The following is a 72,089-nucleotide window of genomic DNA, read 5'->3' on the forward strand; positions in this document are numbered from 1 at the left end:
GAGGGAAGGAAATCTGCTGTCCTTACCTGGTCTGGCCTACATGTGACTCCAGACCCACAGAAACGTGATTGATTCTTAACTGCCCTCTGCAATGATGTGGCAAGTCACTCAGTCAATGACAATTAGGGATGGTCAGCAAATGCTGGCTTTGCCACCAATGCCCACATCCCATTAAAAAAAAGGCTCGTTAATCCTTCACTGTCAAGGTACCCCACCTCATTTTCCATTCTGTCTTTTTGAAATGTTATGTATATTGGAATATTTATTTCTCAAAATTGGTAATGATTAGATCGAAACTAGATTAGATCTTTTTGTGACACTTGTTGATCTATCTTATTATGGACGCTTTCTGCAGAAAGCATTCGTAATAAGATAGATCAAGTATAGATAAAGAGCCTTTAAATGTTATTTATTTTAACTACTACCTGTATTGTCTGCATGGATCTTATTCTATTATGCACTATTACACTATTAGCATTAACTTCTCTGAGTCTTGTCCCACTCTGCTTGTCTTTACCCAAATCACTACATTGCTCTGTCACAGTGACTTTTCACTTTAGCTTTCTAAATCTCCCTGCAACTGACCACCACCCCCATCACTTGGTTTAAAGCCCCACCGTCCACAGCTCTAGTTAGATATTGATTTCTGCCTGGTTTAAGTGAATCCCATCCCAGTGGAACTGCTTCAGTCTTGGTGCCAGTACCCTATAAACTGAAAGTCTTTCTTCCCACACCAGTCCGAGAGCCATGCTTGACCCTATGCCAATTTGCAGATAGCTTAGGTAGAATTCCAGAAATTATCCTTGAAGCTGTTTATGAATTTAGAACCCTGTTTCTCCAACTGCCTGTGAAGAATCTTAATTATTTTACCTAAGGTGTTGGTTCCGACATTACCACGACAACTGGCTCCAGTCCTGAGATTTCCCAAACTCTGGCACTAATCAAGCAACTTTCAGAACTCCTGATATTAGCTGCAGAGAACAGTATCTATTCCACTGTCTGTACTGTCCTTTATCGCTATCATTACCCCATTCCTTTTCACTCCCCTCACTTGAATGGACTCCTGCACCATGATGCTATGATCGCTTTGTCCACTTTGCATCTCCTTGTTCTCACTCTACTGATTTTTGAAATTGTCTCCTAATTCTGCACAATCGTTTCACTGCAAATGTCTCTATTAAAGCAGGAAGACTTCTTTTTTAAAACACAGAAAATCTATATAAATACAGGATCGATGCAGCAATCTTCTGACCATGCAACAGCTTAACTTCATTAGCTCCGATCTTATTGAAAATAATTCTCCATACAGGTGAGGCGTTTTTAAAATATTTTATTGGTCAATAAATTGCATCAATATGTAAACCACAAATTCACACTTTAGACAAGTTATTGCACATAAAATGAAACCAGCAGCACAAATCTAAATACGCTTTACTTAAATTATTCCACATATTGGTCAGACTATTAAACTCCAAGAAAAGGGCATTTTAGTAACATAACTGGTAGACTTACCATTAAAACAACTTCAACATAAATAAAACAAAAGAAAATGAAACAAACAACAGCACCACAAAAAAACTGAAAGCAGTGGACAGCATAATCTGCCCTTTGTTATGTTAGATTTGGTTACTCAGAAGATTTTAGTTGGGATGCTTCATTGATAGCTTAGCTGTTCCTGACAAAAGCACAGGGTTCTTTTACAAGTTTATAGCATAGCTGTCAGTCTAAGAGTCTGTATAAACCTGGAGAAGGGCAAACTGCAGATCGACAACTGCTTTGTATATGAAAAGTAGTACAACACCCTTACTTGCGTCCTACCCTGGCAAAATAATTAGGCTGGTGTTATCTCTGAGATGGCCTGTGACATGAAATTTATCTGGAGATAACTGGTTTTAACAGTTTGATACATTCCCAAATCAAGACATCTCCCCATGAGGGGCCCTATTTATAAAACTGAGTAAGAATGGAAAATAAAAGCAAAATAAAAGTGAATTGAAGAGATAGGCAATTGTAAGATGTCAAATAATGATTTGTGCGTTTGGAAATTAAGCTGTCCTTTACTAAAACTAGAAGTAACCAACTTAGAAATCACCATTGTTTTTCTTTAAAATTGTCTTTGGAAATATTTTCAATTTTACCAAACCTTTTGTCTTCAATTGCAAAATTCAGAAAAATGATTAAATATTTTTAAGAAATCAATTTCTCACAATTAAATAAAACACCACCAATAATTTATCAACCACTTGTTATTAAAAAGACACACATACATTTTCTGACCATAGCTCCACAGATCAGTCTTTTTGGTGATGATCAATCGCTGGAGTGAATCTAGCTTCCCAGAGCAGCTGAATTATTTCCAGGCCGAACACAAATGCACTGATGCAATCTTCTTCATTGAGGTATTTCTACACTGTCCGTCCCAAGCGTCGCATGAAGATAATACAGACTGTAGTGCTCTGACATACACTGTGGGTGGGAAGATGGGGGAGACAAAGTATGGCACAAGTATACAGTGAAACACATCCTCGAGATTGGTTTTTATTACATAGCTATCCTTTTGTAAAAGCTTGCTGGTTTCAGATATCTGAAACTGGGCTTAAACTGTGCAGAATATATATCCAGTAACCAACTAGACATCATTGCTCCACAAATCTGAATAATGGCCAAACTTGTTAATCATGCATTAAGGGAAGAGATCATTTTGATAATCAGTTTCTCTATAAGCAGTCTTTTCTAGCACCATCATGGACCATCTAGATGGCATATTTTATGAACATTTTTAAAAACTGTAATCAGTGAAGGATTCCTTCACTGTCGCTGGGTCAAAATCCTGGAACACCCTCTCTAATAGCACTGTGGGTGAATCAACACCACATGGACTGCAGAAGTTCAATGAGGCAGCTCACCACAACCTTCTCAAGGGCAATTAGGGATGGGCAATAAATATTGGCCTAACCAGCGATGCCTACATCCTATAGATGAATAAAAGAAAATATCTGTCACAATTTTAAAAAAGTGTCTCATAGACCCTGTAGGAATACTGGGCCTCCAGACACACTGGAAGCATTCTGAGAAAAAGAAGAATCAATCCTCGATTTTCAGGAATAATATCATAAGAAATAGGAGGAGTAGGTTTTTCAGCCATTTGGTAAGATTGTGGCTGACCTGATTGTGGCCCAACTCCACTTTCCTGACTATCCCCATAACCCTTAATTCCCTTGTCAATCAAAGTTGTAACAATGACCCAGCCTCCACTGCTTTGTGGAAGAGAATTTCAAAGGCCTTCTGAGAGAAGAAATTCCACCTCATTGCCATGTTAAATGGGAGATCCTTTATTTTGAAACTCTGACCCTAGATCAAAATTCCCTGACATGAGACAGCCTCTTAGCATCTACTCTATCAAACACCCTCAGAACCTTATATGTTTCTGATCACCTCTCATTTTCCTAAACTCTGATGAGTGTAGGTGCAAAATATAGGAACATAGCACTTAGGAGTAGGAATAGGCCATCCAACCCTTAAATCTGCTCCCCCATTCGATCAGATCATGACTGTGATCTCAAATTCACTTTCCTGTCTGCACGCTCCCCATAACCCTGGACTCCCTTGTGTATCAAAAATCTACATATAAGAACATAGAACTTAGGAGCAGGAGTAGGTTCAGCCTTTCATCCCAGGAATCAGCCACACATTCAACTCTCTGATCTCCTTTAACCTATGCCAATTTGCTCATGGCTCAGTAGTAATCCAAAGATTATGTTTGTGGAGTTACTTTTCAGTTTAGTCCCTATGTTCATTCGCCCTCAGCAGAACCTCTTTCTTGGTCCTACCAATGTCGTTGGTATCAATGTGGACCATGACAACTGGATTCTTCCCCTCCCACTCTAACTTACTCTCCAATCCTGAGGAGATGTCCCATACCCTGGCACTGGGCAGGTAAGACAGCCTTCTAGACTCATGCACTTGGCTGCAGAGAACAGTATCTATCCACGTACCAATACTGTCCCCTACTATAATGACATTCCTTTTTACTCCTCCCATTTGAATGGCTTCCTGCACTCAAGTGGTCAGTATGCTCATCTTCAGTCCCTGCTCTCATCCACAAAAGTTGCAAAAGCCTCAAACAAGTCAGACAATTGTAGGGACTGAGGCTCCTCCATTGCTACCTTCTGGATCCGCATAACTGCTTCACTCATAATCACTCCTTTCTGTTACTCACTACAGATCAAATTAGTAGTACCTAGCTTAAGAGGCTTGACTGCCTCCTGGAACAAACTTTCCCTCTCCCTGATGCATCGCAGTGTCCAAAATTCAGACTCAAGCTCATCAACTCTGAACCAAAATTCCTCAAGCTGTAGACAATTACTGCAGATCACGCTGGTGTCCACCAGTGCCAACATGCTATAGCTGCAACACACAACTTGCTCTGCCATCTTTATTTTATTTAGTTTAACTAATTGGGTTTCAGGTTTATATTTCACAGTGCCGCAGGTCAGCGTTTAGAGGAATAAAATCCTAAAAACTCATCAAGCAATCATCTACCTGTTCATCTAATTAATGCCTTTAACACTCACTAGCTTCTGGAAGCTGAAAACAGCACCCCCATACGCCAAATGCACTAAATTCCCAAGTTAGCATTTTCTGATTTTATTTCATATTTCCAGCATCCGCTGTATTTTGCTTTTATCCAAAGTTAGCACTCTCACTTCGTCTCACACAGGCCTCACCACATTCTGTGTGATAGCAAAACCTGTCTAATTTATAGAAATAATGAGTTACACCCAAGTTACAACTGTTAAGTCAGCTTCTTGCTAGTGATTAACACCTATTCACTTTCAGTTGAATGACGGATTACTGTCACAGCTAGGCAGTTACTGTTACTTAGGCTCCTTAACTAGTTTGCAGTTTTAAAGTTCTAAGCAGAAGTCAGACTGCTAATCTAAATTATGGCTTTAGAAAAACTTAGAGAGATTCCCACCTGCACCAAATTTCTAAGTTACTCATACCTCATAATATGCACAAAAAATTCAGGAGTTACCACAATTTTAAACTCTCCGAAAGCCAAAGGACAGTTTAATAGTGAAAATTAGAAGCTTCAGAAAGGATTATTTTTTCAAATGGCATAGTCTATTGCAACTCTATATTAATAGTTTAAGCTTCTGAAAGCAGACCAGTGCCATTTGGTAGTAGAAAACTAATTGCTAAACCCAAGAAAAGTAGACAAAGGATGATAATAATAGTCAACTGTTAAGCCTCTAGACATGAGCCTGGAACGTGACAGCAATCAACTTACTACTGTAGAAGCTGCGTACCTTCCTCTCAGGTCACAAACTGAATTGCCTCAAGGCTGGAACCTGACAAATATGTTTAAAAAGACTAAAACTAATCTTGCTAAACCATACTATAATCTTGACCATTGAATGATACAATAGTGTTAAGCAAAACTCAGTTATTGCTGCAATGAAGTGTACTGTGTCAACAGCAACTTAATATTCAAATATTTTCCTATGATCATTAATGCTTAGTTTTTTGCTGGTATTTCATCATAACTGATGGTAATTCAAGTAGTGCCAATAAAATGTAGCAATTTTGTCTTTTGTGACTCTGACAAAGAGTTAACTTACAGTTCACTCAGTGCACAATATTGTCTTGTGATTGAGTTGGCTAGGCTAATTATCGATATAATATGGGTTAGTGTATATGGAAAGGTCCAAAGATGCAACTTAGGCTCCTTATTAAACCTGCAAAAGGTAGACTCCAAATTAACTTGGCAACTGTTAAGAAAAAGCGAGTGGGAAATTCATCTGATACTATTAGCCATGATCTTATCAAATGGCAGAGCAGACTCAAGGGGCTGAATGGCCTACACCTGCTCCTAATTCCTATGTAGGTAAATTCCAATTTTTTTACATTTTGTGCAGAGTTCAACATCCATCTGCCACTCAACCTTTGGTCAGATAACTTTTAAGATCCCTCACAAGTATCTACTGTTCTACAGTAAGTATTTAGAAGGAACAAAAATTGTTTTAATAGGCATTATTATCCAGTTTGTGTACCTTTCGGGTTTTTATAGAAGACACAGTTGTTTGCACACTTGTCTGGATGGGAGTCCCAGAAATCGGTTCCACAACAACAGATTGGAGGTAGATCTGTGTTTTGTAATTTAATCTTCTCCATCATCTGTGCTCTTAAAGCTTCTATATATCTGCAATACATTGAAAATGACAAGGAAGCTGAGTAGAAGCAGCTTGATAAACTCAACCAAAAGCAAGTATAATCTGTTGTCAGTGATCATAAAGATACATCGCTCAATTTCAACTCGCCTAAAATTAATCTATTTACAATTGTATTGATCAGTTTTGGCTGGAATCTGGAGTTTTCAATCTGATCACTTGCTCAGCCTCTCCTTCTTGATGCAAAAAAGAAAGAGAAAGCTGAGTATAACACGGAAAACACTTGAATTATATTCCAGACCCATCAGCATTCAAACTGATAAAATACTTAGTAAACGCTTGGGTGAATATTCTGAAGGTTCAGTCCTGATTCCTTCTATTTTCGATGTTGACAGGACTGTTGCTGAGCTTGTCTTTTCCATTTTTTTTCAGCCATATAAAATGAGAAGATTCCGAATAAATTGTTGGGATTAATGTTTTACTTGAATAGAATTTTAACTAACTCCCATTAGCTGAAGCCTCTTATACAGATCATCCCCTCCCACCCAACTACATTATGCATCGGGACAGTAGCATTCCATAATCTTAAAAACTGCAGGAAACATAAATTAGTAGCATGAAACATCACAATTAAAAGTGCATAGTAGAACATTTTGCCACTAGTTCAGTGAATTCCTGATAAACAAGTAAAAAGTCAGGCTAATTCTCACCAACTGTTACACAAGATCAATTTTAATTCAACAGGTCTAAAATTACCTAAGGCAAAGCCCATTTGCCCAACTTTCAAGAACCTGTTGAAAACACATTGAGAGGAGGAGCAAATATATATTTTCTTACTTATAACTGATTCCACAAATCACAACATTTAATGTTAGATGTAACAGATTTAATTATACAGAAATTAAACATAGAGTTAACAGCAGTACTTACAGGAAAATGATACAGTCATATGAAATAGGAGAAGTAGTCATTTGGCCCCTCGAGCCTGCTCTACCATTCAATTATATCACGGCTCATCTGTTTGTGTTTTGAATTCCACATTCCCATCTAACCCCGATAACCTTTGATTCCCTGGCCTAACAAGAATCGATCTACCTCTGCCTTAAAAATATTCAATGACCCCGTCTTCACCACTTTGAGACAGTGTTCCAAAGTTGCAAGACCCTCTGGAAAAATTTCTCATCTCTGTCCTAAAAGGGTGACCCCTAATTTTAAAATAGTGCCCCTAATTGTGGACTCACGCACAATAGGAAACATCATTTCCACATTCACCTTGTCAAGACCATTCAGAATCTTACATACTTCAATCAAGTCACCCATCACTCTTCTAAACTCCAGTGGAAACAAGCACAGTCTGTCCAACCTCTCCTCATAAGACAACGCACTCATTCCAGGTATCAATCTAGTAAATCTTCACTGAACTGCCTCAAATGCATTTACATTCTTAAATAAGGAGACCAAAACTGCACACAGTGTTCGAGGTGTGGTCTCGTCAATGCCCTGTATAACTGAAGCACAACGTCCTTACTTTTATGTTCAATTCCTCTTGTAATAAAGCATTCCATTAGCCTTCTTAATTACTTGTTATACCTATATACTTTTTGTGACTCATGCACAAGAACACTTAGATCTCTGCACCTTGCAATTCTGCAGTCATTCTCCATTTAAGCAATACTCTGCTTTTCATTCTTCCTGCCAAAGTGAGCAACTTAACATTTTCATACATTTTACTCCACCTGCCAGATTTTTTCCCACTCATTCAACCTATCTATCCGCAACCTCCTTATGTCCTCTTCTCAACCCACTTTCTTACCTAGCTTTGTGTCATCTGTAAATTTAGCTTTCATGCCTTTGCTCCCCTCATCTAAGTCATTGATATAAATTGTAAAATGCACAAAACCTGCGGGACTCCACTTGTCACATCCTGCCAATCAGAAAAAGACCCATTTATGCAAACTCTGTTTTCTGTCAGCCAGCCAATCCTCTATCCATGCTAATGTTACTCCCTATACCATGAGCTTTTATTTTCTGCAATAACCTTTGATGTGGTACCTTCTCAAATGCCTTCTGGAATCCAGGTATAGCACATCTACAGGCTCCCCTTTATCCACAGCACATGTTACTCCTTCAGGGAACTCCAATAAATTGATTAAACTTTATTTCTATTTCACAAAATCATATTGACTCTTCTCAATAACCTTGCGTTTTCTAAGTACCCAGCTATAACGTTAAAGCTAGCGTGTTGTGTTGGAGGATTCAAGTGCTATAGTTCTGAGATTGATATGCAGGCTACAGGCTTTTGAATCCCAAATCTCTGTTCCAACACTCATATAAACTTTTGTTACCCCCTTCTACAAGACAATCCACTCATTTCTGCCTTACCTAATACCAGATTATTAGATGAAATTTAATGAGCTTCTACTCTCATCACAAAATTATTTTTCCATAGATGGTACAATTTCCATACTTTATCTTATCAGTAATTTCAGTCTTGTTCTTCTACCAAGTGAAAATTCTAAGTATAATTATGTACTATTCCATACCAACTTCCCACTTCTAAAATAGCAATATGTAGTCCCAGATTTTTTCCATACAGCTTATCAATTAAATTTATCAGTAATAGTCACTGGAATTTATTACAATTACTTTTATTGTAAACTAGCCATTGCATTATGGTCAGTCTAAATTCAACAGTTCAGTGGTCATGGCATCCAAATTGACATGCACTTCCTCACTTAATAGCAAAAAGCTAAGAGAACCATTACTACAGTATTTTTATTCATTCGTGGGATGTAGGTGTCACTGGCAAGGCCAGGATTTGTTGTCCATCCCTAATTGGCCTTGAACTTAGTGGTTTCAGAGGGCAGTTACCACCTTGTTGTGGGTCTGGAGTCACAGGTAGGCCAGACCAGGTAAGGACGACAGATTTCCTTCACTAAAGGTTATTAGTGAACCAGATAGGTTTTTTTTTAACGTCAATCGAAGATAGTTTCATGATCTCCATTACTGAGACCAGCTTTATATTCCAGATTTATTAACTGAATTCAAATCCTACCAGCTGCCATGATGGGGTTTGAATTCATGTCCCCAGAGCATTTGCCTGGGCTTCTGGATTACTAGTCCAGTTACATTACCACTATGCCGGTCTCCCCCAAAATGTATAAAGAGAAATCAATAACAGTGCATTCACAGGAAAATCTGATTAATCCACCTGTTGTATTGTGACTTTGTTATTAAACTGATACCTCCAAAATCAGTTCTCCAGTAAGACAACTCTGCAAGGTACTACCAGAAATATTTACTTCAAACTATGTACATATATCTTGCACTGCTGCAAAGAAGCAAAGATTAATTTGATCACATGGTTTATTTCCTTCACTTTTCTCCATAACTATAAAACATCCTATGTCCTGTGAAAGCCAGAATTCTCAGCATACCTGGTACTCTCTCTGTTTTGTTGGGCTTTGACCTTTTCTGCTCTCTTCTGTTTCTCCTCTTCCTTCAACTGAGCAATCCTTCCACTTTCAGCCACTAGCTCTCTCTGATGAGTTATCTCAAGCATCCTTTTCTCTTCTGCTTCTCTTAGTTTCTCCTTCTCCTCCTTAATTCTGAGCAACATATTCATTTTTAAAGAAACATGGATACAGAATTGAGATAAAGGCTAAAGGTTGGTGTGGGCATATGAATAAGCCTGAGCCAATGTGAAATTCATGTTATTTACAAGCACAGCACAGTCAATCCATTGTCATTTTTTGGTTTTCCAAAGTTGTTCACTGCGTGAAGAGCTTGGTGAGACATCAACGATGCAATAAAATGCTTTATAAATGCAAGTCTTTTGACTCATTGAATGATTGCCAAAAATATTTGCAACTATTTCAAGGGGCTGTTCTCCTTAGAGCAGAGCAGGCTAAGAGGAGACTTGATAGAGGTATTTACAATCATGAAGCATTGATATAGTAAACAAAGAAAAACTGTTTCCAGTGGCTGAACAATAAAGAATCAGAGGGCACAGATTCAAGGTGATTTGCACTGCCTGATAGGGTGGTGGATACAGATTCCATAGTAGCTTCAAAGGGTAATTGGATGAATATTTGAAGTAAAAATAAATTGCAGCCAGAGAACAGGGGAATGAGACTAATTGGATTGTTTTCCTAAAAAATTGATACCTGCTCAATGACCCCTTTCAGTGCTGTAACATTCTATGATTTATGGAATTATGACAAATTCAATAACATAAATAGTCTTCTACTAGAGTTTAAATGTCAAAGGATTTGCTCATTTGTGGACAAGTGATATTAAATAATTTTATGAGCTAAATGTTCTGAAGCAAATTCTACTGATGATTGCCACAATGACGAGCAGTTATCCAAGTTGAGGCAGCAACTATGTTGCTGAGTTTGAGCTTCAGCACTGCCTCAACTAAATGTATCACTCACTTTGCTATCCTCTTCTCATGCTCCTGCTGGCGTCGATGTTCTTTCACCTGCTCTCGTTCAATGTCCATGAAGAGGCGACGGTACATCAGATACTGGTTACCACGCTGGGAAAGAGATCAATCCAGAAATATATCTGCATTATTTTAGTATTTTTCAGCAGTCTAATTATCTGCAAAGTAAAAGAAGCTTGGTTGAGAGACAACCAGACCTGATGAAAATTATTGTCCTTTGAAAGCATAATGTGGCACCATATTAAACAGGTTCTTGAACCATTTTCATTAATAGAAAGCATCTACCGCACTGAGGTGGCTCACATTTTTATTTAAACATATGTTGGTATCTCAGATGCTAATACAGGACAGCATTATCAGCTTGTAACCTGGTTTCCTTTCCTGGGAGTTGCTTCATTTGGCAATCCAACAGATTATTTGACCACATGGAGATATTACAGCCAAGCCTATTTTCAGCAGAGCTGAGTCCTCACATCAACATCCTAGGGGCAAACTTTGACCAGAAACAGAACTGGACCAGCCATAAAAAAATACTGTGGCTACAAGAGGAGATCTGAGGCTGGGAATTCTGTGAAGAGTAACTCACCTCCTGACCCCCCAAAGGCTTTCACCATCTATAAGGAACAAGTCAGGATTATGATGGAATACTCTCTCACTTTCCTGGATCAGTGCAGCTCCAATACTCAAGAAACTCTACGCAATCCAGGACAAAGCAGACTGCTTGATTGGCATTCTATCCACCATCTTAAATATTCATTCCTTCCACCACTAGTTCAAGGTGGCAGTAGTGTGTACCATCTACAACAGGGGTAATCAAACTTATTGAATCTAACAGCCTCATATAATCTTCAGTTGTTCAAGAGCCACAAGACATGAACAAACTTTACACAGGCTAATTACTGTCCATAGAGGCTTTGTGGGTCGCCATCCTGGCTGAAAGTCTTTGAAAATCCAGCTAATGTTGTCAGGGTTATAACAGGGTTAATATTTAAATCTTCAATTTTTTCCACTCTAACCTTCCAGGTTTCCTTGGCACAACTTTCTCCTCCTAACTTTCAGGCTTCCTTCACACACTATGCAGATTGTGGCAAAAATAAATCTGCTCCACTGACACACATCAGAGGTAGCACTTAACTGTTTAACTGACTTCTGCAGTCTTGCTCTTCCAATGTGGAAAATCAATCAAGAGGTTTAAAAAACGGATTCATTTTACTTACAAATGATGTAACCACCTACTGAACCACAAATTTGAATCAGAGTACCTGTATCCCAAGAAAGTAGATTCTTGTTCTGTATTAAACTACTTCCTCCCATTCCAGACAGAAGCCGCAAGATGGAGAATAAGCAGCGAGTGAGTGGGTTAGGGAGCAGAAGAACATGGCCATGCAGCCCTACGTGGGGTAACTACAGAAGAAATCTTGCAACAGTTCTGGAATGAATCAGTAAGTAGGTGGGGAGTTAAGAAGATCAACAATTCATTCCAGCACTGCCGCAAGATTTCTTTTGTAGTTTCTCGCTGGTCCAATGTAGGGCCGCATGAGTCACGCAGCAGCACTTTATATATGTTTAACTTCAGTGACTGCACCTGTGTACTGTCGAATAGAATTCAATGTCATTGTAACAATTCATATTTTAATTCATGATCGTATGGAATGGGAGATTCTACTGTCAGATTGATCTGACCAGGATGGTGGGTTTCATTTTCTGGAAAAAATTGTAGAGACATATTTACCAACAAAGGATGTTGTTTTGTTCGTTTCTGTTTGGACTCGCTACAGAATCCCCAAATGTTTCACGGCTCATGAAGTGAGCCCTGCAAACTCAAGAGAACCTCAAAATATATCTTTTGAAAAAACTTTTAAAAGATACAAGGGTAACTTCTATTTGCCACGCACTTTTTGAAAAACCATCTTGCAATGAGCTGTTTTTTTGACTGATTCGGGAATTTTTTGTTTGATATTAAATCTGAAACAAGCAGCAGTGAAAGCACACCAAAGTGTTTGATTCATAATGATCCTCTGAAAAGTTATAATAAAAATGGAGTGTCTCCCTCTGATATTGTCGGGGCAATAAAAACAGAAAAATCTCAATTCAGCTAGAGCAATACTGAAATAACTATTTTGCTACATAGTTTATTGTAGTTAATGATTATCTCATGTTACCTCGGTGGCCATTTTCTCTGGCTCTTCCTTCCCTCCTCCCAATGCTGTTGCCTGCTCCCTGATTCAATCCTGTCTCCCACCCACAAAGCGTGATGAACCGGTTTTGCAGCACAAAGGAAGGGCTGCACTTTATGCATTGAAGAGCCACATGCAGTTTGGCCACCCCGATCTATAAGATACACCAGAGCAACTCACCAAGCCTCCTCCAGCACCTTCCAAACCCACAATCTCTGCCACCTAGAAGGGCAAAGATGGGAGATGCATGGAACACAATCACTTCCAAGTCCCACTCCATCTTGACCTGGAATTAAATCATAGTTCCTTCACTGTTGCTGGGTCAAAATCCTGAAACTCCCTCCCTCTTTTTTAAAAATTTATTCATGGGATGTGGGCGTTGCTGACTAGGCCAACATTTATTGCCCAATTGTTTGGCAACGGTTTTGTGGTCATCATCCGACTTTTAATTCCAGATTTCACCATCTCCTGTGGTGGGATTCAAACCTGGGTCCCAGAGGATTATCCAGGGTCTCTGGAATACTAGTCCAGTGACAATGCCACCACTTCCCTGTGACATGGACTGCAGCAGTTTACTGCCACCTTCTGAATGAGAGATGGCCTTTCCAGGGATGCTACATCCCATGAATGATTAAAAAAAGCTGGTTCTCTAGACATGCATTCCCAGCTAGAGACATTGGATACAATTAGGAACTGGAACTCTTGAACTTTCTCTGATCCCAGGATTGCTGTGACCAAATTTAGTTTCATACCACCACCTAATCTCAGGTGAACTAACTCAAGCACAAACTGTGAAACAGGGACCATTTCTGCTTAGCTACTTAGTCTCTCAGCCGCCAATTGAGCACTTACACGTTCTTCCAGAGCTTCTGATATCCGGGTGGTCGTACCCCGGAGATATCCCCCAAAATACACTGGGGCACCCGCTGGAAGTCCCCACACACTGACTACGTGGAAATTGCCTGGGGAAGTTTGGACTTCAGATGGGGAACAAACCTACATTTGGAACCTCCTGAAACTCTGAGTTAAAGTCAGAGACTTTGGGCGGTTCTGACTTACTTAGCAGAATAGTTAGAAAGATTAAAACCAGTTCTAACTCCTGGGTAACTACACTGCTGACCACCTGACACCCCACTGAACCCCGCTCCCCCCACCTGCCCCAACCACCCGACTATCCTCCCCACCACATGACCACGCCGACCGTCAGCCCCTCCCCACATGACAACCCTGACTTTTCCCCTGTCCCACATGGCCAGCCCAACTAACCCCCCACTACATGGTCACCCCAACTACCCCACCCGCACCAGGTGGCCACCCCGATATCCCCCCCCTGCACCACATGGCCGGCCTGACATACCCCCCCCTCCACCACATGGCCACCCCCACCATCCCCTACCCAATCATTTGACTATCCCCCACACCCCAAGGCCACCCGACTATCCCCCCCACCCCTCCCAAGGCCACCTGACTATCCCCCCCCCCCAGGCCACCCGACAATCCCTCCCCAGACCACCCGACTATTCCTCCCCAGACCACCCCCCCCCCCCAACCACCCTACTATCCCTCCTCAGACCACCCCCCACCCCACCCGACCAAACCACCCGACTATCCCTGCTGACTGTACCCCCGCCGACTAACCAACTATTGCACCGCCCCCACCCCACAACCATCTCCCCAACCTGACTACACTCTGAAGCCTCCAATTATTCCCTCTGGATCCCACCCCCAACACCCCACTGACCCACCCTATTCCCTCACCTATTTACCTTACACACAACTTCTCTCTGTAGCTTGTCAAAATGGATTTTGGACATTTTAAACTTACCGGTAATAAGGCAGCTGGTGCTATAAAAAGGGGGCTCGGCTTGGCTTCCCCCAACGCTCCTGTACTACAAAAGGAGGACTCTGTGCTCCATGTTTCTGAGGAGGCCCAGTTCAAAAGTCCAGGTGAAAAACATGGAGCTCTAGTGCAAGATAAGCAAGTAGGAGCGGCATGGCAATCTGACAGTGATTGCCACTTCTCAGCAGATTTGGACCCATGTATATAATCATACAAAATGAAAAAAGCAAACGTCAAGAGACTACGTCCTACACAATTACAATAACAATCTAAATACCCAACACTAAATTTTTCTCCAGTTTTACTGGGTCTGTTAGTTGCAATTTTGTTCAGGTCATACACCTGCCACAATCAATTCAACATGGTGCAAGCTATTAGGAAGCTTATGAACGACCCAGTGGAGGTATTGAGATATTTTTGCTTCCCTTTCATCCACCCTTCCAATGGTAAAAGTAACCTGCTTTTTTTCCACTTCATAAAGGTCAAATTTATGCCTGAGATGGATCAAAAATATCTGTGGGTCATCACCCCAAAATTTTGTTCAACTCATTTTAAAGTGTACAGGGCTTACCTGTTTCTTACTCTCTTCCTGGTCCACACCAGGCCGCAGGATGAGTGCTGCCTTATAGTCAGTACTGAATCCTATACAGGAACCAGTAAGGTAGGGCTCACGATAAAGTCGACTACAGGGCTGAAATAACAATTCACATACACAAAGAATTAGATCAGAGTCCACAGTGAGGAACTCAATCAATAACACAAGTCACAAGGGGTCAGAAAGTCATGCAAATTTTATTTTTTCACATATAATTTTCAAATTTTTACAGGGATACACACCTTTAATTCTGTTTATTTTCCTATTATTTTAATTGCTTTTTTTAAAATCAAATTCCCATTTTGCTTAATTGCGTAATTCAAATTACTGGCTAATTTGAAGTATTTTAGTACAATAGATGGCCTATTGTCAGGACTTAGCCATTACTTTTAGGCTTCAATCAAGTTGTGACAGGATTAGTTTTTTTTAATTCATGAAATGGTCTGTTAATTTAAAACAAATCATCAACACTTTTGAAACACCAAAACTGTAAAACATAACTGCTTCAGATTAAGCATGGCAGTGAATAAATTATAGTTAGCATGCAAAGAATTGAGCTATACATAATTATAGAAAACTTGACCTGAGTTCAGAATTCTGTGGCATAGGAAAAAAAAGGAAATGATTGATATGTTGGACTGCTAGATTTGGCCTCAGTAGGCTGTTTCTATAATTAAAATAGAAAGTGTCCATCTATCATACTTAAAAAGAAGTTTTTGATGATTCAGTTATTCAGTTTGGTCACACCAAAGTATTTTTATATTACTTAGAAATGATAGACAAAATGGAAAAGGAGTAGAAGTAGCCCTATAGGATGAAAAAAATAGGGAGAAAGAATCATAGCCCAGAAAATCAGCATGTAGAATTACAAGAATGTAGCTGCAAAATAACAATGGGCAGAAAAACACTTATGAGAGTAGTTCATAGGACCTCTAACAGTGATCATAGTATTGACACAATCTAAAATGAGGAAATCAGAAGATCATCTGACAAGAGTAGTGCAATAATCATGGGAAACTTTAATCTTCATATAGACTGGGTGAACAAAATTGGCAAAGCAGTTTGGTGGACAATTTCAGGGAATGTTTCCTAGAACATTATGTTGAAGGACCAACTAGGGAATAGACTATTTTAGATGTTGTACTGCGCAATGAGACAGAAAGAATCCTCTGGGGATCATAATATGAAGAATTTCAAATTAAGTTTGAGAGTGATGGATGGTAAGTCCAAAACTAGAGCTTTTAGCTTAAACAAAGTCAGTTTCAGGGGTATGAGTTGGCTGAGGTAGATTGCAAAATTAGGCTAAAAGATATGATGGTAGACATGCACTGGCAAACATTTAAACAAATAATTCACAATTCTCAATTAATATATTTTCCCTTGAGAAACGAAAAGTGCTACAGCCATGGCTAACCAGAGAAGTTAAGGATAGTATTAGATTAAAGAAGTTTACAATGTGGTCAAGGAACAGCAAGACTAAGTTTCGTGAGTGTTTTAAAGAAATCAACAAAGAATGACCAAGAAATTGATCAATTTTGAGAGTAAATAGCAAGAAATATATAAAACAGGTTGTAAGACCGCTTACAAGTATGTAAAAAGACATTTTTGAAAGTAAATGTGGATTCCTTAGAGACAGAGACGTAAGCAATTACAATAGGGAATAACAGAAATGGCAGAGCCTTAAGCAAATACTTTATGTCTATCTTCACAATCAAAGACACAAAGAACATACTGGAAGGAAAAAACAGAACAAAACTGAATATGTTGCACTAACTTCATGCAAGATGGTTACATCAGAGATATATAAGCCAGGGAACCATGGTTACAACATTTTCATCATCCCTTAAAGTGACACTGGAAGAAGGCACAGGGAGTCAACATAATGCCTCAAATTTTGAGAGGGTAAGTTTGGGATGCTGCAAGGTTTCTTATTAGAAAAGCGAAGAAAAATAAACTAGTAAAGATGAAAAAATTAGCCTCAGATTCAGTTTTATTCTAGGAATGAATGTGAAAGCTGTAAATAGTTTTAAATAAGTAGTATTTTACACATCAAAAACAGAATTACCTGGAAAAACTCAGCAGGTCTGGCAGCATCGGCAGAGAAGAAAAGAGTTGATGTTTCGAGTCCTCATGACCCTTCGACAGAACTGGATCTTCTTTTTAGTTTACCATAGATGAATAGTATTTTACACATTGATTTGAAATCTCACATTTAGATAGATTCTGCATTGCTGCTTGCTACAATACAATTTAGAACATTAACCTGCAAACCCAGGACTAACCCTTTCATGTTGTAGCTCAGGCTGGAGTGTAACAGATTTCCCAGCCATCAATTTCTGTGACTGTTCCTGCAGCTCTGCAGGCAGGTCATGCTGGCCTTCCAAACATGTGAAATCTTCTGCGATGTTTATTTGTGCCTCTCTTTGGGATACTGGGTTCTGGAAAAGGAGAAAGTGCCCTGAATGACTAGAAAGCCGCACTGTAAGCTTTTTAACCTCCACACCCCCTCAAGATTCTGGTCACCACATAATTAACAAAGGAACTTGGATACAGCAATCAAATCAGTATAGTAAACCAGCATCTCAATCTGCAGTGGTGTAATAGATATAAGTTTCCAACTGATAAGAAAACATTTTTGGCCATAATTCCTTAAGTTACTGCTTAGGCTGTGGAATTTTAATGTGGCTTATAAATTTATGAGAAAACTGTATATTGGACTCCACTTTGGAGAACAGTTTGTAGAATGGAAAGATACGAGGAAAGTCACAGTTTAGTGTGTTATAATGAATCAGAGAACGTCACAGAAGTTTGTAAAATTAAGTCATAAGTGGACGCCAATAATAAAACACAAGAAAATATATCAATACCTTTCCTTGAAAGTCCATATACAATCTGTACATTAAAGACCTATTTAACTTCTTTTTAGTTTACCATAGATGAATAGCTAAATGCAAGAATTCACAAAACTGATTTTTTTTCTCCAAGGCATCACTACTAAATTTCATTTTATTCAATTCTGATTAGTTACTTTTCAGATAAAGCTCCCATGCTTCCACCTAGACTTCAGCCACGTGTTCCATTCACAACTTGATTATTCCTAGATCTATAAGTATTATAGCCTTTAATTCCCCTCAATCAGACATGTATGTAAAAGAAATAGGAACAGAAAATGCTGGAAATACTCAGCATTGCTGCTTGATACAACAAATTTAGAACAATAACCTGGAAACCTAAGCCTAACCTTTTCATTTTGTCGCTCAGGCTGGAATGTAACATGTTTCCCACCAATCAGTTTCTGTGGCCATTCCTGCAGCTCTGCAGGCAGTTCATGCTGGCCTTCCAAACACGCGAAATCTTCTGTGATGTTTAGTTGTGCCTCTCTTCGGGATACTGGGTTCTAGAAAAGGAGAAAATACCCTGAATGATATGACCAGAAGGCCACCCTGTTGACTTTTTTAACCTCCTCAAAAGATTCTTAACACAAGAGTTAACTTTTCAGATCGCTGACTTTTCATCAAAAGCTGTTTCTCTCTCCACAGGTACTGCCTGATCTGCTGAGTATCTCTAGCATTTTCCATTTTTATTTAAGATTTTCAGTATCTGCAGTATTTTATGTCTGCATTCATGTAAAAGATCTCAGTGCCTCTGGAATCAGGTTAGAGGGTGGCACAGGGTGAGGCCATATGAGGACGAAAACAGCCAAGATTCTTACTCAAGGGTAATTGTGCTATTTATATTATAAATCAAAAGCACGTTTTTATAAAACACTTTTATGATTTCCCTAGAAGAGAAAAAGCTATCATAAGCACAATATGCACTGATCCTTGTTGCAAAATGCAAGTGTGTACATTGTAGAAGAGCAAAGCTAAATTGCAATGCGATTGTTAGCAGTCAAATGGCCTATTAGCACTCACTCAGACTTGAGGAGCCACATGGACATATTACTGGGACGATTTGAACCAATGCCGTCAGGGGGAGATGGGAAGAAAAATTGATTAATAAAATCTGGTCCTGAAACACCATTTCTATTTGAATGCAGACAGAATTTCAACCACTGATTTCAGGCTTCCAATTAAACCCTGTTTAAAAGTGAGGCAACCCTGTAGTCTCATAAAAGTCTGTTAGTTCAACCAGATGATGTAGTGTTGAGTCATAAGTAACTGATAGATTTTGCTGTAATGCTAATAAATAGATTTTATTTCCATTTCAAGGTTAAATTAACATTACATTTAAACATTAAATGGCTTAAAATTTTGATTTCGAAGTACATTAACTAAATTTTATAAAACATTGAATTCAAAGTTTTCTTGTAATGTCACTGTAATGGGTTCTCTTGTTATTTCACCATTTTACTTTCAGGGATTAAGGATGGAAATCTTCACACACAAGGATCGAGATCTTTTCAGGATGGTGGTAGATCCCAATGATGGCAGCAAAGCCAGGGGCAAACTTGCCGTGGCCATTCTGGGGAGTCCTGACAGGATCTTATATCCATCAGGCAGATAATGAGCTGCTGTTGCGGTTTCTGTCCCTTTAAGGAATGAGATCCTACCTCCAAAAGCTGTTGGCTCTCAGTCCCTGCAGCATCAATGGTAGTGGTGGGCATAGTTAGGACTGCATACAACCCAGATAAAATGAATGCTACCCTCAGACCAGGGTAAGTGGCATCAGGGGTCACCAGGGCTAGATAAGGCCCTGGTGAGGGGTAGCAGGTTTTGCAATGGAGGGGGTGAGCACCCCATGGGCCGAGAATGCCCGGTCAGGAGGCAACCCCCCACCCCCCACAACCACCCCAGCCCAACCACCCCACCTCTCCCAACCACACCTGGTGGCTTCCTCACTTCTCCATGTGGCAGAGGGCCCACCTGCTGTTGGGCAACAGAAAGAAGCCTGTAATTGTTATTTATGTGGATCAATTCCTCTGGGCAGCACGTCCCTGAAAAAATGCCATGGCGTTGAGAAGGCAATAGACACTCCAGCCCCCACTATCCCCCCTGATTTTTCAGCACCCCCACCACCCACCACATCCCATTGCCTCCTATCCCACTCTTTCAGGCCTTGTAAAACTCTCTCTTATATTTTGATTCATGGTTAGAATATTCAACAACATATTCCTGAAATACATTGCCAATTTGATCAAGAACTGTGTTTTTTTTCTCAGAAATTACCAGAATTGCAATGTATACAATGGAGCTTCAAGCATTTTAGTGATCTAGAGCATATAAGACCAACATCAACCAGCATCTGATTTTCTATATCATGGAAACATAAAGGTAGCTTTAATTAAGGTACAACTAAAGCTTTGGTTTAATAGAAGTACCTGGCATTCAATTATGAGAACTAAGGGAGATGAACTAATGCCTGAGTTAATGTTCACTATAAATATTCCAACACACAATAATGCAGAAAATGTATTCAAACTGCTTCCCACATTTTCCAAAACAGCTTTCAGTCATTGTATAACTTATATAAGCGAAGATTTTGACCACTTGTTTAGTTTTTCTAAACACAAAAAGGTAATCTCGAGGTTGAAACCCTACTGTAAGAACATGTTCTTTCTACTGTGAAATCTGGTTGTTTCAACTAAGATTGATGGAACTGAATGTGTATTTCGCTAATCTTATTTCACTTAAGACCATCATTGTTAGGACTGCACAGAGCTCAGAGAAAATGGACACCACCCTCAGACCAAGGTAAGTGGAGTCAAGGGTCTTTAACTAATGCTGGCGAGGGGTGGCAGGTGTTGCCATGGGAATAACCATTGCAGTGGGGGCAGGGTGGGTCTCCATCGGCCAAGAGTGCTCAAACAGGAGTTGGTCCAATGTTCCTTGTGGACACAGGCCATAATAAATAACAAACAAATTCATCATTAAATTAGCAGTTGAGATTGAAAAAATTAAATCTTTCTGGATTTTTCTTACACAGAGAAGTGTAAAAGCTCAAATTGGAAGTTAGGGAAAGGAATCACAGCTATCAAGTTCACGAATCAGTTCAAAAACCAAGATATCTGCATGCCCAAAGACAGTAGATTTATGATCCTCAGGCTTTAAGACCAGTTACATTACTGATTGCAAATTAACTCACATCTCTTGTCGGAGACACCCTCCAGATTCCTCCTGGAAGTGCTGTGCGCAGGTCCGCCTTTGGTACTGTTTGACACGATGCAAGCCTATGCCGAGCCTGTTTTGTAACTTTGCTGAGCTAAAACAAATCAGGGTCGTTAGTATTAGTTTCAAAAGAACGGCTTCTGCATTGAAGTGTATACAAATGTAAAATGTAATAGAAAATATATCAATATATTAAACAACATTTCAGTTGTAAGAGCTATCTTCACTTTCCATGTAATGCTATTTTACAAATGCTCTGAAAGCATGCAGTTTATGCAAAATTACCTTTAACTTTAGTTAGAAGCAAACAAACACTCAGATCAATTTTTAAGTCTAAACATAACAGGATAAGATAAAGTAAGCAAGCTATAGGTTTGCACCTACAAATCTCTGCAGAGGGCATTTCCAATGTCAGTTGATCCATAAAGGGGATCCACTGAGATGCACATGGCAATAGTTTGTCCAAAAACAGAGACAAAAATTAACCAACCCCAACTTATGCAATTACTCATCACAAATGAACTGGCAATACCTGGGAGAATGTTACCTGTATGTGTTTTCATTTGGTGAGTGAAATTAAACACTTTTGAAAACTGATATATATTTGTTTTAAAAAAAATCTGCCAATTAGAGTGTGTGTGGAGTGTGATCTAAATTATTGCACACTCCAATATAACAGACAAGAATCTTCCATTTCACTACAGTAATATAAGCCTGTCACTGACATTTATTACAATGTAGATCAAATGGTCACGGATTTTCTGGTACAGACTCATTTCCTCAAATGTATTTTCAGTTATAAGCCAACTTGATTACTTAAATCTTGTTACAATAGAACTTCCTTGATATGTGAAAGTAACAAGAGACCTTGTCTTGGCTTCTAACATGAGAAGTAGTTAGTTGTCTACTTCTGCCTTATTTTTGAATGACAGAACAAATGAATGAGCTGCAAGTCCAAAAGGTTTGGTGGTGGTGGTGATGGTGGCGGGGTGGGGGCTGGGGGGGGGGGGGGAAGAGAGAGAGAGAGAGGTGGTGATTGCTCAAGGTCCTGGAGGAAGAAATGGGTGATTTGACTTATATGTTAGAACGTTCTTCAAGCAAGACTGGACAATTCAAGTGCTACTACAAGACCCTTCAAGGGCAATTGCCATGGCACTTTGTCAATGTTAAACTTTACCAGGTTATATCTCAACAACTTATGTTATAATCCCTGCTGAGGTTACCCTGGACAAGCATGATCCCAGAGTGGAACCCAGCATGATAGATCCTAACTTATATTTGTTTATTTAAATATGTGGAGAGTAGCTACTGGACAGAGGAACAGGAGTCAACTGATGAACATTTAACAAAAGAATAAAACATTTATTCAACAAAAACCATATTACAATGCTCCTCCACCTACAACTAAACCTTTACAGATATATACAGATTTGTAAGGATAACACAAGTCACAAAAGCTATCTTATACTTAATGTACACAGTAAAATACCATTTAAGCCTATGACACCCTGTGGTCAGACACACAACACCCTGAAGCCAAGTGACATGTGCCACATCAAACGGATGCTACAGATCTCTCAACTCCCCCCAGACTCTTGTCACACCGTGAGCCAACCAGTCTCACCAAATTCCATCCTTTACACAAGGGTTTCCAATTTCCACTCTGCAAAACCTCGCCTTGGAATCTTCTCCCAAACTGACGTCTTTTCTCAGATACCTTCCACAAAGGATCATCTCAGGTTTCGAACTGTCCTGATGTTCCTCTTCCCTGGGTCACCACATGCACTCAAGCTGTCTTCCATGCACTCTCTCTCATCAACTCAGCCTTAACAGTACACCATTGCTTCACATGCCCATAGCTAAGAACTACAGACCTTCAGTTGTCACTTTGAACCTTCTTGCAAGCTGTTCTCAATTTAAATCTGAAGCTTGGAGCCTTTCTCTCTGCCCCTCACTATTAACTTCACTTAACTGGAGCTTTTCACAGGTTCCTGTCCTTGCTTTGATTACAAGGTTTTCTTTGGACTTTCCCCTCTTCCACTCCCTTAAATTTTTGGGGGTTTTCTTCGCTTAGGAACTTTTTGTTCTTTTGGGAAATCTGCAGTTCCCTCTTCCAGTGTCCAGTCTCTCTGGGTACTGGCTTCAACTGAACTTAAAACTGCTGTTTCTTTAGCTGTGTGTGTATATCTGTGGGAGGACCCTGCCTATCTGTGCCCCCCCCCCCCCCCCCCCCCCCCCCCCCCGTTGCTGGGCAACAGCACTTTTTCTACTCGTGTTTATCTTTACCTTATAGCAGTCATAAGCTCCTCGTTAGAAACGCAAGCAGCCTTTTAAAGTGAAACTAAAACTCCATTTGACCTTTCTTAAAATAGATATAGAAATATAAATCAAACTTAAACTTTAAAGCTAAAACTCATTCCTAACACCCACAAATACAAAAATAACATGCTTAAATTAACTCTATTTCCTAACACTTATTTAATATCATTTAATTGTGCTCTTGTACTTTATGATCTTTATTATTTATATTGCAATTTCTCAATAAATCTCTCACGTTGGAACAAAACACCTTCTAGTCTTTGCCCAAGGGACCAAATCTTTCATAAATTAGTCATACTTAGATATTATTTCACAGATACATGGAGAAACATGACTAATTATTTCTGTGGAGCATCTACATTGATTAGGCTTCCAATCAGGATTACTGAACAAAAATATTGTGCAAGACTCAGAGCTCAATGTTTTTTGCATTTTATACTAAAAATAATGGAATTTTATTGTTGGGAAAGGAAGGCTGTATATTCATTGCACTTATTTGAAATTCTAATTCCACTGTAACATAGTAGGATTTAATGATATGTAATTGTCCCTTGTCACTGAAAGTGCCAGTCTCATATTAATGCTTTGATTCAAAGTTGAAATAGCCTCGAGGAAAGTATCTCTAGGATGTGCTCACCTTCCGAGCTTGATCACTGAATATATTTTCATCTTCCTCTTTGTCACTGCCTAGCCCGTGAGCATGCACCCACCTTGAGCTTGGGCTAAAAATAGCAAACTCTGCATTACTACCACGAAAAATGCAAGTGTCTTTATTTGGAGTGAGGTGTTCAGCTGAAGCAGAAGATTGCTTTATCACACGATCATCCCTTTCAACCTAAAAAGAACCAGAAATAAAGTAGGTAAAGTGGAACAGTATTACATACAAGTAAACTTTCATGCCTCTACAGTTTACTGCTTAAAAGTAGGGTATGGAACAGCTTACAATTTTACATTTGCTACTTTGACTTTTGATCAAACTGACAATCCTATCTTCATAGAACAGCACAGTACTTTACGTGCAATACATGAAGCATTATGGCAATCTTGACTTACACCTCATATTAAGGAAATCACAACTAATGGGACATTTATTGAAAAGTATTGTGCAACCTGGATATCTCAATGTGATTATACTAAGATACTGTATTTATGTAATACACCCATCACTTTTTTTTCTCAGAGCAATGTTTGAGTCGTTCAGCAACATGAAACATGCCAATAAACTGCATCAGTAAAAAAGCAGAATTGGATCTATTGAACATAGTAACCAGGAGCAGTTCTCAGTCAAATTAATTCTCTGCAGCACTTTGCTCCTGAATTATTGTATACATTTGTGGTTTAAAAAACCTTAAAAGGATGGTTTATGTTTAAGTTATACAATGAGCTCAGCACCACTTCCAGGATACTGGACACTGCTGAGTCCATTGATATAGGGTTTATGTAAGTAGCGAAAGTAAGATGAATGGCACTAGAGCACAGTGATGTTGCTATATGTTACCATGGTCTCTCATTCTCTAGCAGATATTTAGAACACATGTACGTATTCAGCTTGTAGGCACTAAAGGCAACAGTACAGAACTCATGTTTCACCCATATAACTGCAATTTCAGTATTAAAATTTTGTTGTTGCAATAATTTATTGGAAAAACATTTGATCCACATGATAACAAGATGGCACCAATTTGAGATAATCACAACGAGTTAAAGAAAACATTGGAAAAAAAATCTTTACAGACTGGTCAGAATCTAGAATTTAGAATCTAGAATTCTGCACACACTTCTGTTGGTGTGGAGTCCACCAATTCTTTCAAAAAGGGTACTACTTGCTCAAAAACAGGAATAAGAACACCATGCTTGGTATGTTGTTGTACTGCAACATTCTATGTTTCTACCCGTTAAATTGTCAAGTAAAAGGTTAGTATTACAATTAGACCTACAAAAGAATTTAAGATAGACAGTAAAGGTTAACGGAACACCAATATTGTCTCTAGATATTCATACAATACTTAACCACATTTACAAAGCATGCTGAAAATATAATATTGCAGATCAGCCTTTGCAACGATTACTTCTTTGAATCCAAAAGAACAGACCGTCTACATGCACTGCAATAGTAAACAGTGTGATGACAAAATAAAGCCAATATTTTTACCATTAAACCAAGTCAATAGGCTACCAAAAGAAAAAAAACTGTAGATACTGGAAATCTGAAATAAAAACAGAAAATGCTATAAATACTCAGGTCAGGTAGCATCCATGGAGAGAAACAGAGCTAATGTTTCAGGTCTGAGAGTTCTGATGAAAGAACTCTATTTCTCTCTCCACAGATGCTGCCTGCCCCACTGAGTATCTCCTGCATTTTTTGTTTTTATTTCAAACAATTTAGCAGCAGTCTGCTCCGTGCCAGACTTTATCCCTCTATCACTGGAGGGATTTGGCAAAGTTGCTGGTGCTGTACAGGAACAACCTCATAAAAATTGTGAGCAATATGAAGTCATTATTGAATTAAGAAGGATTAATACTTTCTGTTAAGAACTGCAGGGAAAGACATGCAACATAATGGCTATGTTCAAATTATATCGTCAATGAATAACGAGAGAAATAATACAAGCTTAAAAATTACAAAAATCTAACTTGGAAATTGTGTCAAATTTAGGCAGCTATTGTGTTCAATTCAGTAAATATTAAAAGACAGAGTACTAAAAAGCATATTCTTATATTCCTAGCTATATGTGGATATTGAGAGGAAGATTGTGGATCTGTATAATAAATTTTTTTTTTTAACAGTTTCTTACTGCTTCATAAGATCGCTGCTGTTGCTGCTTTTTGCGCATTCGGGCATACTTGCTCACACGGTGCTTCACCTCATCTTGAAAACGCTTCAAATTCTCCAGTTTTGCTCTATTGATTTCCTTTAGTTGCTCATCCACTTCAAGAGCTGAAATCTAAGGATAAAGAAACCACCTTAAACAGAACATTGCATGATTCAAAACAGTTAAGAAGTCACTGTATTACAAATATAAAGTCAAGCCCTTTCAATGAATAGTTGTAAAACTTTAAATATTTAAAAGAAAATGAGAGATTAAAGTGATGGCAGAGCAAATGATGTGGGAATTTATATAAAAGTGCCCTTCTATAAATAGGCACACAGAAGGTGGTCACCTCACAGCTATAATATCTTGGTGAAAAATTCTTGAAATTGATGAAAATTGGTAATAAACTGGGAGTGCATTTGTTTTTATACTGAATCTAATATTCCAAAGTTCTATGAGGAGGGGCATTTCTCTAAATATTGCAGGGACAAAATCAATTATTTCAATGCTCCGTTTCACTAAAGAACTGCAAATACAAATTTATAGCTATTAAATTAAATGGGAGATATCTGATGGCTGGGATTCAAGAACAGGTTGAAGTATAACGTTAGGATTTTTTTTCATGTATATAATCCTATCTGGCGCTTGTGAAAGGCTAGCCCTCATACACGAGTAGGCTTTTGAGCAAGGTTCCTCAAGACTCAAGTCACGGTTGTTCACATAAGGTAAAATATAATTATATCTTCAAAATTACTGAGGTTTTTTTTAAAACCACAGTACATTAAGCAGTCCAAAGCCTTTTAAGCCAACATAGGAACAGCACGGCAAGTGAAGAATTCACATGGACAACCATTCAGTTCCCCAAGGCTATTACTGCCCTAGCTCTACACAGCACAGAAACTTCAGAATTATATATATTCAGAGATCTAGGCCATCGTGATTCTCATTTTTAAGATGATCATATTTCTACAGTCGGTGTTTTGTCCTTTGAAGGAAGTACATGGAGTATTTTTCCAAGATATAGGCTGAGTATAAATGCAAGTTCCAATTTATCAAAGTTAATAAAATTTCAAGTACACAAAATTTTACTTTCAAATGTTCAGCATTAAAAATGTTCCCCAGGTTATTCTTACAATAAATAAATTACTGCAAAAGACAGGTAAACCAGTTATCTTCTACACTTCTCAGCATAGGAATGCTGCAACTAGATCACTAAAACATAGCAAATACTGGCATGAGTTATTTAAAAACTTTGATTCTACTGTAGCTCACTGGTTAGGTGCACCCACTAATGTGAAACTACCTCCATTATCTCAGACTTCTATCTGTAAGATCTGTAATCTGAAATATTAGCTGATCTGAACAGTACAAATGCTACAATTGGGCTCAAACTGGGCCAGTTGAGAGGAGGGAAAATTATCTAGCATCCAATTCCTCATTGTTACAAGTGACTGACTGCCAAGAATCACAGTAAACAAAAACAGGATCTGACTGCAATGCCCCACAATTGAATAGTTTCCTGACTGCAGATTTACACAATAAAGTAGTTGGATTAGGTTTGATTTGGCAAACAGCCAAAATAAGCAAAATAATAAATAGTGTTCTATAACTAAGGTTGTGTCTCAAAGGGTGATTTGAATAAGAATGTGATAATAGTCGGCATCCCTCTATCTCAGGAGATGATAGATTGCATCCAGGGCGTGGCAGTCCCTTCCGCAGTTGGCACAGATGTTAACCTGGGGTTGACTGATTTTTTTCTCCTCTACCGGGCTCTCTTTTCTGCTATCTGGTTGTTTCTTCTGTTCTCTACTTTTTCCAGGCCCTTCCTAACTGTCTGGCATTCCGGTCAGCAGCAACATGCACCGACTCTGATCCCAGTCAACTTGAGGTCTCACTTGAGACATCTTTGTATCGTAGACATGGGCAACCTATTAGTCTTGTGCTGACAGCAAGCTCACCATAGAGAATGTCTTTGGGAATGTGGCCATCATCTAATGGGCACACGCGACCCAGCTAACAGAGTTGCCACTGACTCAAGCAGCCAAACAGGCCGGGGATCCCTGTATGCTGATGTACTTCTATATTTTGCACTCTGCCCTACTGCCCTACCAGGAGATGCCCAATATTCACCTAAGGCACTGGAGATGGAAGCTGTTCATCCTTTTTTCTTGGCTTGCATAAGTTGCCCAAGGGAGCAAAGAACACAAGCCTTGTTCACACGGAGCTGTGTCTTTTTGGCTAGTTTACTGTTGGTTCACACTTGCCTTCTCAACTTTTGACTTCACAATTGTGGCCTCGGCAATCCTGGTGCTGATTTCAGGGACAGGTTACTGGTGTTTGTTGACCCAAGGTATGTGAAGCTATCAATGAATGAGGTTGTCAATGTTGATGGAACGTCCTAGCCCATAACTGTGGTCTTCTTGATGCCAATAGTAAGTCCAAACTCCTTATAGGCCCAGGAGAACTGATCTACAAACTGCTGCAAGTGAACTTCGGTACTGAACTTCCCAATGCGGCATCATCAAACAGCAACTCGCAGCTAGGACTTTACACCCTTTGGTCTTGGTACACAGTCTTGCCAAGTTGAACAGCTTGCCGTCAGTTCTGGCATGCCGACAGAGTATAATAGCAGCATGGAGAAGAAAATGCCAAAGAGAGTTGGTTTGAGTAAGAAAATGATTAACCTTCCCATGCAACCGCAGAAGGTGCAACACCTGCCCCTTTACTTCCCCTCTCCTCACCGTCCAAGGGCCCAAACACTCCTTTCAAGTGAAGCAGCATTTCACGTGCACTTCCCTCAATTTAGTCTACTGCATTCACTGCTCCCAATGCTGTTTCCTCTACATTGGAGAGACCAAACGCAGACTGGGTGATCGCTTTGCGGAACACCTTCGGTCTATCCGCAAGCATGACCCAGATCTCCCTGTCGCTTGCCATTTCAATACTCCACCCTGCTCTCATGCCCACATGTCCGTCCTTGGCTTGCTGCAATGTTCCAGTGAAGCTCAACGCAAACTGGAGGAACAGCACCTCATCTTCCGACTAGGCACTTTACAGCCTTCCGGACTGAATATTGAGTTCAACAACTTTAGATCATGAACTCTCTCCTCTATCCCCACCCCCTTTCCGATCCCCCCTTTTCCCAATAATTTATATAGATTTTTCTTTCCCCACCTATTTCCATTATTTTTAAATGTATTTCCATCCATTGTTTTAGCTCTGCCTTTTAGTCTATTTTGATCCCTTCCCCCCACCCCACCTCCACTAGGGCTATCTGTACCTTGCTCGTCCTGCTTTCTACCCTTAATGTCACCTATTAGAACATTCCTTAGATAATATCACCACCATCCACACTTCTTTGGCCTTTTGTCTATCTCTACCTATCACTGGCCCTCTATCCAGCTCTACCTGTCCCACCCTCCGTTAAACCAGTTTATATTTCACCTCTCTTCTATTTTTCCTTAGTTCTATTGAAGAAATATATGGACTCGAAACGTTAACTGTGTTCCTCTCCACGGATGCTGTCAGACCTGCTGAGTTTTTCCAGGTATTTTTATTTTTGTTTTGGATTTCCAGCATCCACAGTTTTTTGCTTTTACCTTAGGTTAAAAACGTAGACTACTTAAAGTTTAGGCTGTGTTAAATGAAATCAAAGTCCTCTTTGGTAAATGTGCACCTGAGAGAAGGTAGATGCCATCAGTAGCCGGAGCTCTTAGGAACGACAGTGAATGCATGAATGAAACAGTCTCTGTCGGACTTTCATGCGATGTTTTACTACATTAAAGATGCTCTATAAATGCAAGTTATTGCTATAGAACATTCTCTGCTGGATTGCAAGGATCACTTCAATCTCCAATAAATTTGCTGTGGCAGAAAATTTACTTCTTGAGCTTCACTAATTGCATTTTGAGCAACAAACTTACCCTGTCCTAAGCACTATAAGCAGCTATAAAAACACAGCTTATAATGGAATGCAGTTTTGACATTTAAATATCGGGCGTGATAAGCTGATTCCGCTGTACCTTACCTCAACATTTTCAAGAAAGTTGTGAAGAAACTGAGATGGTTGGAGAAGGAAAATGTCTAGGATTATTGTAAAAATACCACAGTCAGCCATGTAGTATTAGCTCCAAGTCTTCATCACTCATGTGATAGCTGGTCAATCGCACTTAGACACATGTGCCTTCTATTTGTCTGAAAGCTAAAGTGGAGGTTTAAGAAATAACTTTTACCTACATGACAATGGGGAGGGATATCATGTCCCATTAAAAATTTGCATGCTGTAAATTTTAACTTCTACAGTTAATAGTCCAACCATCACACCCAACGGAGACAAACTTTAAAATAAAAAGCTACACTGCTGAAGCCATTTTATCATTATGTATTTAAACTATAGCAGATCATTTCAATTTTACGATTGGGAGAAAAAGTGAGAATGTTAGGTATTTTTTTCTATGTGCCTACAATAATCCAAAGGAATTCTGACATCACAGAGAGAAAGATCAAGAAAAAGGGAAGCCGTCCACATCAGTAACAATACTGTTAAAGAAAGTTGAACCAGGGAAGGCACATCACCTGGATAAAGGCAAAATACTGCTGGATGCTGGAAATCTGAAACAAAAAGACAAAAAATGCTGGAAAAACTCAGCAGATCTGACAGCACCTGTGGAGAGAAAGACAGAGTTAACGTTTTCGAGTCCATGTGACTCTTCTTCAGAGCTCTGAAGAAGCGTCATACGAGCTCGAAACGTTAACTCTGTCTTTCTCTCCAAAGATGCTGTCGGACGGACCTGCTGAGTTTTTCCAGCATTTTGTGTTTTTGTTCAGGCATATCACCTGCACTGTTAAAGGTCAATATTCTTTAAGGACCTAGCTCAGAAAAAACATGCAGAAGGCCAACTCTGTAGTAGAAAGATACAAATAAGAGTGGCTATATTGTAGTGGTTAAAAGAACATAATGCCTATGATTAGCTCAGTGAAAACTGACTAACAAACTAACAAGTTAAATTATTCCACAATCAGCTCATCAGGGAAACACATCTGAGAACTGCTTTGAACTGCACAATTTCCAGGCGAGTTACAAGAATGGAAGGGAGGTAATCAAATCTACTTTCAATCCATGGCCAATCTCGTGCTCCCTGTGCAAAAAAAATAAACTCACATTCCAAACCTTTTGTGGACAAGGTGTTGCATATGTGTAGTGTTCGCTGGAAAATCACCTGAAATTTAGCATGAAAGTTACCTCCGTGACCCAGCAGATTCAAAATAGTCCGCAAGAAAAACACTTCATTCAAAACGCAAATAATTCATAAAGCTCAAGTTATCAAGCTAATGTAATTCCTATATTTAAGAAAGGGGACAGGACATGTCCAGGAATTTATAGACCAGTCAGCTTAACATCGGTGAAACGAAAAATAATGGAACCCTTACTAAAGGGGAGAACAGAAGAACATCCAGAAATGAAAAATATAATGAATAGTCAGCATGGATTTCAGGAAGGAAAATCTTGCTTGACCAACCTAATTGCATGTTTTGAGGAGGTAATAGAGTAGATAATGATAATACAGTGGATATAAGTTATTTGGATTTTCAAAAGTCTTCAGGAGCTGGTCCATAATAGATTAATGACTAAGAGTAGAAAATGTGGAGTCAGGGGACAAGTGGCAGAATGATTGCTAGCTGGCTTCAAGACAGGAAGCAGAACATGTAAATAAATGGGAATCAGGGGGAAAACTCTCCACTGGTTGGAGTTATACTTAGCACAAAGGAAGATGGTTGTGACTATTGGAGGTCAATCATTTCAATTCCAGGACATCACTGCAGAAGCTCCTCAGGCTAGTGTCCTAGACCCAATCATCTTCAGCTGCTTCATCAATGACCTTCCTTCCATCCTAAGGTCAAAAATGGGGACGTTCGCTGATGATTTCACAATGTTCAGCAGCATTTGTGACCTCTCAGATATTGAAGCATCCTATGTCGAAATGCAGCAAGACTGGGACAATATCCAGGCTTGGGCTGGCAAGTAACATTTGCGTCACACAAGTGCCAGGCAATGACCATCTCCAACAAGAGAGAATCTAACCATCATCCCTTGACATTCAATGGCATTGCTATCGCTGAATCCCCCCATCAACATTCTGGGGGTTACCACTGACTAGAAACTGAAATGTTGCTACTAAATACAGTGGCTACAAAAGCAAGTCAGAGGCTAGGGATTCTGCAGCGAGTAACTCATTTCCTGACTTCCCAAGGCCTGTCCAAAATCTACATGGCATAAGTCAAGTGTGATAGAATACTCTCCACTTGCCTGGATGAATGCAGTTCCAACAACATTCAAGAAGCTGGACACCTACCATGACAAAGCAGCCTGCCTGATTGGCACCCTATCCACATTTACTCCCTCCACCACTGACGCACGGTGGCAGCAGTGTGTACCATCTACATGATGCACTATAGCAACTCACCAAGGCACCTTGTTCATACTCTTCCAAACCCACGAACGCTACCACCTAGAAGGCCAAGTGGACACACAGGAACGCCACCACCTGGAAGTTCCCCTCCAAACCACACACCATTGTGTCTTGGAAATGTATCACCGTTCCTTCACTGTCACTGGGTAAATATCCTGGAACTCCCTCCCTTACAGCACTGTGGTTGTACCTACACCAAATGGACTGCAACGGTTCAAGAAGCAGCTGACACCACCCTCTCAAGGGCAATTAGGAATGGGCAATAAATGCTGGCCTGGCCAGCAACACCACATCCCATGAATGAATTAAAAAAAGTTATTCAGAGTGGCAGAAGGTGGGAAGTGGTATTCCACAAGGATCAGCGCTGGGACCTCTGCTGCTCACCATTTACATTAATGATTTGGACTTTGGAATCAAAAGTACAATTTCTAAATTTGCAGATGACGCCAAATTGTGAAGAATAATCAGAATTGAGGAGGACATTAATAAACTTGTAGAGTGGGCAAATAATTGGCAAAATTAAGTTCCACAGCGATAAATGCGAGAAAGTACATTTTGGTAGGAAGAATAGAGAAGTCATTAGGAAGGTGTGAATCTAGGTGAGGTAGAGGAGCAAAGAGATCTTGGAGTACATATACAGCGACCACTAAAAGTTATGCCACAGGTTAGCAAGGCCATAAAAAGCAAACTAAGCCCTTGGCCTTATTTCTAGAGGGATAGAATTGAAAAGTAGGGAAGTTATGCTAGACCTGTATCAAATATTGGTTAGGCCTCACTGTACTGCGTGCAGTCTAGTTGCCATACTATGGAAAGAATATAAATACTGGAGGGAAGATTTACAAGGATGATACCAGAAATGTGGGGCTATATGTATTAGGAAAAGATTTACAGACTTGCTGTGGCATAGCTGATGGTAAATGCCGAGCTGCTCAAAAACGAGGGAAACTTGAAATAGTTGCCCCAACTGTTTTCAATTTGTATTTTATTTTGAGATGTGTGTATTGAATCCATAGTGATAAGCTCACCCAGTATTAGAGGTTTTTTACAAAACTAAATTAAACATTTATTAATAAAAGAAAAGATTTTAAGTACATACCATAGGTCTACAAATAACTACTGTGATAACTCCTAGCTTCCCTAATCAATTTGGCTCCCAGTTACACCTCCATTAAGACAATAGTAAAGCAAAATATAAATAAAAACACCCAGGCAAAGCACACAATACCCTGGAAAGTGATATTCAAAGTGAGTTCTCTTAGCTTCGGTTCCTGTAGACAGCAACTTGCAGCACATAGGCTGGAGGTTTTTCATACTTGTGTTAGATCTTAGAGTGCCTTCTCCTTACACATTACCTCAGCTCCTTTATATACACGTTTCTCCCTTTTTAATGTAAATTCCATTGTTCCAATATGTCTTTGCAACTTTACTTTTCTCATAATATAAATCTTTCATAATACTCATTATCAGTAACCTTTGAGAAAAATAAACACACTGTTTGGCTTAGCCTCTAATGGCTAGGTGTAACATCTCATCATTTCTTTGAAATTCAAACTACTCTGGTTTATCTAAAAACTCAAATGTTCCTCACATTCTAAAACTTCAAATCTAGCTTCCCTTTTGATAACTCAAAAGCTCCAGGCTAGCTGTCCTCAATTCAATTAAATCCCCAACACACGCGCGCGTGCAAACACACACGTACAGAGAAACTAATCCAAACCTCACTATTAACCCACTTTTACAATAAATCACAATAATATTATAAAAATTATTATATTTTCATGACACTGGTTCTCTTTTCTCTTGAAAAAAGACAGCTGAAGGGTGACCTAATAGACGTCTTTAAAATAACAAACGAATTTGATAGAGTGGATAGAGAGAGAATGTTTCCTCTTGTGGGGAAGAGCATAACTAAAGGCCATCGATATATGAAAGCCACCAAGAAATACAATACAGTAGGTCCTCGCTTAATAGTGCATTGCTGAAAAGTGCAACTTCAAATGAAACGTTAATCGAATCAGATTTTCCCATTACAACCAATTTAAAAGGCATGGTTAGGTTCTGCAAGACTTTACTCATCAGAAAAAACATTAAAACATTATACCCTGTAAGTTGAAATTATTTACATTGCTAAATTCTTATACCCACAAATGAAATAACTTAAAGAGTAAATTAAAAAATATAAAAGAAACATGCTGACTGTTTTCTATTTACTGCCTCTGCTGCTCCCGGACCCTCTGGCTTGCTGACCCTTCTGCTCCCTTGCTATGAGAGAGGACTTGTGAGACGAGAGATGAGAGGCAGCAAGGGTAGCTTCAAGTTCTAGGGTTGCAGAGGTAAGCCGCAAGCTGGAGATGCGGCGAGAGGGAGCAAGGGGAAAGCTCAGCAGCAACCAGGAGGGTCAGGGAGTGGAAAAGTTGCTCCAAAACGACATCAATCGGGTCACACAATACTACATCAAACCTGGCGCAAAACAAGATTAAAACAAAATTTCCAATGCAAAATGCAAACTCTTAGCTTTTCAAAGTGGGGAACAATGGGAATCCAAGGAGGACTGAGATGCCAGATTTCCATTCATCTATGGTACTGTTCCTGCAATATCTTTGTATGCATTCCTAGGATATAGGTGTTGCTGAGAGGGCTGGCATTTATTGCCCACTCCTAGTTACCCAAGGAGGTGGTGGTGAATCTTCAATGGAAGGATGAGCTAGAACAGCCAACTAGCCACCTTTGCTAACATTTCTGACTGATTATATATTCATGTTAAAGGATAATTATCTGATATAAAAGTGTTGTTGTTTTTTGGGCCATTAAAATGGTCTTCTGGAAGTTCGGATAGAAGCACATCAGTTTGAACACAATTTCCCCTAGTTAGAGAAGAATTACAACTAAGCTCGTAGTCTCAATGGAACTTAGTATCTCTCTAAATCTTGTGGCCAATTGTATCGTGAGCGGAAAGCAAAGCACAATCACAGACTATTTCATGAAATGACTGAAATCTTTGCTACATAACTAATACCATGCTGGAGAATACCATGCAAATCATTTCAACAACTTTCAATAGATCTCAACGAGATAGGTGCTTGCTATGTATGAAACCCCGAGCCAGAATCAAGATGGTTGGAAATAACTTAGCATCAGGTTCCCCACAAACATGCTGTGCATTATTAGGAGAGAGGCGGCACTCATCAGTCTGCACTCCAATCCTTAATCAAGTGGCACCACCCACCAAAAAAATTAAAATTAAAAAATTAAAGCACTTGGAATTGGGGGTAATATACTGGCATGAGTATAATATACTTAGCAGACAGGAAACAGAAGGTAGGGATAAATGGGTCTTTTTCAGAGTGGCAGGCGGTGACTATTGGGGTACAGCAGGGATCAGTGCTTGGGCCCCAACTATTCACAATATATACCAATGATTTGGGTGAGGGAATGAAATGTAATATTTCCAAGTTTGCTGAGACACAAAACTTGGTGGGAATGTGAGTGGTGAGGAGGGTGTAAAGGGGCTTCAAGGTGATTTAGACAAATTGAGTGAGTGGGCAAATGCATGGCAGATGCAGTATGACGTGTATGAGTATGAAGTTATCCATTTTGGTAGGAAAAACAGAATAGGAGAGTATTATTTAAATAGTGATAGATTGGGAAATGTTGATGTACAAAGGGACCTGGGTGTCCTTGTACACCAATCACTGAAAGCAAGCACTCAGGAAGGCAACTGGTATGTTGGCCTTAATTGCAAAAGGATTTAAGTACTGGGGTGAGGATGTCTTACTGCAGCTATACAGGGCCTTGGTGAGACCACACTTGGAGTAGTGTGCAATTTTTGTCTCCTTACCCAAGAAAGGATATACTTGCCACAGAGGGAGTGCAGCGAAGGTTTACCAGACTGATTCCTTGGATGGCAGAATTGTCGCATGAGAGATTGGGCTGACTAGGCCTGTATTCACTGGAATTTAGAAGAATGGGAGGGGCTCTCATTGAAACGTATAAATTCTGACAGGGCTGGACAGACTGGATGCAGGGATGGGGCAGTCTAGAACAAAGGCTCACAGTCTTAGGATGCAGGGAAGGCCACTGAGGGCTGAGATGAGGAGAAACTTCTTCACTAAGATGGTGGTGAACCTGTGGGGGGGAAGGAGGAGAGCGGGGGGGGAGAGAGATTGGGTGGCAGAGAGCGGGTGGCAGGTGGCGGAGAGCGGGTGGGGGGGGGGAAGAGAGCGGGTGGGGGGGGGGAAGAGAGCGGGTGGGGGGGGGGAAGAGAGCGGGTGGGGGGGGGGAAGAGAGCGGGTGGGGGGGGGGAAGAGAGCGGGTGGGGGGGGGGAAGAGAGCGGGTGGGGGGGGGGAAGAGAGCGGGTGGGGGGGGGGAAGAGAGCGGGTGGGGGGGGGGAAGAGAGCGGGTGGGGGGGGGGAAGAGAGCGGGTGGGGGGGGGGAAGAGAGCGGGTGGGGGGGGGGAAGAGAGCGGGTGGGGGGGGGGAAGAGAGCGGGTGGGGGGGGGGAAGAGAGCGGGTGGGGGGGGGAAGAGAGCGGGTGGGGGGGGGGAAGAGAGCGGGTGGGGGGGGGGAAGAGAGCGGGTGGGGGGGGGGGAAGAGAGCGGGTGGGGGGGGGGAAGAGAGCGGGTGGGGGGGGGGAAGAGAGCGGGTGGGGGGGGGGAAGAGAGCGGGTGGGGGGGGGGAAGAGAGCGGGTGGGGGGGGGGAAGAGAGCGGGTGGGGGGGGGGGAAGAGAGCGGGTGGGGGGGGGGAAGAGAGCGGGTGGGGGGGGGGAAGAGAGCGGGTGGGGGGGGGAAGAGAGCGGGTGGGGGGGGGAAGAGAGCGGGTGGGGGGGGGGAAGAGAGCGGGTGGGGGGGGGGAAGAGAGCGGGTGGGGGGGGGGAAGAGAGCGGGTGGGGGGGGGGAAGAGAGCGGGTGGGGGGGGGGAAGAGAGCGGGTGGGGGGGGGGAAGAGAGCGGGTGGGGGGGGGGAAGAGAGCGGGTGGGGGGGGGGAAAGAGAGCGGGTGGGGGGGGGGAAGAGAGCGGGTGGGGGGGGGGAAGAGAGCGGGTGGGGGGGGGAAGAGAGCGGGTGGGGGGGGGAAGAGAGCGGGTGGGGGGGGGAAGAGAGCGGGTGGGGGGGGAAGAGAGCGGGTGGGGGGGGGAAGAGAGCGGGTGGGGGGGGGAAGAGAGCGGGTGGGGGGGGGAAGAGAGCGGGTGGGGGGGGGAAGAGAGCGGGGTGGGGGGGGGGAAGAGAGCGGGTGGGGGGGGGAAGAGAGCGGGTGGGGGGGGAAGAGAGCGGGTGGGGGGGGGGAAGAGAGCGGGTGGGGGGGGAAGAAGAGAGCGGGTGGGGGGGGAAGAGAGCGGGTGGGGGGGGGAAGAGAGCGGGGTGGGGGGGGGAAGAGAGCGGGGTGGGGGGGGGGAAGAGAGCGGGTGGGGGGGGGAAGAGAGCGGGTGGGGGGGGGAAGAGAGCGGGTGGGGGGGGGAAGAGAGCGGGTGGGGGGGGGAAAGAGAGCGGGTGGGGGGGGGAAGAGAGGGGGTGGGGGGGGGAAGAGAGCGGGTGGGGGGGGGAAGAGAGCGGGTGGGGGGGGGAAGAGAGCGGGTGGGGGGGGAAGAGAGCGGTGGGGGGGGAAGGAGAGGGGGAAAGAGAGCGGGGTGGGGGGGGGAAGAGAGCGGGTGGGGGGGGGAAGAGAGCGGGTGGGGGGGGGAAGAGAGCGGGTGGGGGGGGGAAGAGAGCGGGTGGGGGGGGGAAGAGAGCGGGTGGGGGGGGGAAGAGAGCGGGTGGGGGGGGGAAGAGAGCGGGTGGGGGGGGGAAGAGAGCGGGTGGGGGGGGGAAGAGAGCGGGTGGGGGGGGGAAGAGAGCGGGTGGGGGGGGGAAGAGAGCGGGTGGGGGGGGGAAAGAGAGCGGGGTGGGGGGTGGGAAGAGAGAGCGGGTGGGGGGGGGAAGAGAGCGGGTGGGGGGGGGGAAGAGAGCGGGTGGGGGGGGGAAGAGAGCGGGTGGGGGGGGGGAAGAGAGCGGGTGGGGGGGGGGGAAGAGAGCGGGTGGGGGGGGGAAGAGAGCGGGTGGGGGGGGGAAGAGAGCGGGTGGGGGGGGGAAGAGAGCGGGTGGGGGGGGGAAGAGAGCGGGTGGGGGGGGGGAAGAGAGCGGGTGGGGGGGGGAAGAGAGCGGGTGGGGGGGGGAAGAGAGCGGGTGGGGGGGGGAAGAGAGCGGGTGGGGGGGGGGAAGAGAGCGGGTGGGGGGGGGGAAGAGAGCGGGTGGGGGGGGGGAAGAGAGCGGGTGGGGGGGGGGAAGAGAGCGGGTGGGGGGGGGGAAGAGAGCGGGTGGGGGGGGGGAAGAGAGCGGGTGGGGGGGGGAAGAGAGCGGGTGGGGGGGGGGAAGAGAGCGGGTGGGGGGGGGGAGCGCGGGGGGGGGGGGGGGGGCGCGGTGGGGGGGGGGGGAGCGCGGGGGGGGGAGGGGGTGGTAACTCCGGGGGACAACCATCCGGAGAATCTGGGCCAATATCTACAATTGGTGATAGGATGACAATCAATTTAAATTTTACTGGTGACATCAGTTTCCATGGAAACCTCCGGAATAAAGTCACCTTCCCCTGCCCTGGTTGCTGTGTCTCCCCCCCCCCCCAACTCCGGGGCCCCTCTCCATGGCCACCCAGCCAGCACAGGCCCCCCGGGTACTTACAAAGACCGGGTTCTGCTCTCCGGGCCAGTCTCTGGCACATTCCACCCAGGCTCCCACCGGCACCACGGCCTGGTTCCTCTCGGCCAGCACCCGGGCCGCCCGACAGCGCGAGTAGTCGGGACGTGGGGCCCTGACGGACCAGCTGCACTCCGCTCTGAGGGGCATCAAGCTGAGGGGAGGGGGGAACGGAACCACCGCCCGCGCGCCCCCCCCAAATTCAGACCAACCGCCACTGAAACCAACTATCGCGAGCTGTCCCCCCAACTCTCGCGATAGCATCTTAAATCCCTCTGACCAATAGGAAGACAGCATTCCGATAGCAGCGGCGGCCATCTTGGTAAAGGAAAGCAAATGCTCATAAAATGGAGGCCACTCGGTCCCTTCGGTTTGTGCCGGCTCCCTGCATAAACTCCTCGCCTAGCCTCATTCCCCGCTACAATCTGCAGTAGGGTGACCAACAATAAAAAAGGGACAATTTGTCTGTGGGATGGGGTTTGTCGCTGGTGAGCATGGGGAGGGGGGAGGATTGGGGGATGGGTTTCCGGTGATCATTGAAGAAGGGTGGGTGGCTGGTTAAAGCTACTAAAACGACAACTTACCTTCATCTTTCTGCTGGCAGATTCCCAGATTGCAATCGAATCTCTCAGCTAAGACTTCCAGGCTCAGTCTCCCGCAAGCTGCCTCAAAAAATAAGGGACAAAGGGCATATTGAGATGTTGGACACGAGGTGATCAACTCTCACAGGGAAAATTAAGGGACACTCTGCCATGGTGGTCCTTCAGAGTGACTGGGGATGATGGGCTGGATGGGAGCTGTTTGAGCAGGGAGGATGTGCTGCCAGCGGTGAAAGCTGAGGGGGTTGGTGGGATGGCTGAGGCTGTGGGCACGCGCAGACAGGAGGAGAGAGGGTACTGCGCTTGGGGGAGATTTAAAGGGCCAAATTATGGGGAAAATTGTGTCCTGACAACATTTGACCCAAGTGCTGAACACCCAGATGGCACAAACAGTCAAAATGAGGGTCAATCACAGTTGGTCACCCTGACCTACAGGGCCACTGACCAAGTGTCAGAAAGTGATAAAGACTGTATTACTCTTTTCTCGGCTGGAACAGACATGATTGGCTGAATGGCCTACTTCTATGCCATAAATATTATGCTTCTATGTGTGAGCCCAGGCAGTGAGTCTCTGCAGGCTAGTGAATGATCAGGAAGGAGCACTTTCTATTGCAATCAGCCATAATGAATGATCTTACCTGAAAATTTAAATCTGTTTCTCTTCACAGATGCTGCCTAACTGGCTGAGTATGTCCAGCATTTTCTGTTTTTAACCCACCTACTTCCACTTCCTAATCTGCAGAATGGATGCCTTGGATCTACCAGATCTCAGGTTATTTATTTTGCTTCTTCCTTCAGTGGAGCCACTCCAGACTTTTGCACAGTTGGAGCAGTGAAGCAAGAAGGGACATCCTTATAAGCTTCTACACGGGAGCAGGAAAATGGAAGTTTTTTTAAATTGAAAATTCTGGAAGAATATTTATAAAGTAGGAATGTACTTGAAGCGATAGCATTCCCTAAAATTTTTCACCTCTAATACCTAAATAGGATTGTCAACCCACCTAGATTATTTGTTTATACCTTGAAATGGAAGATGAATCTTTTGGACACTGTTGTGAGAAAAGTCATAGGAAGTAAGGTTTGCATGTACCTATAGACTTTCTTTTGCAAACCGTTTTGTCCCCACTCTTAGATTCAGCTGTATGTCATTTTTTATTTGAAATGAATAAGTAGAATGAGTAACGCTAGTTAGGCCACAGCTGGAGTACTGTGTGCAGTTCTGGTTGCCACTTTGTAGGAGGGATGTGAGTGCAGTGGAGAGGGTGCAGAGGAGATTCACCAGGATGTTGCCTAAGCTGGAGCGTTTCAGCTATGAAGAGAGACTGGATAGGCTAGGGTTGTTTTCCTTAGAGCAGAGAAGGCTGAGGGGGAACCTGATAAAGGTATACAAAATTATGAGGGGCATAGATAGAGTAGATAGGAAGAAACTTTTCCCCTTAGCGGAGATGTCAATAACCAGGGGGCATAGATTTAAGGTAAAGGACAGGAGGTTTAGAGGGGACTTGAAGAAATTTGTTTTCACCTAGAGGGTGGTTGGAATCTGGAACACACTGCCTGAGGGGCTGGTAGAGGCAGGAACCCTCACAACATTTAAGAAGTATTTAGATGAACTCTTGAAGTGCCATAGCATACAGGGCTACGGGCCAAGTGCTGGAAAATTGGATTAGAATAGATAGATGCTTGTTGGTTAGCACAGACACGATGGGCAGAAGGGCCTGTTTCTGTGCTGTTTAACTCTGTGACTCTATTGCTGTACTCTCCATGCTGGAGAGCTTGCTGTGTTCAGTCCAAGTTCCAGTGCTATTGCACTGCTCTTGCACACCACTCTCTTTAGTTCTCTGATCTAACATCAGAATCAAAAGCTTTTGCAATGGTATAACTTTGGAGCTGCATCCCAAATTATGGCCAATCCTGCATTCATTCATTCGATATGTTACTTCAAAATTTTATGCCTACCTCATTAGTATACACATGAATGTAAAATGCTCAGAAATTAGTGTAAAGGCCAATGTGGGTTTGAACATAATTGGAACATAACTAATAGAGCCCAGAGATGTTTGGTGGATCAAAATATTATTGTTTGTGTGAAGAAAGTTTCTTCAGAGTGAGTTTGGGGAGTGCAACGTAAGCTGCACACGGTCCTCTGCCAAAGATTTTTAATTCATTCATTTTTTTTTCACTACACCAGCATTTATTGTCCATCCCTAATTGCCCTTGTTGCTGTGGTTCTGGAGTCACATGTAGGTAAGGACAGCAGATAGTGAACCAGATGGGTTTTTACAACATTCAGCAGTTGTCATGGTCAGACTTTTTTAATTCCATATTTTTATTGGATTCAAATTTCACCATCTGCTGTGGTGGGATTCGAACACAGGTCCCCGGAGCGTTACCCTGGGTTTCTAGATTACTAGTCAAATGACAGTACCGCTACCTCCCCCTCCCTCGCTCCATAAGGAGTCTCCATTGTCTTAAATCATTTCCATCTCAACAAAGGTTGACTCACTGGAGGCTCTTTAACCTTATGGAGGATTACCTGGAGGACCTCCTGAATGACATTAAGAAAAGGTCATGCAATCAGTAAACATGCATAAGCAAAGGTGACAGAGGCACTGAATTACAAATCCATATTCCCCCAGATGGCAGACCAGTGTTGCAAACGATATAATTATATAATCTCTCCTTTTCTTCCTTGCCCACTGTGGGCTCCACAACCAAGTCTCCTGAGGTATAAATAGCTGTTTCGGTTCCATTCATGTAGCAGCCTGTAAAAGCCAAAACAGCACCTGGACAACATAAAAATTTGGGATGACAAATGGCAGTAGCACCATGTGACTATACGAGCAGGGTAGAAGCTGGGTATTCTATACAGAGAAGTCGACTCTTGACCCCTCAAAGCATCTCCTCTATCAACAAGGCTCAGATTAGTTGTGTGATGGTGCATTCACCATCCTTAGCTGTGTGCAGCTGCACCAACACCCAAGTAGCTCAACGTTATCTTGAACAGAACAATTCTCTGTATTGGTGCCTTTGCCACTGGGTTTGAACACACATTACTATTCTTTTATTGTCATTAGACCCCATGTGTTTTTGAGAACCTCTATTAAATCTCCTCTCAACCTTCTCTAAGGAAAACAACCCAAGATCCCAATCTATCCATGTAACTAAAATTCCTCAACCCTGGAATCATTCCCATAAACCTTTTCTACACCGTCTCTAACTCCTTTACACCCTTCCTAAAGTATGGCACTTGAAACTGGACATAATACCCCAGTTGAGACCAAATCAATGTTTTATAAAGGTTCATAATATCTTGCTTGCTTTTGTACTCTATGCCTCTATTTATAAAGCCTAGGGTGCCATATACCTTTTTAACCACTTTCTCAACCTGCCTTGTCACCTTCAAGGATTTATTTCTTTTTTCCTTTCATGGGTTAGGCCAGCATTTTTCACATCCATCCCAAATTGCACTTGAGAAGGTGGTGGTGAGCTGCCTTCTTGAACTGCTGCAGTCCATGTGGTGTAGGTACACTCACTGTGCTGTTAGGAAGGGAGTTCCAGGATTTTGACCTAGCGGCAGTGAAGGAACGTTGATATATTTCCAAGTCAGGATGGTGAGTGACTTGGAGGGGAACTTACAGGTGGTGGTGTTCCAATGCATCTGCTGCCATTGTCCTTCTAGGTGGAAGAGGTTGCAGGTTTGAAAGATGCCATCCAAGGAGGCTTGGTGAATTGTTGCAGTGCATCTTGTAGATGGTACACACTGCTATCACTGTGTGTCAGTGGTGGAGGGAGTGGATGTTGAAGGTGGTGAATAGGGTGCCAATCAAACGGGCTTCTTTGTATGTGGATGGCGTTGAGCTTCTTGCCAGCTGTTGGAGTACACTCATCCAGGCAAATAGAGAGTGTTTCATCACATTCCTGACTTCATTCATTCTATCAAGATTTGTTCCTCTCAAGCAGGTAACTATAGCTGGTGGACAGGCTTTAGGGAGTCAGGAGGTGAGTTGCTCTCTGCAGAATTCCAACCTCTGACCTGCTCTTGCAGTCACAGTATTTATATGGCTAGTCCAGTTCAGTGGTAACCCCCATGATGTTGATACGCACCTATATGCCCAGGCCTCTTTGTCCCTGCATCCCCTTTAGATTTGTATCCTTTATTTCATATTGTGTCTCCTCCATCTTCCTACCAAAATGTATCATTTCACACTTCTCTGAATTAAATTTCATTCCACCAGCCTGTCTATATCCCCTTGAATTCTATCACTATCCTCCTCCAAGTATACAATACTTTAAAGTTTTGTGTCATCCACAAATTTTGAAATTGTACCCTGTTTACCCAAGCCTAGGTCATTAATGTACCACAAAAAGCAATTGTCCTAGTATTAACCACCTTTGTCCAGTCCAAAAAACAACCTTTCACCTTAACTCTCTGTTTTCTGCAAATCAACTGACTCTGTATCTATGCTGTCACTGCCCCTGTTATTCCATGGACTTCAATTTAGTTGGCAAGCTTATGTGCCACTTTATCAAATGGCTTTTAGAAGTCCATGTAGACCACATCAACCTCATTACCCTCATCAACATACTCAGTTACTTCATCAAAAAATTGACCAGAAATAAGTTAATGTTGGCTTTCAAGAAATCTGTGGAGATAAACCTTGCAGCAGACACTGCAAACTCTTGACAATTCTGAAAAATTTCTTCCAAAATCATATGAGCAAGTTGATCAAAACAATGATCCTGTACAAGATAAATGTTCTTTAAAATTTATTCTGCATGGTTTTGGTGGTCACCTCAAGATACTATTACCATCATGTTAGCCCTTTCCCAGGTCTCAACTGACAAGAAATGGGTAGCTCTTGGTCGAGGAGACCAGTGTTTTTTCCTTTGAGTTAACTTAATTCTAATTAGTTACTATTTAGTAAAGCAAGTAGAGTGTAAGTATATAGGCTGTATTTCATTTTTGATAGTGCACAGAAAGCAATATTTTGATAAGGACAGATTTGAAGCCAAAAGATCTTCATAAGCAATTCACATTTTGAGATGGAATTAATGAAAGAAATAACAAATGAAAATGGTTTCTGGATAAAAATAGCTGCTTTAAGTTTCAGTTTGTTCATTCATTCTGTCAAAATTTGTTCCTCTCAAGCAGGTAACTATAGTGTTGATATAACATCAGAAGATACTAGAGTTATCTCAGAACTGAAAAAAATGGTAACATTTTGAGGTTGAGCTTAAAACATTAGCTTGCTTCTTCTCTGTACAGATGCTGACAGACAGCTGTGTTTTTGCAGCATTAGGGGGGTTTATTTTGGATTTCCAGCATTCGTTTCCTCTTTTCATCTAAACTACAGTTCTGCTGAAATGTTTCTACACCAGCTCTCCTTGGAATAACACTGCCCTCCACAGTTTAACCTGCTGTTGAAAATATTCTTACAACATGAGATGCCAATGAAAAGGAAGCTTGTTAATGGGCTTCACTGCACATAGGGGCACATGGAAGAAGTATTGTGGCTTTAATTTAGCTAGAACACTAACTGTTCTGTTCCTTTGACATCACAGGAGCCATCCTAGGGGTCAGATGAAAAACATTATTGGGCATTCATGAATAGAGTGCAAAATCATTCTGCTGGATAACCTTCCACAAAGTGGAAACTTAGTGTTGTAGATTTTACTTTTAGAATTTTTCCTGCATTTACAAAGCATTAAGGAACAGGTCTTTGGAGCTAAGCCATTGAGATCAAGAATGTTCCATGTGCATTCACTGGTTTGGGCTTACTTAGCTGATAACTAGGCAGAGGTAAATATGCTGGATATGGCATTTATAGTTATTTATTGGACTGTGAGAGGAATTACTTAATTAATTTATAGGAATCCTTATTATTGAATATTGGTAGTTGGTAAGGACAAGATTAGGATGTGAGATGATGGTCTTTATGACCTGTGCTGTGTCAACACTTACTTTCTATTCTTATCCATGAAAAATGGTTACTTGAGTGTGCACATTGAAGAGTTGCTGGCTCCTTGGAGCTCAGTTCTAGTAGGAGCCCTCTGGGAAGGAGATGGAGAGAAAAAAATCATCAAACATACTCCAAGAGGACTTAAAAAAAAGTAAGTTCTCAAAAATTTGGTTCAAATATATTCTTGCTGTACTTGTTTTACTAAACAAAAAACCTATTAGGAGCTCACTTGTAATTGTTAATTGTAGCTTGTCTTCCAAGAGGAACTACTGGTCCAGGTCCTCTCCAAGGCAAGGAACTGAGGTGTAGTGTTTCAGTGCTTGGACTTAGCCTCTCAGGAGACCCTAGAAACCTCCAGTTTACTGAAATCTCCAATGTCGTACTGCTTTTAGTGAATAATCTGAAAGTCTTGGAATGCAGAAGCCATTTAGTGTTGTTACAATCTCAGTGTGCAGCCTCACAAACAGTGCAAAAATAACAGGTACAATCACAGGACCAGCAATTCTGCAATGAATATTTTGAAAACTTATTTACCTTCTTGCCTCATTTCTTGACTTTAGAATAGATTTGCCAGCTAGGCTGTAGTAGGGGAATATGCTATTAATACTTCATCTTGTGGGATCAGCTTCCTTTATATAGATCGTGCCTGATCCACACTCCACACATATTGAGTCTTGCAGAGAAAGTTTGCCGTTCATATGTAAAGTTTTATTTAAATTCGAAGAGATGCCCTATTTAAAGGTAACTGGCTGTACATAGGGGCAAAAATTGATAGCCTAATGAAAGACCGTGCAAAGCTTGTTTGTGTATGGTGGCTGTCGGAACTCTGTGGCTGGAATAATAAATGCAGAAGCTTTAAACTGAGTTCATGGACAGGAACTGGAGTGGTACAGCATTTAACCTTTCTGTTTAATAGCTGATGAAGTGGGGAGGAGAGCACTTTTGCCAAGGCCCAGGAGAATAGTACGCATGGAAGGAGACATTGGAAGAAAATTGAGAATACAGGTAGTCACTACTGCCATTTTGTGTCAGTCATATATTACTTACAAGTGGCAGATGGCATAATTTTGCACTTGACCCTGGGAAGGTAGTTGCACAGACTTTTTGCTGGGAGAGGTACCTCTCTACGGTTAGGTGAGAAGGTAGTGCGGTGGCATTAGGTGCACTTTTCATCACTGGCAGAAGCTGGCACCCCTCCAATACTTCTGCTCTTCCTCCAAAAATATATATGGAGCATTCAAAACACTCTACCAAAAGTTGGTAGCAGCAAAAATCATGCATAAGGTTTCTGATCAACATTATGGAAACAGATTCTAAAAATAACTTGCAATACTCTAATAGGTATCTTATTTCAATATAATAATTTCAATACTTCCATACAATATTATTCCTAGCAGCCCAGGACACCAATTTTATGTAAATGGGTAAATCTAAATGTTCTATCAGCATAAATATTAGGTGATCACTTGGATGTCTAAATCAAGCAATTGGACTTAACTTTGTTATCTTCGTTTTGTTTAATGAGCCTGAATTAACTTTTTCACCTATTTTCTTCTCTTTTAAGATTTTGACTCAGCTGAGTGTGTTTCCACATGTACCATGTCTTCCAGTATTTGCCCTCTGTGCTTGTTCTCCATGCATGAGTTGAGGCAATGGCAATAATTTAATCATTAGCACTTCAGTCGCACCCAATCTTGTTCTCACTCAGTGTCTACACAGATGGGGGTAGATTTTGAACATATATGATGGTGTGCAACAGAGATTGTGAGTCGGCAAGGTCCACATAGTGGTTAATGGGGTTCTAAAAGCTGGAGGTCACATTACCTGCTTGGCTGTGATTCAGTAATATTTTCCAGGCTTATAGATTTAGATTGATTTACAATGGGGCTTAAAGTCGTTTTTGTCAGGGACCATTCTTCCTTGCTCATTTTCTCCCCACTGTAAACCACACCAACCCCTCAGAAATTAACAGCAAAAATTTACTGCTGTTCCTGCATCACTATGGGAACTCCATGTGTCCTTTCTTTATTTCTTTGTTTGTCTTCAGCTCCAGTCCACAAACACCCATCTTAGCTCCCTTCCAAACACAGAAAACTGTCTCACAATTGTTAGTGTTGATGTGATTTGTGAGATGATCAAAACTTAAAATAGAGAGAATTAACATTAAGGTCCATTAATAACATTATTTCAATAATCTTACTTTATTTCTAAAATATAGGTGGAAGCATATGTCTTGGCTAAAAGGATATTTTATATTAAAGCTTTTCATTTGAATAAAAGGTCTTCAAGCAACAATTGAGTCTTTCATTTTATCAGGTAGTGTTGGTGCCTTGAGCTCTTGACCTCAATAAGTCCCTGTTTCATTTCTTTTGTGCTCGATGCCATTCAACTTTACATAACACACACAATATAACACAGTGAAACCTTGTTACTAACTTCTTGTAAGATCAAACGTTGCCGCTGATTCTGTTGGAAGCTCATTATATTCATTGGGTAAAGCCTCAACAAGAACAACTGTCAGTTGCTGTGCATTTGTAATCAGGTTTGGTGGCATATAAAGAGAATGGAAATGCCTGGCATTTGTGTTATGCTGCACAAATACTAAAGAAGCTATTGGCCCAGCTTTTGTGGTCAGTGCCGTAACAAGGGTGCTCACCGCTGACCTCGAAGAAAGTTGCCCACAAAGATCTGGCAATCTATGTGGTGCAGACTTTGCCTTTCCCAGTGCCAGTCTGAATCAGTTTAAACCAAATAACAACAGTAATATTTGCAAGCAGGTAAGCAGTCAATCTATTGAATTCTTCACACACAGCCAACAGGAAGTTAAAAGCACTTAGAGTCATCAAGGTCGACAGCACAGAATAAGGCCCTTCGGCCCATCGAGTCTGCACCAGTCAAACAAGTACCTAACTATTCTAATCCCATTTTCCAACACCAGGCCCATAGCCTTGTATGCCATAGCATTGAAAGTGCACATCCAAATAATTCTTAAATGTCATGAGGGTTTCTGCCTCTACCACCCTTTCAGTCAGTGAGTTCCAGATTCCCCCCACTCTTTGGGTGAAAAAATTCTTCCTCACATTCCCCCCCTGACCTCCTGCCCTTACTTTAAATCTATGTCCCCTGGTTATTGATCCCTCCACCAAGGGGAAAAGTTCCATCCTGTCTACCCCTTCTATGCCCCTCCTAATTTTTTACACCTCAATCACGTCCACCCTCAATCTCCTCTGCTCCAGGGAAAAAACCCCAGTCTATCCAATCTCTCCTCATAACTAAAACTCTCCAGCCCAGGCAACATCCTGGTAAATCTCCTCTGCACCCTCCCTAGTGGAATCACACCTTTCCTATAATGTGGATTCCAGAACTGCATGCAATATTCTAGCTGTGGCCTAACCAGTGTTTTATACAGTTCCAGCATAACCTTCCTGCCAATATATTTTATGCCTCTGCTAATAAAGGCAAGTATCCCATCTTAACCACCATATCTTCATAGCACTTTTAATTTAATTTTCCAATAGCAAAATAAATGATAACACTTGGATAAAGATAGAAGCTAAATAAAGAAAAACAAACTTTAAAAAATAATTTGTTTTTCAAAAAATGGGAGTTTATTTATAATTATAGAGAAATGCTACAATCCACAAGTACAAAATTAGCTTTTCAGAGCCATTGAAGGTGTTTGCGATATTTATGAAGTTATTACATGGTTAAAATACCTTGAAACCTTGTTACACCACAATCGGTAAGATGTAACCTTTTGAAGGGTTTTTGCAGCAAGGCTAAATGTATAAAGGTGGAAGTTCTCATCAATTCAATTATTTCCATTGATTGTAGCTGTGGGTAGGTGGAAGGGAAGGGGTGTCTCAGCAGCACAACTTGTGGAATCACTGACAACAATTTCTAAATTTCCACATTATTCCCTGAATGAGGTTGCTGTCAGCTTCAGTGGAGTAATGACTAAAAAGGCTGAAGTTTTAGAAAAATCTGGGCCAATAAGTCACAAGCAAGGGATGTGGGGGCAAATTCCTCATGTTTTGTGGAAGACAACTTAATGGAATGTATGCAAGATAGTTTCCTAGATCAGTATGTTGAGGAACCAACTAAGGAGTAGACTTTTAGATCTAGTATTATGCAATGAGAGGTTATTACACAAAGTTAGAATTCATTGATTTGGGGCTTGGTTTATGGACAGAAAGCAGGGGGAGCAAACATGACATTTTCAGGTTGGCAGACTGTAACCAGCGGCATACTGCAGGCATCAGTACTTGGGCCTCAGCCAATTACAATCTATATTAATGACTTTTATGAAGGGACTGAACGTAACATATCCACATTCACTGATGATACAAAGCTAGATGGTAAACGAAGCGAGGAGAAGTTGCAAAGGGATATAGATAGGTAAAGCAAGTGGGTAAGGTTGCAGGAGGACTATAGTGCTGATAAATGTGAGGTTATTTACTTTGGTAGGAAGAATAGAAAAATAGAATAATTTTTAGTGGTGGGTAGTTACTAAATGTTGGTGTTCAGAGGCATCTGAGTGTCCTTACATATTAAAACACAATTTAAACACAGTAAGCAGTTAATAGGCAGATACAGCAACCAATTAGGAAGGCAAGTGGCATGTTGGCTATTATTTCGAAGGGGTTGGAGTACAGGGGGAAGGATGTCTTACTACAATCCTGCAACTCTTTGGTGAGACCACACCTGGACTAGTGTGTACAATTTTGGTCTTTGCACCAAAGGTATGGTATACTTGCCTTAGAGGTGATGCAGCACATGTTGACTAAATGGTTCTTGGAATGATGGGATTATTCTGGGAAGAGGGATTGAATGGAATAGTCTATATTCTCTGGAGTTTAGAAGAATGAGAGATGATCTCATTGAAATATTTATGATTTTGAAGGGTTTGACAGGGCAAATGCTAAGAGTTTGCATCCACTGACTGAAGAGTCCTGAACTATGGGTCATAGTCTCAGGATAAGGGATCGGCCACTTATGATTGAAATGCATAAAAATGTCTTCACTCAGAGGGTTGTGAATCTTTGAAATTCTCTAACCCAGGGAGCTGTGAATGTTGGTCACTGAGTGTATTCAAGGCTGAGATTGATAAATCTTTGGACTTTGAGGGAATCAGGGGATATGGAGATTGGGAGGGAAAGTGTAGTTGAGGTAAGTATTTTTGGCTTGACATCCTGCTAGTGGAAAACACCACACATGCTGCCACTGATAGTAGCAGCATGAAATGGCTAGCTTCATCTGTTGCTCAAATTTTTGAGTTACTTTACCCTTCCTAAAGACCTTTTGCCTACCACACAAATGAATAATGTGGTATATGAATTTCTGTGCCTGTGCTCGTTGATACCAGGTACTTAGGCCATACGTCTCAATGACTGGCAGATTATGTCAAACAGAATGTCCCTTTGGCTGTTTGCAATAGGCAGAGTACTGACTATACTCAACAAACCTGAGCTTGCAAAACTCAGAACATAATGGCTAATGTTAGATGTGATTCCGTGATTGGGCAGCACTTGTTGAACAATCCTGAGTGTGCTAAAAATTGCACTATAAATTTAAAATTATCAGTCAGGCTCGCAATGTAGCATCACTTGCTAGAAGCTACATATATTCATATACAGGGATCTGTCCTCTTCTGGCAAAAGGAATGTGTCCAGATATTGTACCTTTATCACATAAGCAAAAGCATTGTAGACCATGGCCAGATTTTTTGCTCTTGATGGGCGGACTGGCCTGACTAACTCAGCGGCGGGCGGGCAGCCAATTGCCACTGCCAAAACGGGTCGTGCCGTTAGTTTCCACGGGTGGGCCAATTAAGGCCTGCCCAGTGGGTTAGCGACTCCCGTGGAGAATGGGAAAATAGTCGCAGGGACGGGCAGCCTCAGACTGCCGGTTCCAATGGGGAACCTGCAGCCTGTATAAAGAGTGGCCAGGCAGCCTGCTTGAGGCAGTGCACCATGGCCGCTCAGGGAGAGAGAGCGGCAGCTGTGGTTGCATGAGCATGTGCAGGAGGAGGGGGGCAGGCTGCAGGAGAGGCCAGCTGGGGGCCACTGTGCCCCTCGCTTCTCCGATGCCTGCCTTGCTGTCCTCCTCCAAGAGGTGTCCAGCCATCGGGTTGTATTGCATCTGGACGATGGGAGGAGGAAGTCCCCCCATGTCACCAGGCAGGCCTGGGAGGAGGTTGGTGATGCTGTCAGCACCCATGATGATGTGCGGCACACAGGCACCCAGCGCCGCAAAAGATTCAATGATTTGCAGCACTCTGGAAGGGTGAATACCGTGCCGGCCTTGGCCATTTGACCCAGCAGGTGGCCTTAGCCTTTGAGCACCTCCCCGTCCCCACGTCTTGCTGTCGTTACTGCATAGGGCATTTGGTGCATGCTGGGTGGGCAAACAGATAGTGGCCATGCTTACATCAGACTTAGTGGTTGAGGAGAAGATGGGTTCTCCCTGCAACATTTGTTGATGTTTGTCGCATTTGAGTAGTCTGGGGGCAACCTGCAGGGGAGGCAGCTAGACACACACTCAGAACTCCAGCACATGTCATATTGATCGTGATGAGATGGTGGAATGGGAGCCTCAAAGTGTTGTGGCCAAGTGCTATCTGTTGGTATCGGCGCCGCACCTAGTTGTGCCTCCTTGCCATGGGCGCTAAGACCCGTGTGCTATTCAAAGTGATGGACGCCGTTTGTGTCCAAGGTGGCCGTTGGGGAAGGGGTTGGGACCAGCCGGACTATTTCTTGGGGACTGATCCCCAGTAGTGTGGACAGGAGCCGCTGGAGGCCTCAGATGGGCCACTATGGTTGGGGTGCGGCGTGCGCGTGCAGAGTACATGAGTGATCAGCCCCAATAAATGCTCTTCTCTATTCTGCAGGCAAAAAGTGAACACAATCAGCGGGAGCGCCAGAGGACTGGAGGTGGGCACACCCAACTCCAGCGCCTCAAGACCTTTGAAGAACAGGCCATGGAGCTGGGGAGGAGGCAGGCGGCCAGGGCAGCAGGTGGCTGCGAGGCTGGGGTCCAGCGGGCAGGTATTTGAGGTCCACAGTCCCATTCACTCTGTCTGCCCACCATCCAAACCACTGATGGCTGCTGCAATCGCTAATGCTGCAACACTGCTCATTCACAGACTGAGACACTCTGACGTGTGGGTCATACACAAAGGTCCCTCGTCCCCTTGAGGAATTGCGTCTCCACCACCTTCCAAAGTCGCCTTATCCCATTTGTGACCACTATCCCCATGGCCTAACATGCCATGGCATCGCTGCTGCACAGCCAAAGACTTATTGCCTCTGAGGAGGGTTTGTACCTTCACCACCTTTTCAGCCAGTACGCCCACATTACTCTGTCCAAAAGGTCCTCAGCAGCTCAGCTGTCAACCTCATGGCACTCAACTTAAATAAATGCCACCACATTAGTCATCCCTGCACCAAGGGGAAAAGTTGCCTTGTGTCCACCCAGTCTATACCCCTCCTAACGGTATGAAGGTCAATAATGCGACCTCTCAATCTCCTGTGATCCACGGCAAATGTCGCAAGTGTTTGTGATGTTTCCTCAGCACCGCAACTATCCAGGCCACAATGTATCCAGGTCAGGTGCGTCTGCACTCTCCCCACTCTAGTGGTACATAACATGCCATATGCCATTCCTGAGGCTGTCTGACCAGCCTGTCTGTATACGCATCTAATGTTTGGACCTCCTCTTGACTCTTTGCCACCTCACCAATGTTCGTCTCCTTAGGTAGGTCCTTGAAGGGTGAGCGACTTATGAGGCTGGGGGGGAAAGGGATGAAAGGTCTTACTGACTGTACACTAACTGATGCACTGTCCTTGTTGTTAATTTCACATCACCACCACTTGGCCTTGCCCATAGACACCGCAGCCCACCCCCCCACCCCCTCCATACCTGAGGCCCAAGACTTGCAACTTGCTGCACATCATTTCAGCCAGCCAGGCACCAGCACAGATACAAACACCTCGGTGGGGAATTTACCGTCGGCTAGTGTCCCCGGTCACAGCAGAGAGGGCACTTCACAATCGCTGGAGGAGATGTAGCGTCAGAGAGTGCCGATGGCGACAGCAGCCAGAGGGCTGCAGGGGACGAGGCACATGCTGAGTCTGGCACCGATGATGTGCCTCTGGAGCTGTCCCCATTGCAGCAGCTGCAGGACAAGCGGCAGGAATACCGTTTGCATCTGTCAGGGTTACATGAGTGTATGCTTCAGTCTGTCTCTGCGATGGAGGAGTCGAGGCAGAGTGCACATGAAGGCATGAACCTCAGGGCAGAGCTTCAGGCTTCCTCCGCTGAGAGATTGGCGACTCTCATGGAGAGGGGGTTCGATCAGATGGAGAATCTTCTAATTGGGTTACGCTCTGACCTGCAAGCCCTCACAGCGGTACTGGCCACGGGTGGTCATTGCAAATCTGGGAGATGTTGTGGGCACCAGGCGTCGGCACTTGGTGCCCATGCATCTGTGGTGAGCAGGGAGGTCCAATGTGACCTCATGTTTGCACAGCAGCTACCTGTCGTCGCTGTGAGCTCCTCTCAGGGCGCTCTGGATGAGGGCAGCAGCTCCTCTGCCCCTCTGCCAGTGACCGTTGCATCTGTTGAGGCTGTGACAACTGGGGAGGTACCAGCTCTGGAACTGGCCACTCCCTCCCAGGCGGGCCCAGCACAGGCTCCACGGGCCAAAGGACGGCCGCCAAGGTCATCGAGGCCAACAGGACAGCAGAGTCAGCAGGCTGTCTCACAAGCCACTCCGAGCGATGGGGCAGCACCAAGACGTAGCACCCGCAAACGTAAGCATAAGGCACCTTCGGCACTCCATGGGTTTGTCACTGGTGATTTTGTGTTGGCCTTAGAATAGGGAACAATATACTGTTGAAGGGTCATGAGGACTCGAAACGTCAACTCTTTTCTTCTCCGCCGATGCTGCCAGACCTGCTGAGTTTTTCCAGGTAATTCTGTTTTTGTTTTGGATTTCCAGCATCCGCAGTTTTTTGTTTTTATAACAATATACTTATGTTTGCAATGGAGAAGTTTCTGTTATATTTTAGACATAATAAAGTCCACTTTTCTGACCGTGGCTGAGGGTGTCTCCTTTGTGCTGCAGTTTTCTTTTTAACAGACATATCATGAGTGTTTGAGTGGACATTGATGTTTCTGTACTAAGCCCTTAGTTACAGCTGATGAGGTGGAGAATGTAGCACTCAAATGCCACGTGTGGACGCACCAGGCAATGCTGGTCCTGCTGATCCATGTGTGGGAAGCTAACTGAAGGTTCGTTGGATTAAAGTGTCCCGGATGTCCCTGCCTCCTTGGTGTAGTAACAGGTCAGCGTGCTGCCCCTCATCATTGCCCTGTGCTTCCTCATCCTCTGAGCCACTGCTGGATTCATCATGTGCAGCCTCATCCAGGGCATCAACGTCTTCATCGTCAACTGCATCCCCCTTTCCAGCGCAAGATTGTGCAGAGTGCAGCATGCAGCCACTATCACAGAGACGCGATCTGGGGGGTACTGGAGTGCGACACCTGAGTGGTCCAGGCATTGGAAGCGCATCTTGAGAAGACCGATGGCTCTCTCCACCACAGCCCTTGTGGAGACGTGGCTCCTATTGTACCGCTGCTCAGCTTCTGTTCTTGGATGGCGGAGAGGCGTCATGAGCCGCCTTCTGAGGGGATAGCCCTTGTTACCCAGCAGCCAACTATCCAGCCGAGTCAGAGCACTGAAGAGCCCCGGCACTGGGAGTGTCTGAGGATGTAGGCGTCGTGGGAGCTGCCTGGGTACCTTGCACAGACTTGTAGAATCAGCATCCTGTGATCACACACTATCTGCACGTACATGGAGTGGAAGCCCTTCCTGTTGACAAAGGCACCGGGCTCACATGCTGGTGCTTTGATGGCCACATGTGTACAGTCTATAGCACCCTGGACACGGGGGAAGCCAACAATGGCTGCGAAGCCTCTGTCTCACTGTGTCTGACTTGCCTGGTCGCAGCAGAAGTGGATGAAGGTCAATGCCCGTCTGAACAGAGTGTCTGTAACCTGCTTCACACAAGTGTGGACAGCTGATTGAGATACATCGCAAAGATCACCCACCGAGCCCTGGAAGGAGCCAGAGGCATAGAAGTGGAGGGCAACTGTGAACTTCAGAGTCGCTAGCATGGGGTGTCCACCCACACAGTTAGGAGAAATCTCAGGGCCAACCATCTGGAAGGGACCCTGCTCTCCCTTGGCCTTGAGGGTTTAGCGTCTCCCTTTGGGGAGCTTGGTGCCTCTGTCGCAATCTTCTCCACTTTCTCTCCTGCCTGTATGCGATTGCGCAGACAGCAATAAATCCAGGCTCCATCTTCCTGGTGGTCTCCTCTCTGCAGCATCAATGAGAAACAGATATAAGTCAGCATCATCCTGCAAGTGTCTTATTTCTGTCAATGATTTGTCAGTGAATGTGGTTCAAGGGCTTTGTTCCAGTGTTGGAAACTAATCACCCCAAAAATCTACGCCAGCGCAGGATTTGTTTCAAGGTGCACCTCCCCTTAACCCCCCAGCTTTACATGACTGCTATGAGATTGCTTTGGCCAGGCGTTTGAATGTGCTGCTTTTAGCTCAAGTCCTGGGATCCTCATTCACCGCCCTCTAATCCCTCACTCTTTGGAATATACATGAGAGAAAATGTTTAGTCAGGAACTGAGATTATTTGAGGTTGCGGGGTGGGGTGGGGGGGGTTGGGGACAGTGAGAATGCATGTGCTGAGGCTCCTCTTCTGTAAAGCTGCCAGCACTACAATTGTAACACACATCTGAAGCTGGTCTAGTCACCCAACTGCTCTGGAGTGCCTAATCACTCTGTGGAATCTTCACACTGTGAACAAGGGGTTAATATAGGGATATCAATTAGTGTCACTTTGCAGGATTAGTCTCATATGAAAGCACATCGTAGCTTCACTTTTCTGATTCCCTGCATTGTCATTGAAAGGCTCCTAACATGTCTCAGCCGTACAACTCTCCTCATTTGGGAATGCACTGCTCAGCTGGGTGCCCCTTTAATTGGCCCCCTACCTTACCTGCACCTACCCTTCAATCAGCCCTCAGGGCCCTCACCAGCAGAGTGTCCCCTCATTTTAATTTTGTATTGCACCAGCGCTGCAGGTTGGAAGATGGTGATGCTGAGGTCTCCCTGCCAGACCAGATTAGACCCTCCCTGTGTGAGTATGGTAATCCCTCCCACCATCCTGCAGGAGCTTAATGTTCAGGCATCCCTCCCTCCAAGAGCTTTCCATCCTCCCCCTGAATTCCTTGATCCCATCCTGATTGTGATGGATATGCCTTTTGTTACCCCCAGAATGTGCCTATGCCCCATGTGGGCCTCATCCCTCCCCATCTTGAGGTCAGTCTGACATAATCCCCCCCCCACACACACCCTTCCGATACCCTTGAATGTCCCCACAATACCTTTTCCCCATCTAAAGGCTCAGATGCCTTCCCTGACTGAGTGTGCCATTTGCGGCCCAACCTGATGCCAGAAACCCTCCAATCAACGCGTGTGCTGTTACGACAATGCCCTACACACAACGTCCTGGGCACGACTGAGACTGGACTGACATGTTCTCCCCTTGCCTGGACTGGGACGAGGACAGTCTTTACAAGATCAGCATTGAAGCCCTTTTTCACTCAGCAATCCTCCCATTCTGGCCCAAGGTCGCTTATGTCATTCTGTATACTGACTTTCTCTCCATCTTGGCCCTGAGGACGCTTCCCCACTGCACCCCCCCAACTCCCCCTCCCCCCCTCAGTCATGTGTCTGAAAGCAGCCTTTCCCACTCTTATCTCCCCAATTCAGCACCTGCCCTGTAGCACATTCCCATGCCTCAGGCCAGTTTCCCCCTTCCCTAGTGGAGGCCTTGCCCTGCAGCACATTAAAAGCCACCCCTGCCTTACCGCTGTCTGGTAGGTAAAGGCTTGCCTCTGACACCCTCTGAAAGTGATGTGGTGCTGCCTGCGAAGCCTGGTGCTGAGTCAGAGTTGCTGCAAGTGCTGTGTGATGCAAGTTAGGTGACCGAACCTCAAGTCACAAGCGAAGTTTAGGTTGCTAGGTACACGTTGCTTATGTACCACTGTGAAACATGTCAGTCTAAATGGACACCGACGTACCCTCTTGATCCAGTGTGGGGGTATGATTCCACTGAGTAGCCCTTATAATGAGATGCAAATTTATTAAAATGATGTTCCTGATGTGCTGTAGCCCATCATTGATGGCTGGAGCAGACTGCTTTTATGATGGCAGTAAACGGATGTTTCTGATCTCGTGATATTTTCCTCTCCTGCCCACTGTGACACCTGCTGTGAGTGGAAACGGAAATTTCCAGCCGTGATCCAAATGCAGTAGGAGCAGAAAGACATGGAGGTCACTACCAGGAGTCTAGCCCGAGGACTTGGGTGCAGTGCCAGAAAAGGTTCAACAACTTTACACGAGTGGTCAAGGTCAGTGAATGCATCTTCAATTGCCATATTCTATCAACTATCCTGAACCAGTACTCAGTTTACCACATACCACTATGTCACCACCTCCCCCTTAGAGGGCAGGATCTGCACATTGTGAGACACTGGGCTGGAGTGCATTGCAGCCTGTGCAGGGGCAAGCATAGTATGCCTGTCTGTTCACTGGAGGGCGAGGCCCACACAGGGATTCCACTGCAGAGAACTCAAATGAGGAATTAGATGGGGGAGCCTACAGAAATATAGGTATACACAACAAAATGCTTGGTGCATTGGGGAACCTGTGAGAAGGCTTGTTTTCAATGTCAAATGGAGAACTACAGCACCAACTTGGCATGGAAATGGTGACCAGCTCCATTCACAAAGTCGTGTGAATGGAGCATCATCTGATAGCCAATATTGCAGCTCCTATTACACCACAAGCAGTTTAGACTCAGCTTGTAGCCTTGCCAGGTTAGTTTGGTATCACTCGAGCTCAGACTGTTGTCATCATAGCTGTGGATTGCACCGTTCAAAGGCACTTGTAGGGTATCACAGCAGTCTAACAATCTGTCCTGCAACAGATGACTAGGATTGCTGAGACTCTGCCCAGGGAGAGTGACAGTGGTTCCATGGAGTAGGAACCTGCTTTCCTTTCTCAAGATGATAAAATTCATTCTCTCGTGTCTGCCATTCCACCAGTCTCCTGTCTTGTCTGCCAGCCAGCCCAGATACGTTCTGCCCCTGCTGAGATGGTACAGTGCAAAGCTGGGCCTTCTAGGTTGAGAGCTGCTTAGATTTGTCTCCAAGGCCATCTGCAGTGTGCTCTATTGAAAGTCAGCGACCTTCCATCAGCCATGCTGTAGCAACTAGAGTGGCATTGTGTAGAAGCACTATAGCACTGGAGTGATGGACAAAGCTGAATGATTCCATGACCAATGGATCAGATCAAAGCTTTGCAGTCCTGCCACGTGCAGTCATGAATGGTTGTGGGCAATTAAATAACTAACAAGAGGAAGAGGCCCCATGAATATCCCCATCCTCAATGAAGGCGGAGGCCAGCATGACTACATTAAACTGCATCAAATTCAAACTTCCAAAGAATCAAGAAACACTTTTTTAAAAATGTGTTTATGGGATGGAGGCGTTGCTGGCTAGGCCAGCATTTATTGCCCATCCTTAATTGCTCTTGAGAACTGAGTAGCTTTCTAGGCCATTTCAGAGTCAACCACATTGCTGTTTGTCTGGAGTCACATGATTGTCAGACTAGGTAAGGGACAGCAGATTTCCTTCCCTAAAGGACATTAGTGAACCAGGTGGGTTTTTACAACAATCAACAATGATTTTATTATCATAATTAGACTTTTGACTCCAGATTTTTTTTTAATGGAATTCAAATTTCACCATCAGCTGTAGTGCGATTCAAACCCAGGTCCCCAGATCATTACCCTGGGTCTCTGGATTACTAGTCCAGTGACAATACCACTACACCACCACCTCCCCTGACTTGCCTGTCATTGGGCAGAACACGGCCCTCAAGGGGTTTGCCTTCACATTGTAATGTTAAAAGGGGCTTTGCTGGGACGGCAAGTTCCTGCTGCAGCCTAAGACCAAAGTAGGGTCATACTCCTTAATACTGTAAGTGGTGACCATACCTTCTTCACTGCTGACTGCAAGATCCGAGCAAAACTGTTCTCAAAAATCTATGACTGTAGCTGCAGAACCCAGCAGCACCACCTTGTGTGGGTGGAGTCTTAGACTGGCCCCTAAGGTCACTTATAAAAGAAGAGATGGGGCTAAGGGCAGAATCAAAGAAATGCAGAAAATCTGTAAGGATATGCAAAAGAGAAAGCATGTCCTGGTCTCAGGTAAGTAGTACTGGTTTGTGGTTTGGTTTTCTCCTTGAATACCATTTGGCTGTTTTCAGGTAACCTTGGCCTGTTCTGCATTGGGAAGGTTTCACGCTACCATGACTTAGGTATGTTTCTTCAAAAACTGCTTTATTTACACTATAGCACATTCTAAGCTTCTAGGTAACTGCATCTCTCTCTTTTATAGACTATTCCATCTAATCTCCCCGTCTCTTGCACTTGACTGTTGATGTCACTGTTACATCATGGTACACATCACTATCTCATTACCATAACTATTAACCCATTATTCTACATCTCCCCACCCCAAGGATAATCTCAACTTTTTAAAATAACAGTCTTAAACTATTTTCTTAGACTACTTACATCACTACCATCTCACCCCAAAGTCCGAACTTCACAGCTTAAACCTTTGCAGTGCCTTTACAGCTTTCCTTGACCTTGTTCTTGTCACCGTTGATCGAGGGTGATGGTCTTTAATTGGTTCACTGACTGGATCACCATTCTGCAAGGTGATTGATGTAGTCATATTTTCATCATCCCAGAGCTTGTGATATTCAAACTCATTTGTCCTTGCAGCCTCTAATTAGATTAAAGCTTTTCTGTTTCTCCTGAACATTCTAAATGGTGTTTGAACAAGGTAAGAACGTTGTTGGTCTGTTTGTTTAAGGACTGTGCCTTCAGACTTTTGATCACTAATTTATACTTTCTGACCTAGCACTAACCTTGCTAAAGGCTTCATGCCTGGAGTTATTCCAGCTTTTCTGTTTTTCTCTTTGATTGTTTTCTTTATTCCTTATCCTCTTATGGTCGTCTAATGTTACATTCGGTTTAAAGTTCTGCTTCAATGATGGAATTTGTGTTTTCAACCTTCAGCCCGTAAGCAACTCTGCCAGTAAAAAGCCATTACTTAAGGGTGTCACTCTATAATTCAGGAAGGCTAAATGCTAATCGCTATCCTTAGCCATTAGCATTTTAATGGTTTTCATCATTTTCTCAGCCTCTCCATTGGTATATGGATGAAGAGGCGAGCTAGTAGCCTGAGTGATTATGCAGTCTTCTGCAAATTTCTTTAAGTATTCGTTGATGAACTGTGGGCCATTGTCCAAAACAATTTTGTTCAGAAACCCATGTATTGAAAAGATATTCTTTAAAACTCTTACACAGAGTCAGCTGCCATAGTGTGGAGTCTGGTAGCTTCTCACCACCTTGAATAATAATCCACTGTAATAAGGTCAAAGAGATCTACTTTCAATCTTTTCCAAGGCCCATCTGGAAAACTAGTTGGTAATAAAGGTCCAGTCTGTGTTTGGCTATTAATCTAACAACTATTGCATGACAATATAAAGTCATGAATTACTTCTGAAATTCCTGGCCACACACAGATTGATGTGCATGAGCTCCACACTTCGCTACTCCCAAGTGACCACCATTGAGACTCTATGAAGAATTTTGGTTATGGAAAGTCTCTGGTGGCTTTCGTTGTTTAAGGGTCTACCATCATGTCTTTTTGTGTCCCAAGAATTTAAGTAAATGCGAAATTTGTAAATTTGCAGTTTTTGTTTAAGGTGAGACACCTGCCTCAAACCTGACGCTTTGACAACTTCATGAATCCTGTAAGCATGCCCCTGTTTTGTGGCGCCATGGATAAGCATGTCCATATGACAAATTCTTCCATTTTTTTCTTCCAGAATGCTGACATGGTTCTCTGATATGCCGAAGGGAAGGCGGTAAAGCAAAATCACCCAAAAGACACAATAAATGTTAACAGCCAGGACTCTCAGTCAAGGGTCAGAATTTTACGTCCCGTGGGTGGGCATGTGCCCGGCCCGATTGGGCATAATATCGCGCAAGATGAAGTCAGGCGAGTGTCCCAATGTCATCGCGCGATATTCACCCAGTGGGCACACGTAAAAGTCGGAAGTGTGCCAGCCGACAATTAAGAGGGCAATTAAGTCAGTTAACACTACAATTGTCTGCGATTTTTTGTGGTCCATCCAAACTTACAGTTAGCAGATGGGTGAATCAGCCAGGCAGCCTTCACATTTTTCATCAAACCTCATCCAAGGGCGGGATGAAATCTCCATTATGAAATAAAATAAAAAGAAATATCTGTGGACAGCATTTTTATGGGGTATGCTTTCAGGTGCCTGATTGTGATGCACGGACATTTTTTTGCAGCTTTTTACACCTTGATTTCACCACTTGCAGGTCTGCACCTCCCTGAGGCAGCTGTCTGGCTGCAGGGAGCTCTCGCTCAGCGCGTGGTGATGTTGGCTGGCCAATAATTGGCCAGCCAGCGTGAATTTGCAGTCAGGGGCCGATTACAGTTGATGGTCCATTTCCCTTCCGCTTCCGGGCCCATCAATCGCATGTGCTCGCCAAGGGTAAAGTTCATGCCAAGGATATTTGCCAAAACCTGTTATTAGCATCAAGTTTAACGTAGAGTACGCTGTTGGCAAGTTTTGCCAAGCTGTCATCCACTGAGGACATTGGATGGATTTCCCTCCTGACTGCTTTATTTAATTGTGTGAGGTTTACACAGAACCTGAGCTGACCATTTGGCTAGGGAACTGTCCTGAGCCCTGAACACCACCTAGCTAGCTCCATGATGGGTGATATAACAACTCTGTAACATTCTGTCAAGTTCCTCTTTAACTTTCTCCATCAATGGGTGTGATGCCCACCTAGGAGTGTATCGATATATAGATTTAGCACTTTGAAGCAAATTAATATAATATTCATGTTTGACCAAACCTCCAAAAGAGCCGTAGAAATTCTTGACGGAACTCTGCCAGGTTGTCCTGTTGTAGGACTCCATCTACTTTCTTCAGAAGACCCAGTTATATTCATGCATTTCTGCCCAGTAAAGATGTGCATTGATTGTGCAAGATATGGAGGATCTCGGTAATCTCCCATCCCTTGAGGCTGAGTGGCAATTATCTGACTTGTGCCTTGAAGATATGTGCCACCTGAGCCTTGCAATTTAATACTTGATGGCTGGATGTCTACTGCTTTGAGCCATTCTTCAACACCGGTTCCAGAATCAAGTTTGAACTCACTTTTAAAGCCTTTAACTTCTAAACCAACCGACCAAAATTTTTGTTCTTGATCTTTCACTCCCCCTAGGAAATGTGTATTCTCATTTCTTTCTTTATTCCCAATTTCCTGGATTGTCTGCTTTTCAGAGTCATTCTCTTGCTTTCTTCATTTAATTGCGTATTTGTATTTACAGAACTGCTTGCAGTGTGCTTCCTTTCTGCATTGGGAACACTCTACATCCCCTGCTGGACAATCTTGCCTTCTGTGCTGCTTTTCAGCTCCATAGCGCAGGCACTTTACAATGGCTGCTGCAGTGTTTTCCGCTCTTTCCCCTGATTTGGCAGCCTTATGAGTGGATGGAGCTGCTGCCTTTGGGCCTACCTAATTATCAGACTCATCTGAAGCCTCAGTATTTCCACAGATTGTGGCCCGATTTTGCTCCCTCAGTTTGGCCTGTATAGCGTTTTGAACCACTTGTTTGAGTATTAGGTCATCTTTAGTCTGCCCAAAAACCTGATAGCTTTTCATCGTGAACTCCGACAATATGCCATCATGAATAAGCTCACCTTTCATTGCACCATAGTCACAGCAACTGGCTAGCCTATACAGGTCTGTAAGGAATAATTTGATAAATCCCCCTGGCCTTTGGGATCTCTGATTGAATCCTGCTCGTTAGATTATGAGATTCTGTTTTGGGCTGAGATATGCATCAAGTGCTTTAAAGATGCTTTCAAAATCTGTAGTGGTCTCTTCTATCCCCTGTCTCAGGAGGACATCATTAGCAATGGGCCCCACTCCATACAGGAATGTAATAACCGGGTGTTTCTACTCTTTGGTGTGCAAAGCCGATGCTGCTCAGTATCTCAGAAATTGCTTTTTCCAAAACACCCAATGCTGGCCTCCCTGTGGACCTTTGAGGTTTGCAAATGGCTGCAGAAGGGGAAGTGACGATTTGGCTGGTTTTGACTTCGCTACCGATTCTCAGTGTGCCTCTCACCAAGGTAATTCTTCTGGTTGTTCCTTTGAAAAAGTTTTATTCCAATTTCTCCCAATGGGTATTCTATTGATGGTACCAAGTTGGTGTTAGATTGGTATCACCACTGCTGCTACCATGGTTTGTGGTTTGATTCCCACTTTGAATATTATTTGGATCACTTTTCAGGCAACTTGTGGCCTGTTCTGGATTGAGACTGTTTCCCACTACTTATGACTTAGAAACCTGTCAGAGTTAGATCTTTAAAACCTCCTTTATTTACATTATAGTGCATTCTAAGCTTCTAGGTAAGTACATCTCTTTCTTGTACAGACTATTCCATCTTCTCTTCATAGTCTCTTGCACATGACTGATGATGCCACTATTTTTCATGTCCATAAGACATGAAAAAGATGAAAAATTGGTTAAATCAAACCTTACCTTTTTGCCTAGTTACAAAGTGGACCTTGCTGAACCAAAAGATGGCTGCTACAGATTAAATGATTCACATGTTGGCTACATTTTCTGAAATTTCCAACAGCAGTTACAAGACAGAAGCTCAATCCTCATCCTTGTGGAATCTCACACCTGTCACTGTGAGGACACATTACAATCAACAAAATCAAGGGTCAGCAGATGATCTGTCTCCCCAGCCTGGTTCTATAACAAAGGGACAGCCATTGAAACTTATTATACCTGCAGAGGAGCTAAAAGCCACCATCTATCTTTTAAGGTGAACAACGGATTTTGTATAGAAGCATAGAAATTGCTTGTTAGCTTGCAACTAACTTATTAACTGGCAACATCACATGACCTAAGCTTCTGGTCTTTAGAAAGTTTTAAAGACTTACAATTTGGTCTGCTATTTAAACTACAGCCTGCAAATACCAAAGCAAGGACTCCAGGCTGCCCACAGCCTGCATCAAGTCTGAACCTCCTCAAAGCCTGTTTTCTCCAGAAGATTCCTGCCATTGCCTGCCAAGCAGACCAAATCTTCATATACCAACCTCATCTCACTACATGACTGTTAACTTTAAACAAATTCTGTAATTCTTACTTCAGCTAGCTAAACCCGCCTGAACTGTAGCTCGTCTGTGAAGGAACCCTCACTGGACTCTGACTTTCAGGACTCTGGCAGTCATGTGAACTGATATCCATATTTGTGGTGTTTTTTCTTTTACGTTATTCATATTTGTAAAAACTCCTTTCCTGTCTTCTTATTATGTGTTTGTGTGTGTCTGTGAGATTGCGACCATTCCCTGTGTTTGAATGTGTGAATAAACTATACTTCTGATTTAACCCTAAAGAGAGTTTACTGCGAGAGTTTAAAAACTGACCTCACAAACAGAAGGTTTGGGGAAACACTACTTCAAAAATTAAAATAACTCTGCTTACAGACAGATGGCAAGAAAATAAAGGAACTCAGTTTTTCCTCTACCTCCTGTCCATAACACTGTTACACCAGGATAGACATCACTATCTTATTACCATAATTATTAATCCATTACTCTACAAGTACATTAACAGATTATAATGATTTTCAAAATTGGGATATTACAGCATGAATGAAGTGAAATAGATGGGACATGTGAGACCTACATGGGGTGGTGGGGGGGGTGGTGGTTGTGAAGTGTCAATCAAATTGTCATTTTTCAAAGCATGGCTAAATTGGGCATTGGCAGTCTAAAGCTGGCAGAACTATTGTAAGTTTTTTTTTAAAGATATGCCAGAATAATTTCACAGTTTCTATACTCTTCTTGAAGTGTTTTTTTTTGGCAGTCAGAAAGAAGGTCAAAAGAAACTCAAAGGAAATTTGGGGAAAGAAAGCACAGTCTACAGGAAAAATCATCTGATTCCGATCTGGGAATGTTGCAGACATTGTTGGCAGCGGTCACAGAGCGGTCAGTGGGAGGGACTGGCTCACGCCTCCAGTGTGAAGGCAAGATGCAATATACAGGATGAAAGTTGCAAGGGAGGCAAGCTAATGGTCAGAATGACATTTAGTTGTACAAATGAAAACTGTTGCTTAGAGGAAAGTCAAACTTGTGGATTTGAGAAAACAGGGGTGTAAAGAGTTAATACCCATGTCAGAAAATTCATAGGCAACTGTCACCAGCAGTGCCCAGAGAAGGCTTTGAGTTCAAATAGCAGTTCCCAAGTTTTCTCAAGAGGTTTCCTTTTTTGTAAAGGAAAAGGACAAGATCTCCATCTTTATGTTTCTCCATCTTTTCTTTCTGAAGTTGGCATAGATCCTCAGTGCTGAAGGCTTGGTAATAAATTAGAGAACACTGCTCTTCTATTCAGGGGCTTGGCAGAGCTGAGGTCTGTCGAAAACTCCTAGTGGTACTGAGGACGTGCCCTGATTATACAAATCATGCAAATCATCATCAGCCAGTGTTAGTCCCAAAATGAAGGCAGGAAGGGAAGTATTCTCAAGAGGTTTCACAACTCTGCACTTCTTCAACATTTTCTGTTTTCTGCTAGCACTGTCAGGTAGGATGTCTATTTTATTCTATCTCTTAAAAATATGTCAGCTTAACATATTCCTGAGATCTGATCCCACTCTGATCCCACTGAAGAATTTATTTGGTGCACTTGATGATCTCTCATTGAAGTCGTTGAAAGCAGTCATTATATTAGACAGAGCCTCTGAAAAATTATTCTAAATATTTTTTAAAACTTAGATTTTTCTTTTGAAAAATAACCGATGATGATTCAAGTTTTTGTTTGTTAAGCGCAGAATTTTCTAAGACATCCCATGAAATAGCATGCATTGTTTATGCCTCTCTCTCTTAGCCTCTCCCACTCTATAGCATGCCTCTCTCCATGACATAGTTTTTGCATGGTTTCCAGAGGGAGACTTGTAGAAAGTCTGCATTGTACATTGATGGTGTAAACTTTTGCGCTTGACTGAAGTTCATGTTGATGCAGGCTGTCATATTCAGATAGTATAATTAGTTTACAAAGGCAGGGGGTCATGCAGATCTGTATGGGCATCTACTGTGCACTTGTTTAGTCTTTAACTTTTTCAGCATTGCTGTCTACTGAGGGTAGCATGTCTACATTCAGGAAATACTTTAGTTTATCACAGATTTTCCATGCATTCTCTGATTTTGGGCTCTATTTTTATTGTATTCTATGTTGGGAGTGAGGGGAGCTTCTGCACAACCTAAAATGGGACTTGAAAAGTGAAAGTGCTGGAAAAACTCTGCAGGTCTGGCAGCATCTGTGGAGAGAGAAGCAGAGTTAAAGTTTCGAGACCAATGTGACTTTTCTTCGAAACTGACTAAAATGGAACTTATAGTGATTTGTCTCTCCCAAAAGCTGCCCAGGCATCATGTGGTGCTGAACCTCATGACTTGGCAGAGATCAGCAACACAAGCTCTGGTTGAAGGCTAACTGGACAGTGTTTTTCTTATAGTGCTTATTGTGTATCTTTTACTTTATTTGCTATCTTCTGCCTTGGTCTGATGAGGTTGCTGACACATGGCACAGTCTTTTATATGGTCATCACTGGCCATTCATGCCCTGTTAAAATGACCATTGCTCATGTATGGGCCCAGATAGTGAGAATTTATTTTGCTATTTGATGATGGGAGAGTAATAACAACCAAGTAGGCAAACATGGACACTTTCCAATAGGGATTAGTGAATAGGGATTAGTAGCAAGGGCTCTGGATAGGCGGGGAATTTTATGGCCTGCCCTCCAATCATGTTTGAGTGGTGATGGGGGAAGGAAAATAAGACAAGTGGATTGCCCACTGCTGGGCCGCCCATCCCTGAGCTGTTCTCTATAATACGGTTCATGGGTAAGTCATCAGTCAGCCCACTCATTTCTTGACCTATTGATTTCCCTAACTGGCCAATTAATAGTCAGTTAAGGGCCTAATTCCCTCCTGCTGCCATAATATGGTGGAAGGTGGAGAAAAGTGGCCAGCCCACTTTTTTGCCAACTCTGATGAAAAGGGGGAAGGAAAGGGGCTACATTCTTTGCGGGAGGGGGGAGGTGGAGGGGATGGATTGTGCGCATTGAGGGCACATGCCCAAGATGGTACCCTCCCTTTGTGTCCACATCCCTCGCCTCCAAACCTAATCCCCATCCCCTCCCTTGGGTCCATGATCCCTCCCCACCCAAAAACCCTGGGAGTCATTTGTCACCATTATATTCCTGGGCCTGAGTACAGTCCTAAGAGCACCCATTACTGAGTTCACTCAATCCCAAGAAGAGCGCGGTGCTCTTGAGGTCAGAACTTCCTTCCCCTGAAGGGCAGAAGTCCCACTCTCACCTTGTCTCCTTAATATGTTATGGTATATTATTGTTGTGGGAAGCTTTTTTTAAAGTCCATCAGCTCGCAACTGTTGGGAGTGAGCAATATGCAACCTCCCCCCCACCCCCTCACTGCATTAAAATTCAGCCCTTGGTTTTTCCTTCCTTTATCCAGGGGCTCTGAGGCCAATTGTAGTACCCCAACAGCTGAGACCAGCTAACTGAGCATTGATTGAGCATCAAACATGGGATCCTCTTGCTCAATATCATACTGAGTTAAAATTATTCTCACAGCCCCCATGAGTAATGTTTCAGATCAGTGAAAGTAACATGTAACAACAGGTATCTTAGGGCAACAATTCAACATGAGGGGGTGAAATTGACCTATGCCAGCAGCATGAAATGTGTGCGTCGTAAATCAGTTCCCCATGTTAATCTTTTTATTGAAGTTTGTAGAACGATAGTTTTCGGAGACCCACTCACTGGTTATAGCTTAAAAACTGTGGCAATAAATTCTGAGTCAATGAAGAATTGAAACTAGCATGGTGACAAATTATCCTTGAGCACTTTGCACTGCTGGGGTACATCAATAAATGTCTGTCATCACTTGGGTAGGATGCTGATGTACAAATGTTTTTGGGGGGATACAGTGTACCAGTGTGCCATTACAACAGCAGCAGCAGTTTGGACTTTTATACCACCTTTTGTTCTAATAGTGGTAATGATACAGTGTCATTATATACAGCTGGAGGTCAGGTTGGATTATTTAACTTATTTTGGTTCAGTGTTCAGCTTCCTCATTAAGGGATCACCTCAAAATTGTGATGCACATAGTTAAATTCACTGTTTGGATTTTATGCTAAGAATGGTCAGGTACATCTTTTGTATTTGGTTATGCATAAGTAAGATAAAGTTTCAGAAGGTTACAATAGCAGGACAGCTGCAGCACAAGTTTGGAAATCTTGCTGGGTGTGAGGGTTCTTTTCAGGCAAACACATTTGCAGAAAGTGTCTCTGAGTGCATTCACTTATCTCAAAGCTCCTGAGCTGAGAAAAGCATTAGACAGCTAATAATTTTTTAGAGGTGAAGGGGTTTCTGGAATAAGATGGTCACCCCATCATTAGGCAAAGTGGGAGAGGAGAAGCATAATTTATTGGATGAGGAAGAGGAGCAAGAAGAAAGTGTGAGGGACTCCTCATACCAAATAAGTTTTCAATACTGAATATTCTAAGGTTAATGACAATGGGGATGGTAGCTACATGCTAGGACATTGTGCCATGCAGAAAATAATTATACAAGGAAGATAAAGAGTTAAGTGTTGCAACACAGTGATATGCAAGATGCGGAATTTGATAGGTGAGTAGATACTGTAGTTGCTAACCTACTTGAGCAAGAGTGAACATTCTTAACATCAAGGAACATTTGACCAAGTGTGGCATCAAGGAACCATGTGAAGTTGAAGGCAATGGGAATCAGGGAGAAAACTCTCCACTGGTTGGGTCATATCTGAACAACATTCAAGCTTGGACTGATAAGTGCCAAGTGACATTCACACCACACAAGTGCCAGGCAATTACCATCTCCAACAAGAGAGAATATAATCATCTCCACTTGACGCTCATTAGGATCAACATCAATGAATCCTTCATTGTCAATGTCTTGGAAACTTAACCAGAGCAACAATATAAATACTGTGGCTACAAGAGCAGATCAGAGACTGGGAATTCTGCCATGAGTAACTCACATCCTGACCCCCCCAAAGCTTGTCCACCATCTACAAGATACATGTCAGGAGTGTGATGAAATATTCTCCACTCACCTGGATTAGTACATCTCCAACAACACTCAAGATGCTATCCAGGAATAAGTAGCTCCCTTGATTAGCACCCCATACACCGCCTTAAACATTCAGTCCCACCACCACCGACACATTAGCGGCAGCAGTGTGTGCCATCTACAAATATAGTGCAGCAACTCACCAAGCTTCTTTTGACAGCATTTTCCAAACCCACACTCCCTGCTAACTAGGAGAACAAGGGCACCTGACACCAACACTTACAAATCCCTCTCCAAGCACTCAAAATCCTGACTTGGAACTATATTGCCATTACTTCACTTTCACTGAGTCAAAAACTTAGAAGTCTCTTCCTACCATCACTGTGGGCGTACCTACACCACATGGACCACAGTGGTTCAAGAAGGTGGATCACCACCACCTTCTCAAGGGCAATTCAGAAAGGACAACAAATGCTGACCTTGCCAGCGACGCTCACAGCCTATGAAAGAATAAAGAAAAAATAATGGAAAGCAGGAGACCCCTAAAGGTGTGTTTCCTCCAAAGTGTTGGGGTACATGTTACATAGTAGTGCAGAAGTACTTGGATGAGGTGAGGGTACCTGTCAGAACCAATGACCTAGGAAAGAATATGCTTCATATCTTGCAAAAAGAGTTTAGACTTAAGATTATAGAGTAAGAAGCGTTGTTCTATGAATTAGTAATTGCAGGATTATTACATGTTAACCAGCAAGGAAAAAGAAGATCAGGGAGGTAAATGTCAGGCAGAGATGTTTTGTGGGAGGTTTAGATTTTGGGGTATTGGGATCAGTTCTGGAGTAGGAGTGAGTTGACTTTTAAAAATTTATTCTTTCATGGGATGTGGGCATCACTGGTAAGGCCAGCATTTGTTGCCCATCCCTAAGTGCCCTTGAACTGAATGGCTTGCTAGGCCATTTCAGAGGGCAGTTAAGAGTCAATCACATTGGATCTGGAGTCACATGTCTTGGGGGAAATGGTGGCATAGTGGTAATGTCACTGGACTAGTAATCTAGAGGCCCAGGCTAATGCTCTGGGGACATGGGTACAAATCCCACCACTGCAGTTAATGAATCTGGAATATAAAGCGAGTCTCGGTAATGGTGACTATGAAATTATCATCAATTGTTGTCTGGTTCACTGATGTCCTTTAGGGAAGGAAATCTGTCATTCTTACCTGCTGACTTCAGATCCACAGCAATGTGGTTGACTCTTAACTGCCCTCTAAAATGGCCTAGTAAGCTGATCAGCTCAAGGGAAGTTGGGAATGGGCAACAAATGCTGGCCTTGCCAGTGATGCCCACATACCAAGAAAGAGTTAAAAAAAAATGTAGGCCAGGTAAGGATGGCAGATTTTCTTCCCCAAAGGACACCATTAAACCAGATGGGTTTCTATGACAATCAATGATGGTTTCATGGTCACCATGAGACCAGGGCCTGAACTTTGAGTGGATGGAGATATAATTAGACCTAGT

The 72,089-nt window shown here is 42.9% G+C and overlaps 1 protein-coding gene across 3 annotated transcripts; it reads right to left on the reverse strand.

Moving 5' to 3' along the window:
- Positions 1–1,314: 1,314 nt before the first annotated feature.
- On the reverse strand, positions 1,315–39,836 carry ccdc15 (coiled-coil domain containing 15). 3 transcript variants are annotated; one of them, XM_041174111.1, is made up of 12 exons: positions 39,588–39,722; positions 30,499–30,672; positions 26,454–26,603; positions 24,296–24,493; positions 21,317–21,433; positions 18,474–18,629; positions 17,515–17,670; positions 15,209–15,328; positions 10,610–10,713; positions 9,611–9,781; positions 6,057–6,205; positions 1,315–2,466 (listed from the first exon to the last, which is right to left on the reverse strand). In XM_041174111.1, the coding sequence occupies exons 2-12, from the start codon at positions 30,586–30,588 to the stop codon at positions 2,351–2,353; spliced, it is 1,527 nt and encodes a 508-aa protein (XP_041030045.1). In that variant the 5' UTR covers positions 30,589–30,672; positions 39,588–39,722; the 3' UTR covers positions 1,315–2,350. The 3 variants fall into 3 exon arrangements, with proteins under 3 accessions (XP_041030045.1, XP_041030044.1, XP_041030046.1); XM_041174110.1 differs by lacking the exon at positions 30,499–30,672 and having other exon boundaries at positions 39,588–39,836; XM_041174112.1 differs by lacking the exons at positions 9,611–9,781; positions 30,499–30,672 and having other exon boundaries at positions 39,588–39,836.
- Positions 39,837–72,089: the final 32,253 nt, after the last annotated feature.

Source organism: Carcharodon carcharias, chromosome 25 (assembly GCF_017639515.1).
Source record: "Carcharodon carcharias isolate sCarCar2 chromosome 25, sCarCar2.pri, whole genome shotgun sequence".
NCBI classification, from domain to species: Eukaryota; Metazoa; Chordata; class Chondrichthyes; order Lamniformes; family Lamnidae; genus Carcharodon; species Carcharodon carcharias.

What these genes read in the sequence shown, in the direction of transcription:
- ccdc15 (XM_041174110.1), bottom strand. Translation starts at nt 39,752, where the DNA reads ATGCCCCTCAGAGCGGAGTGCAGCTGGTCCGTCAGGGCCCCACGTCCC. An exon ending in AGCAGCGATCTTATGAAGCA is followed by an intron (nt 24,494 to 26,453) that starts GTAAGAAACTGT and finishes GGTTCTTTTTAG; the next exon opens with GTTGAAAGGGATGATCGTGT. An exon ending in CATGAGAAGAGGATAGCAAA is followed by an intron (nt 9,782 to 10,609) that starts GTGAGTGATACA and finishes TATGTTGCTCAG; the next exon opens with AATTAAGGAGGAGAAGGAGA.